Source organism: Thalassophryne amazonica, chromosome 15 (genome assembly GCF_902500255.1).
Source record: "Thalassophryne amazonica chromosome 15, fThaAma1.1, whole genome shotgun sequence".
NCBI classification, from domain to species: Eukaryota; Metazoa; Chordata; class Actinopteri; order Batrachoidiformes; family Batrachoididae; genus Thalassophryne; species Thalassophryne amazonica.
This window is the reverse complement of record NC_047117.1, coordinates 63,296,122-63,368,210: the sequence shown is the minus strand read 5'-3', so window position 1 is coordinate 63,368,210 and position 72,089 is coordinate 63,296,122. Positions and strand designations below refer to the sequence as shown.

Sequence of the window (72,089 nt, the reverse complement as noted above, 5' to 3'; positions counted from 1 at the left end):
ACCCTAAACGCTGCTTGGGAATAATTCATCAACCTGCTGCAGCCTCCTGGACCGGCGTCGAGCGCAGCGGGTGACGCCAAGCTGCAGTACTTTCAAAATAAAAGTCTACATCTGGACAAATGGCGGTCACGAAAGTTTTCAAAAGTCATAAACAACGCATCAGCGTTTGGGTATGAACGGCTTTTAGAAAATATGAAAAATAAGGGATTAAGAGTATGTTTTGTGCATGCCAATGATTTAATGTGTCACATATGGCAGATTTTGATCCATCCTGCCAAACATGAGTTTCCGGTGTTGTATCGAATTTTGCACTGTTCCCCCCTCCCCTTGCCCCGCCCCGCCCCATACGTGGCTAAGGAAGCGCGCGTACACATAAAGCTCGCCCCCGACACGCGGTGCGCGTATGTCAGCGGGACCATGGACAGCGTTAAAGGCTCAAAAATCAATTCCTGGAATTTTTCCATGCTGTTTAAACTGGTAAACCACTGAAAACGTGAGAGTGAATAAAAACTGAATTAAGTATCTTGTAATTTTTATAAAGAACTTGATATGGAAATGAAGTACACATACACATATATATAAAACGCCTTTGCGCCAGTACTTTCTGAGTTGAAGATTTTTTTGCACCTTCCAAAATTCTGATTTAAAAAAAAAAATCACAAATCTGTTACAGAGCACTTCACCTTTGTAAAGATAACCCATCCTTTGATTATTACACACATGGGCTTCAACTGATCAAAATAAGAGACCACTCTTAAAATGTGCAGTTGATCTTAAAAAAATCTTTAATTGAAGGAGCTGGATGGCCCTGTGCTGACAATGTTACACATGGTCAACTCCTAAACTACAATTGAACTTGGAGCCAGGCTGCCTGATATATGAGCGCCACGTGATCATTCAGTAGATAGTCTCGTGGACACCTTAAAATCAGACCTCTGGAGCACAATGGACATGATTGCTCCACCTACATTACAACCATGCTCCATCTCACCAAAACACACTCACCTTGGTTCAATGATTACTTACGATGCCTCAAGCATAAATCTAGAGGGCTAGAGCAAAAATGGCGTAGTTCAAAATTAGAAGTATTCCACCTCATGTGGCACAATGTTATTCTAGACTATAAGCATGCACTACTGGCTACAAAACAGGCCTATTACTCTGATTTGATTAACAGAAACCAGCACAGTTCAAAGTTCTTGTTTGACACGGTGGCGGCACTTATTCAAGGACAACCACCTGTAAGTCGCTCTCCTTTTACAGACAAATATTTCTTAGATTACTTGGAAAAGAAAGCAGATGACAATAGGTTAATATATCCCAGTATGCCTTAGTCCCACCACTGCACCCTATTATTGAGGTGGCTGCCATCATTGATAAATCACCTAGATTTACTGAATTTGATATTATTTCACTGCTGACAAAACTTGTAACTTCTGCTAAATGCACAAGCTGCTTGTTCAACCCTATACCATCAAAACTGTTTAAGGACCTCCCAAGCAGACCTGGATCCTGGCTCTGGTCACTTTGGGAACTCCTCTACTCTCGATGTAGAGCGTTTCTCCACTACACCCCAGTTAAGTTCCCCTCGTCTCAGTGAGATCTCGTTGTTACTCCTTCCTGTTTGTGACTGTGCTATGATAAAGAACTGTGCCAAGAACTCTCCCTAAGAACTGCAAGAACTCTGATATCAAACCATTGAGAACCCAGCTGTATCAAGTCCTGCTTAATTGGAACTGCGTTACCACAGGCAGCACTTGACCTCTGACCTTTGGGTACAACTTATAAACTATGACCAATTTCTGAACAGTGAACTTTATTTATTAAGAAAAGAACTTTATTTCCTGACCCTTGAAGCAACCTGTGTTAAGCCTGTGATGAACTGTGACTGTTTTTTGAGGACAGCCTTACGAGTGCTTCCTTAGTACCTGGATGCTGAGGCAAGCATTCCACCTGGCCCTGGTCATAGAATCCTTAGTTGACATTATTCCTTCAAGACTGGCCTGGGAAACTGCAGCTCCCTTATTTCACTGCCAGGAGGCAGACCACTCTCTATACTGCAGGCATCCCAGCACAGCATTTCATTTATTTATTGTAAATAAATAGATTTTTCCTTTGAGCTCCTCTCCATGTCCAGCTCCCTGTATGTGGGTCCATAGTCTGAAACTGTTCGGTTCCACCCGAACCCCTAACCATAACAATCATCTTCGATTTCAAGCTGGGAGAGAAAGTTGAATCCTCATCTATACCACTTCACCATGAAGCTGTATTATGGCCTGGTCACACAGCATACGACAATTCCTGAACGAAGGGAAAAAAGTAAAAAAAGTCACAAATCGTTGAGAAATGGTGGAAGAATGAGCTTTTGACTTTTCCCATCAGCGAACAGCCTGCAAATCAAGAGCGCAAAAGGAATGAAAGAGGACCAAAACAAAACCAAAGCTAATGTTGATCTCGACGCTTTAAAAAAAACGCGCCTGGGGCCACTGCTGGAGCAGTGTGTACCTGCATCCAGCTCTGCATCCCAGGACTCAGTGCTGGGAAGGAGCTCTGTAGTGCCTGAGTCCTGGAGAAGCTGGAAGGAGAAATGCATGTTCCAATCCACTGTGGAGAACTGTGTGCACGTCGGTGGATCCACCTGCTCTGGTTCCTCATCCAGAACAAAAGAGGGATCATCTCCTTCATCATCAGAATCCTCACTGTCTGGTTCAGACTCTGATGATGCAGTCTGCTCTGTCTTGCTCCAATTAAAAAAAACTGAAGGGCTTGCTCAACATTCATAAGACGCCTCATTTTTACAAAACAAAAACACCACCACACTAACTACACACGCTAAATACTCCACCAAAATAATACACACTGCAAACCTGCCAAATATTTCTCAAATCTCTCAAATACCAAAACTGTAATTGCTGTCTGCACACTTGACATGAGGACATACTCAGTGTTTTTCGCATCCTTGCGTTTGTAGATTTACTTGCAGTTGTGTATGTTTGCTTTTTCATGTATGCGTTCTGTAGTGTGTAGCCCTTGTCGCACTCCTGTCTTCATTTTTTTTTTTTTTTTTTTGCACTGCAGAAATGTGCTCCGTTATCAAAACGGTAAAGCAAGCGGCACTCAGGTTTCCAGATGTACAGCGGGACACACTGCTTCCTTGTCAGGGCTGGGAACATCAGATCGGAAAGTTTAGAGTACTTCTGTGTCCCCAAAAAAAGTAGAAAATATTGCCATTTAAACTCACAAGCAAACTTAAAACTTCCCGTCTCTTGTTTCAGAGAGCACGACAGAGGGGGAGGGAGAGAGTGGGGAGATAGCGCTGTCTATCTGCCTTTTTTTCCAAAACCCTTGTGTTTCTGATCACCGGGCTACGGCTGTGTGATCAAGCAGTCAGTCACACGCACGCCCACAGGGATGACCTGTTTTTTTTCTTTTGAATTGCCTACTTGACAGATTTATCACATAGTATCGTACTGTTTGTATTTTTAATGACTGATGTAAATGGGGAGGGTCCACTAGTACTAACGTCTTTATATTATTTGATGGTGCGTATTACAACCTCAAACTGATTTTAAAGTTCACCCTAACCTGAACTAGTGGACCCCAGGACTAGCACTAGTGTACCCTAGGTACCCAAGAAAACATATTCGGTGACTTGGAAACATTCATGTATTCATCCCCTGACTTGTCTCAAGAAAACTGGTTGTAAAAGTGATTAGTTAATCTTTATATCTGGAATAAACTGCCCCCATTTTTTATGTGTTGCAGGCCTTAAATGCAGGAATGTTTGTACTGTATAATAAATGAAGGTGACCACACAAAACATGAAATATCTTGGGCTTATACTGTCTGCAATGAAAGAGAAGTCAAAGTAAATGTAATAATCAGTTTTCTTTGTTTTTATTTTTTGTTGTTACTATTAGCATTTTCTATATTGTCCCACATTTTTCTGATTCGGTCTTACAACTTTGCAGTAATGCATGTATGTGATCAGCAGTCATTTCACACGTGTATAAATAATTTCTGCTGCACACACTGATTATAGCGGTGGAACATTTCAAACAAAAGGGCCAATTTCCACCTGACTGATGAAGTTCTAGGCTTTGTAAGTAAAGTGAAACACCACAAAAGGTTTGAGCAATCTGAAGTTTTGGCACTATCCCATTAAGAATTGCTTACAGCCAGTTTTTGTTTCATAGCAACACTGCTTTTATAGCATTTGTGGTGATGTCAGATAATTATAGTCTAATTTAGGAACACATTTAAACATCATTTTATTGTAACAACTTGAGACAGGCAGCATCATGTATGTTTTGTGCTGAAATTTTATGAACAAATATAATGAAAGCACATCATGTTTTTTAGCATGTACACATCATTCTGAAACTGAAATAAACCAGGCGTAGTTGCTCCTCATGCCTTCGTCCTCCGTCCCTATTATTTGTGAGCAGCAGAGCAAAAAAGAACAAAGGGTAGGCTCTTCAGCTGGAGCAAATTATAGCAGAAATGTGATCCAAGCATGTTGCTTGTTGTTGAAAAATCAAACCTGTTGGTGGCACTAATCTTCTGTGATGAAATACCTGAATAAGAGAAGTCCAGTTATCTCTTGTTCAAGATGTTGGACTGCAACCTTCTTCCTTTATGTACAGTCTCATGAGGTGTACTGATGTGGAGTTGAAATCCACTAAACAGTTGTTTTCTTAAAAAAAAGATAAAAGGCAGCTGAAAGAATAACTGCCTTAACTCCATTGATGTGCAGTACTTACTAATCCTTTAATCTTCTGTCTTGTTGATGAAATAATGAGTTAATAATATACATCACTGTGAACCACTGCAGCAGCAAGATGTCCAGTTATTCATTTCTATAAAAATAGAGGACAAAACACAAAAAGAGCTGTTAATTCTGAACTTATTTTCCCTTTTGTATCGCTAGCATACTGGCATAGTATGTTACTATGCTTTTTACTCTTTTGAATTCATTTCATTAGGAAACAGAGTGGGCCACGGCCTCAATTTTATCTAAATTCAGGGTCTGTTAGTGACGCTTAGGGCTGGTGGTTGGCGATCACCTTAGTGTTTCCTTTGTTCTTCTTGTTGCTTAATGCTGAATAATTACACTCTATTTGTTGTCTTTCTGCTGCCTGATTCTCCTGATTCTCCATCCAGAGATGGGTGTGGTGTCTGTATCTGAAACCCTCCTGTCCTGTGCACTGGCAATATTTCCTGTATATTTGTTTTGTGAATTGTTTTGTAATTTCTGTCAGTAGCATGGCCCAAGCAGAAGGTCACCCCTTTGAGTCTGGTCTGCTTGAGGTTTCTTCCTCAGAGGGAGTTTTTCCTTACCACTGTCGCCTGTGTGCTTGCTCTGGGGGTTGGTAAGGTTAGACCTTACTTGTGTGAAGTGCCTTGAGGCAACTTTGTTGTGATTTGGCACTATATAAATGAAAATGAATTAAAATTGGAAAAACAACATTCACCTGAGTTACAGTAGTGTTCAGAATAATAGTATTGCTATGTGACTAAAAAGATAATCCAGGTTTTGAGTATATTTCTTATTGTTACATGGGAAACAAGGTACCAGTAGATTCTCACAAATCCAACAAGACCAAGCATTCATGATATGTACACTCTTAAGGCTATGAAATTGGGCTATTAGTAAAAAAAAGTAGAAAAGGGGGTGTTCACAATAATAGTAGCATCTGCTGTTGACGCTACAAACTCAAAACTATTATGTTCAAACTGGTTTTTTTTTTAGCAATCCTGTGAATCACTAAACTAGTATTTAGTTGTATAACCATAGTTTTTCATGATTTCTTCACATCTGCGAGGCATTAATTTTGTTGGTTTGGAACCAAGATTTTGCTCGTTTACTAGTGTGCTTGGGGTCATCGTCTTGTTGAACCCATTTCAAGGGCATGTCCTATTCAGCATAAGGCAACATGACCTCTTCAAGTATTTTGACATATCCAAACTGATCCATGATACCTGGTATGCGATATATAGACCCAACACCATAGTAGGAGAAACATGCCCATATCATGATACTTGCACCACCATGCTTCACTGTGAACTGTGGCTTGAATTCAGAGTTTGGGGGTCGTCTCACAAACTGTCTGTGGCCCTTGGACCAAAAAAGAACAATTTTACTCTCATCAGTCCACAAAATATTTCTCCATTTCTCTTTAGGCCAGTTGATGTGTTCTTTGGCAAATTGTAACCTCTTCTGCATGTCTTTTATTTAACAGAGGGACTTAGCGGGGGATTCTTGCAAATAAATTAGCTTCACACAGGTGTCTTCTAACTGTCACAGCACTTATAGGTAACTCCAGACTGTCTTTGATCATCCTGGAGCTGATCAATAGGTGAGCCTTTGCCATTCTGGTTATTCTTCTATCCATTTTGATGGTTGTTTTCCATTTTCTTCCATGCGTCTGTTATTTTGTTGTTGTTTTTTGTCCATTTTAATGCATTGGAGATTATTGTAGATGAACAGTGAGAATCTACTGGTACCTTGTTTCCCATGTAACAATAAGAAATATACTCAAAACCTGGGTTAATCTTTTTAGTCACATAGCAATACTATTATTCTGAACACTACTGTAGATTAGATAGAACTTTACTGATACCTTGGGAAGACTCCCTCAGGGAAACTGAGGTTTCAGCAGCATTGTATAGCAGCACACAGGGTAAGAAACACACAGAATAACAAAAGTGAAAGTAAAAAGATAAACAGCTTGCAATAATAAATACCAGACATACTAATCAATACTGGTTTACTGGCTACTACTGTTCCTCTCCTTCCCTCTGAGTTTGTGCTTTCTGAAGACCTGAAGCACAAAGGAGTTTTTCATTCTGTTGGTCCTGCACTTGGGAAGGAGCAGTCTGTAGTTGAAGAGGCTCCTCTGGGTGCTGATGACGGTGTGCCGAGGGTGACTGGCATCGTCAATGTCCAGCAGTTTGTCCAGTGTTCTGTTTTCTGTCACCGTCATCAGAGTCCAGCTCCATGCCAACCACAGAAACTTGAATGCAGTCATCCTCAAATCAAAGAGTCTGTTCTGTGAGCTCAATCATTTGATTTGAATCTCTGTCTACATGATCTACACATGATCTACCGTGTTCATGTGGGGTTGGTATGGCCCAAAGTTGTGCTCATCTTTCACTTTCAGCTGTGAACACAAACACTCGTGGTCCAGAGGAAACCATTAAGAACAGACAGCCTGCTGGTAGAGGCGTCCTCGTATGTGCTCCATCCTGTTTCCCGCCAGGGGAAAAGAAAGAAAAAGAAATGTCCATCAGTGAGGTCATGAGCTTGATTGGACAGAGAGGCCGGGGTGGTGAGTAAGAGGGGAATTTCTGTTTTCTACTTTCTGGCATCAAAAATGTCATTCTAAGCTTACCCTTGTGGAGCGCTTTGGGACGATTGGTGATTTGGCCCTATATAAATAAATGGAATTGAACTGATATGGCCAATAATTTGAGGTCAAACATGTTGCTGTAAATACTGGTTTGCCAGTCTGTCATACTTTCATTTTTTTTTTTTTTAAGAGAACATCTTCACCAGCAAAAGGTTTGGTTTCCACTCACCAGCTGGTTAAGAACACATTACAAAACATATGTACAGTGAAGTGAGATTCACTGTACTTCACTGAAGACCTGATAATCATAGCAAATGAATTAATATACAAATGAAATAATGTTTGAGTGCAATGGTAAGAATATTTCATGTGAAAGATGGAATGTTCCATTCAAGGCTTTGCCTCATTGAATGGAACATTCCATCTTTCACCTCATGAAATATTTCCACTGAATGAATGGAAAACATTGTTTTATATGATGCGTAAAACAGAGCCTTGTCATTTGATATTTTATTAATTTATAGAGAAAAGGACTTACATATTGGTGCATCACTGTTCCTTTCACATCAACAGGTTCCAAACAGTCCAAAACAAATTTTAAATAGCAGTCCAGTCCAATCCAAAATTGTTCTCGTCAACTTGCTAAAACAGTAGTTCAAAAACAATCCTGACGATGTACTCCAAAGCTGATGCCGTGCATCGTGCACAGACTGCCGTCAGCTTTTCTCAGAAAAGCGAAAAACCATGACAAAAATGTGTTGAGCTCTTTATCCAACAGCAGTTCCACTTCAGCTTGAGAAGTCCCATGCAGTGAATATTGCAAGTGCCTCCAGATGGCTTATGGTGCATGGTGGTCACATTGTGCAATAGCACGAATAGTATAGAAACAAAATTGCATGGTAAATAGCACCAATGCATGGTAAATGGAACACAAAGGTAAACGGTACGAATAATCCATGTCACGTGACATACAAGCCAGCCACTAATCAGATGACAAGGATGTAATCAGGGGTTATCTAACATCATGTTTGTATGAATGTGTGGTTCAACTTCAGTGACCAGTTTGCTGGCACTGCTGGTAGCACGGCCAATCACTTTCTTGCTGTTACTTTAAGGAAACATAACATCTTAATATGAAGTTATACTCAACAAAAATATAAACGCAACACTTTTGGTTTTGCTCCCATTTTGTATGAGATTAACTCAACGATCTAAAACTTTTTCCACATACACAATATCACCATTTCCCTCAAATACTGTGCACAAACCAGTCTAAATCTGTGATAGTGAGCACTTCTCCTTTGCTGAGATAATCCATCCCACCTCACAGGTGGGCCATATCAAGATGCTGATTAGACATCATGATTAGTGCACAGGTGTGCCTTAGACTGCCCACAATAAAAGGCCACTCTGAAAGGTGCAGTTTTGTTTTATTGGGGGGGGGATACCAGTCAGTATCTGGTGTGACCACCATTTGCCTCATGCAGTGCAACACATCTCCTTCGCATCATCCGTGAAGAGAACACCTCTCCAAAGTGCCAAACAGCAGCGAATGTGAGCATTTGCCCACTCAAATCGGTTACGACGCCCACTCAAATCGGTTACGACGACGAACTGGAGTCAGGTCGAGACCCCGATGAGGACGACGAGCATGCAGATGAGCTTCCCTGAGACAGTTTCTGACCGTTTGTGCAGAAATTCTTTGGTTATGCAAACCGATTGTTCCAGCAGCTGTCCGAGTGGCTGGTCTCAGACGATCTTGGAGGTGAACATGCTGGATGTGGAGGTCCTGGGCTGGTGTGGTTACACGTGGTCTGCGGTTGTGAGGCTGGTTGGATGTACTGCCAAATTCTCTGAAACGCCTTTGGAGACGGCTTATGGTAGAGAAATGAACATTCAATACACGAGCAACAGTTCTGGTTGACATTCCTGCTGTCAGCATGCCAACTGCACGCTCCCTCAAATCTTGCGACATCTGTGGCATTGTGCTGTGTGATAAAACTGCACCTTTCAGAGTGGCCTTTTATTGTGGGCAGTCTAAGGCACACCTGTGCACTAATCATGGTGTCTAATCAGCATCTTGATATGGCACACCTGTGAGGTGGGATGGATTATCTCAGCAAAGGAGAAGTGCTCACTATCACAAATTTAGACTGGTTTGTGCACAGTATTTGAGGGAAATGGTGATATTGTGTATGTGGAAAAAGTTTTAGATCTTTGAGTTCATCTCATACAAAATGGGAGCAAAACCAAAAGTGTTGCGTTTATATTTTTGTTGAGTATACTTGGCTCAATCAGTGGGTCTAGTATTAATGTTTTTGTAACTGTGCAAAAACTCCTAAATTCTGGGTTCTGATTGTTTCAATTCAATTTAAATTTACTTGAGTTTATATTGCGCCAAATCACAACAAAGCTGCCTCAAGGCGCTTCACACAAGTAAGGTCTAACCTTACCAACCCTTAGAGCAAGCACACAGGTGACAGTGGTAAGGAAAAACTCCCTCTGATGGTATAGAGGAGGAAACCTCAAGCAGACCAGACTCAAAGGGGTGACCCACTGCTTAGGCCATTCCACCAAAAAGGTTTACAATACAGAGCACAACAACTGATGAGAATCCATGCAGGCGTCCACTCCACCGTCAAAGGGGGGGGGGGTGTCACCGAGCCAGTTGGATCTGTTCCTGCAGCAGTATCCATTCTGCGTCCATTACAGAAATCATCTAATCCAGCACCTGGATCCAGCCGCATCTCAGACGAAGAGAAAAAGAAAACAGAACTAGTCGGCCAGAAAATCTAAGACATAACTTGTCAGCATTAAGCAACAGGACAGAGGAAGAAATACTAAGGTAATCGCCGGCCAGTAGCCCTATAAGCTTCACTAACAGACCGAGACTTTAAATTTGAGGCCGAGACCTGCTCTGTTTACTAATATAATAATAATTTAAAAAAAAAGTAAAATACACACTGGCCAAACAAATGAGGCAAATTGACATTTGTACACTAAAATATTCATCCTTTATTGTTCCTGCACAGATACACTTTTCCTCCCAAAAATATGACAAAGCTACAAGTAATACTGAGAAAATGTTTAGAGAATTCCTTCCACAATACCAAAACAAGAAATTGTATTTAATTCACTGAACACTGACAGGTCAATCTTTAGGCCTAATTAAGTAGTTAAGAAATTACTCAGACTACAAGGTGCACATGGACACATAGTTCACCACCAGGATAACGATGGACAAACCATATTATAACTGAGAGAAGACGGTATTATTGGGTTTACAGGATTTTGTTCAGTAAATGCATAAATCTTTGTGATGTCACAAGGTCAGTTCTTCTACAAGTCAGGTCAAGTCTGTGAAGATACGCTGGTGCTACACATCCACCATACTATGGAATGGTCTTGGATCCTGGTCTGGGTAGCAACAACCCAATCAGATAATCTACCCTTTCCCACCTTTCAAAAGAAACACTCTCTGCCGCAGACAAGTGAAATGTACATGTTGCCATGGCATTTTCCACCCACGGGGGTCCTCAACACTAAGTCAAGTGTGTGCCCACACCTCAGAAAAAAAATGCCATAACCAAACCATACAGTAAGACAGGAAGCACCAGCAGCCGAGACTTGGAAGTTTGTTCTTGTGTAAAGTTATTGACACCAAACACTATGAATGTCACTTCTGAGATAAGTGAATCTCTCTACAAGTTCCAAACCTTCATTGCATACAGATACACTTCTGATAGACAAAATCCAGGATGATGTTCAAAACCTGGACCTACAGGAACTATAGAGAGACATCAGTTTTAACCAGAATCTGTATCCACAAAATAATTCTTACCACTTACATAGAAATTCTACCCCCAAGGGGTAAAAACCTTAACTGTCACAGTGTTTGGACCATGAAATTTTAAGTGTCTGGAATTTGTTTTATTCATATCTCAGAATAAGATGAACTCTACATCACCCCAGCCAGGTAAATGCAATAAAGGGATTTCCAAGTTCTCCTTTTCAGTTTTATAGTTTTATAGAAAATGGTCAACAATGTGACACTGTTTGGTTGATTTATATTTTGGGCTCAAATATAAAAATGAGTGGTATGGACCCTGACGATGTTTTGTGAATACCAAGATTGGCCTCAGAATTTTAGTGTAATGACTATTTCACCACTGTATGTTTTCACACAGAAGCAAACAGGAGTGAGCGCTTGACTAAAGACACAAAAAGCAAAAATGAAATAATTCAAATAAAAATAAAAAAAATATTATTTTCTGACTCAAGTACTGTGTAAAACTATCCCTTGAGGGGAAACTCCCACACAAACTTAACTAATGCTCACACTTTAGTTTTCAATATAGGATTTTACCAGGAATAAATGCAAAATCATTGGTGGCATTTCATTTTACACTATATTAAATTTTATTTTCCAGAATTCCCAACTGGGTTGCCCTTAAAAACTGTTAGTTTCCCTTAAAGAGGTCATACTGAAAACCTTTTCACCATGCTACCATACAGTAGTGTTCAGAATAATAGTAGCACTATGTGACTAAAAAGATTAATCCAGGTTTTGAGTAAGTTACATGGGAAACAAGGTACCAGTAGATTCAGTAGATTCTCACAAATCTAACAAGACCAAGCATTCATGATATGCACACTCTTAAGGCTATGAAATTGGGCTATTAGTAAAAAAAAAAAAAGGAGAAAAGGGGGTGTTCACAATAATAGTAGCATCTGCTGTTGACGCTACAAACTCAAAACTATTATGTTCTAACTGCTTTTTTAGCAATCCTGTGAATCACTAAGCTAGTATTTAGTTGTATAACCACAGTTTTTCATGATTTCTTCACATCTGTGAGGCATTAATTTTGTTGGTTTGAAACCAAGATTTTGCTTGTTTACTAGTGTGCTTGGGGTCATTGTCTTGCTGAAACACCCATTTCAAGGGCATGTCCTCTTCAGTATAAGACAACATGACCTCTTCAAGTATTTTGACATATCCAAACTGATCCATGATACCTGGTATGCAATATATAGGCCCAACACCATAGTAGGAGAAACATGCCCATATCATGAAGCTTGCACCACCATGCTTCACTGTCTTCACTGTGAACTGTGACTTGAATTCAGAGTTTAGAGGTCCTCTCACAAACTGTCTGCGGCCCTTAGACCCAAAAAGAACAATTTTACTCTCATCAGTCCACAAAATATTCCTCCATTTCTCTTTAGGCCAGTTGATTCTTACACGTGTCTTTTTTTTTGTCCATTTTAAAGCATTGGAGATCATTGTAGATGAACAGCCTATAATTTTTTGCACCTGCGTATAAGTTTTCCCCTCTCCAATCAACTTTTTAATCAAACTACGCTGTTCTTCTGAACAATGTCTCGAACGTCCCATTTTCCTCAGGCTTTCAAAGAGAAAAGCATGTTCAACAGGTGCTGGCTTCATCCTTAAATAGGGGACACCTGATTCACACCTGTTTGTTCCACAAAATTGACGAACTCACTGACTGAATGCCACACTACTATTATTGTGAACACCCCCTTTTCTACTTTTTTTTTTACTAATAGTCCAATTTCATAGCCTTAAGAGTGTGCATATCATGAATGCTTGGTCTTGTTAGATTTGTGAGACTCTACTGAATCTACTGGTACCTTGTTTCCCATGTAACAAGAAATATACTCAAAACCTGGATTAATCTTTTTAGTCACATAGCACTACTATTATTCTGAACACTACTGTAACTCAGGTGAATGTTGTTTTCCCTATTTTAAGGTCTTAAAAACATGGTGTATAGACAACAATACCACATAAACGCTAAGATGATTAAGAAATCTATTTTAAACTAAACGGTTAAATTTGAAAACTATTTTAAACCCAACTGCCAAAGAAATGGAAACATGAAGTTGAGGGGTAAACGAGGACAGCATGGGAACCACTATTAAGGAAATGGAATAAAGATTAAAATCAACCCTGAAAGTCAAACATTTATGTATTCCACAGCATATTGGACTACATCCCACCAATGATACACAATTTATCATTAGAAAAATCAGTTTCAATGTTGTAACAAAGTTACTTTGATGGGCCACTGCTGACATTTAACTGCAGTGCAAGTATGCAACCGTAAACTGAAACGCCATACAGAAAGCTACCAGATGTGATTCCTTCATCCACAAACCAAAATAAATCATACATTCACAAAAAAGTAAAAACATTTAAAATATTAAATAGCAAAATATTGCAAGCAACAACACTGTAACCTCAGACCCTGATTAGAACTTCGAAGACAAGTATTCAGCAGTAATTTTGAATACTCTGAAGAGGCAGTAACAGACTCTTGTCTGTCAACAGCACAAAAAGAAATAATAGTCAGCAGAAAGTCGTGTGGTGACCTATGTTTGTAGCCTTGGCTTGAATCTCTCCTTCAATGTGTTTTGCTCTATTATTCCAATACTTCTGTACAAATAAATGTGTGGCTACAGAACCCAGAATCAGGTCACTACTTGAAGCAAATGTTACTATGTAACAAAAGTTTGTGACCAGGATTCAGTCAGAAACCAGTGGACCAGTGAGAATATTGGTTGTTAAAATGGGGGTGAGGGGGGGTATTAATATTTTGGTGATGATCCAAATCTACATATTTAGTCCTTAATTATGTTTCTCTGTAACAGCTCAAAAACATGCACATAACAGGTGCATCTCAAAACATAAGAATATCATAAAAAGTTAATTCTTTATGTCAGATGTTTCAGAAAGTGACTTTTTAAGTATTTTTTTTAATTAGTATCTATTTATGAAGCTTTAGTCACAGACTGAAGAATACAAAACAAACACATGCCAAGACATTACAACCACATAAAGATCACAACATAAACAGCATTTTTTTTTTTTAAAGAAACTGTTATTAAAAACACTCAAAGGAGGGACGTAAAAATGAAATGGGTGCTAAACACCTCGAAAAGTCATCCTACAATACCATGTAAATAGAATACACACACATACATTTATATATTATATATAAATAACTAAAACATTCACACACACAAAAAAAACACGGTGACAACAGTGGCTAACAGAGACGCAGGTCTAAGTACAATTTAAGCAAATTTGGCACTGCAAAATGTAGTAACCTGGGCCTTAAAGAGTTAAAGGTCTGGGCATATCTGATATATGGGAGCTGATTCTATAGTGAAATAATTCTTTGAAAGTAGGACTATTTGTGTGATTCCGTATGGCAAAATTGCTGCCCAAGCATAAGGGGATTGGAAGATGACCTTGAAATGATTTTGATAATTCTGGTCTACAGCTCCAAAAAGTAGAAAATAGGTATATCAAAATAATAGAATATTTCAAAAGATCCGTGCCCCCCCCCCCCCAAAAAAAAACAAAAAGATGTATAATACAGAAATGTGGGTGTTCTTTGAAAGCAGCCTTCCGCACGTCTGTATTATTGAGTGAGGTGTCTCATCTTCATCTTCACAATACTCCATAGATAATCTATGGGTATTATCCATAAGGCTAATCAAGTACAGTAATACCATAGTCAGCAAAGCAGATACTCATGGTGTTGGCACTATGAACAGGTGCAAAGTCTACATCTCCATCAAGCTTGTCAGCAGAGGGAAACATGAAGTGTTCTAAAGTCCCAAGGTAGAACTGTGTTGACTTTGGACTTGATAACATACAGTGAGGAAAATAAGTATTTGAACACCCTGCGATTTTGCAAGTTCTCCCACTTAGATATCATGGAGGGGTCTGAAATTTTCATCTTAGGTGCACGTCCACTGTGAAAGACAATCTAAAAAAAAAAAAAAAAAAATCTGGAAATCACAATGTATGATTTTTTAATAATTTGTATGTTATTGCTGCAAATAAGTATCTGAACACCTACCAACCAGCAAGAATTCTGGCTCACACAGACCTGTTAATTTTTCTTTAAGAAGCCCTCTTATTCTGTACTCTTTACCTGTATTAATTGCACCTGTTTGAACTTGTTACCTGTATAAAAGACACCTGTTTACACACTCAATCACACTCCAACCTGTCCACCATAGCCAAGACCAAAGAGCTGTCTAAGGACACCAGGGACAAAACTGTAGACCTGCACAAGGCTGGGATAGACTACAGGACAACAGGAAAGCAGCTTGGTAGAAGACAACAACTGTTATGATTATTTATTAGAAAGTGGAAGAAACACAAGATGACTGTCAATCTCCCTCGGTCTGGGATTCCATGCAAGATCTCACTTTGTGGGGTAAGGATGATTCTGAGAAAGCTCAGAACTACACAGGAGGACCTGGTCAATGACCTGAAGACAGCTGGGACCACAGTCACAAAGATTACATTAGTAACACATGATGCTGTCATGGTTTAAAATCCTGCAGGGCAGCAAGGTCCCCCTGCTCAAGCCAGCACATGTCCAGGCCCGTTTCAAGTTCACCAATGACCATCTGGATGATACAGAGGAGGCATGGGAGAAGGTCATGTGGTCAGATGAGACCAGAATAGAGCTTTTTGGAATCAACTCCACTTACCATGTTTAGAGGATGAGAACAACCCCAAGAAAACCATCCCAACCATGAAGCAAGGGGGTGGAAACATCATACTCTGGGGGTGCTCTTCTGCAAATGAGACAGGACGACTGCACCGTATTGAAGGGAGGATGGATGGGGTCATGTATTGCGAGATTTTGGCAAACAACCTCTTTCCCTCAGTAAGAGCACTGAAGATGGGTCATGGCTGAGTCTTCCAGCATGACAATAACCCCAAACACACAGCAAGGGCAACTAAGGAGGGGCTCCGTAAGAAGCATTTCAAGGTCAGGGAGTGGCCTGGCCAGTCTCCAGACCTGAACTCAATAGAAAATCTTTGGAGGGAGCTGAAACTCCAAACCTGAAAGATCTGGAGAAGATCTGTATGGAGGACTGGACCGAAATCCCTGCTGCAGTGTGTGCAAACCTGGTGAAAAACTACAGGAAACGTTTGACCTCTGTAATTGCAAACAAAGGCTACTGTATCAAATATTAACATTGATTTTCCCAGGTGTTCAAATACTTATTTGCAGCAGTAACATACAAATAAATTATTAAAAAAAATCATACATTGTGATTTCCGGAATTTTTTTTTTAGATTATGTCTCTCACAGTGGACATGTACTTAAGATGAACATTTCAGACCCCTCCATGATTTCTAAGTGGGATAACTTGCAAAATTGCAGGGTGTTCAAATACTTATTTTCCTCACTGTATAGTGGACCAACACCAGCAGATGGCATGGCACCAAATCATCACTGACTGTGGAAACTTCACACCTGACTTCCAGCATCTTTGATTCTGTGCCTCTCCACTCTTCTTCCAGACTATGGGACCTTGATTTCCAAATGAAACGCAAAATTTACATTCATCTGAAAAGAGGACTTCGGACCACCGAGTCCAGTTCTTCTGACATCGTCTCTGGTTCACAAGTGGCTTGACACAAGGAATGAGACTCTTGTAGCTCTTTTTGTGAATATGTTTGTGCATGGTGGCATCTGATGCACTGACACCAGCCTCCGTCCACTCCTTGCGAGGCTCCCCCATGTTCTTGAGTCGGCTGTGCTTCACAATCTTTTCAAGGTTGTGGTTTCATCCCTGTTGCTTGTGCATCTTTTCCTACCACACTTTTCCCTTCCAGTCAACTACATGAATATGCTTTGATACAGCACTCTTAAGCAGCCAGCCCTTTCAGCGATGACCTTCTGTGGCTTACGCTCCTTGTGGAGGGTATCAATGAGTGTCTTCTGGACAACTATCAAGTCTGAAGTATGTCCCCTGACTGTGGTTGTGTGTGTTGAACCAGAGTGTAAGATTCATGGTATTTATACTATATAAATAGTGAGTTACTGACACTTGAAATATTCTATTATTTTAAGATATGTTTTTGTAATTTTTTTTTCTTAGCTGTAGACTACAATGGCCAAACTTAAAATAAAAAAAATGTTTGAATTGTTTTAGTTTAGAAGTAATGAATCTACAATATGGTATATAATATTTGCACTTTCTGAAACATCTTCCAAAACAGAGCTTTTTCTTGATAGTGTAATTTAAAAAAAAATTATTTTTTTTTAGATGTACCTGTAAATCTTCAGTGCAGGCGTGGCCTTTAAAGTGACTGTCCATAAATGCAGTTTGATTTGTAGTTGACTATCCAAATATGGATTCATATCCTGCAGTTTCATTGGTGCTTGTTGCACTTTGTTGTGATCTAACATCCATAAATGGGCCCATCTATATGTTTAATATTATTTAATATATTCTTTTAATAAAGATAAAATGTTTGTTGAAATACCTTTTACAACAAGCAGTACGATGGTGGTCAAATGTGGGACATCGTTACTCCTCCCAGACCTGATTTGCCTTACATAACCTTTATTTCACTAATATGGGCTCTATGTTGGACAGTGAAGTGAGATATTAATGCATGACTCAGATTTTTGTTTTACAGGGTGAGGTCCAAACAATATTAGTCTATATCCACGGGATGTAAGACATCATTTCCTGGAGCTTATCCGACATCATTTCCTATCCTACAATCAGTTATAATTGGATGAGGGGGCAGTTGTTAGTCTAAACCAGCTATTTGCTGGAACATCTTGAGGCAAAAGAAAAAACAAATCCTCAAGGGTCCACAAACCCTCACAATAGTCAGTAAATTCCCCTAAAGCCTTACGATGTTGTGTTTGTTATTGGTCCTTTAGCTGCACTGGCAAACTTCCCAAAAAGAAAAACCTTCAAAAGAAAAAAAAAAAAAAAAAAAATGCAGTCTGCCAGGGTACTAAAGGGGCAAATAGGCTATAGTGCCCCCCATCTGTCAGTAGGTGGGAAATCATCCACCTCCCCCACTTCAGTGTGAGGCTGCTCTCCCAGCACGAATATCAGTTTGTATTTCATCCGAACCTTTTCCTGCAAAACACACAAATAGACACACCTGAGATTAGCAGCTTTCACTTGCACCTTAATTAGTGTAGGAAATTTATGTTTTTAACTGTTGTTTCACACAAGGGCTCAAGCAATGACGTGATCACCAGTTACACTAAAATATTAAATAATGTTACTAGGCAATACTCAGCTGGATATGGAATGATTCCCAGGCATGGATTTAAGTACGGTGCATCAAGAAAGTATTCACAGCACTTCACTTTTTCCACATTTTGTTTTGTTACAACCTGATTCCAAGATGGAGTTTTCATCAAATTTCTACACACAATACCCCATAACGACAATGTGAAATAAGTTTTTTTTTTTTTTTTTAGATTTTTGCAAATTTATTAAATTTAATTAAATTAAAAAACATCAAATTTATTAAATGTCAGAGCACAAACCAACCATGAAGTCAAAGGAATAAACGTCTAAACTGAGCGAAAGGGGGAGAAGGGCCTTAGTCAGGGAGGTAACCAAGAACCCAATGGTCACTGTTAGAACTCCAGCATTCCTCTGTGGAGAGAGGAGAACATTCCAGAAGAACAACCATCTCTGCAGCAATCCACCAAACAGGTCTTTATGGTACAGTGGCCAGAAGAAAGCCACTTCTTACAAAAAGGTGCATGGCAGCACGCCTGGAGTTTGCCAAAAGGTACCTGAAGGACTCCTCATCCAACCTAATGAAGCTTGAGAGGTGCTACAAAGAGAAATGGGCAAAACTGCCCACACATAGGTACTCCAAGTTTATGGCATCATATTCAAGAAAACCTAAGGCTGCAATTGCTGCCAAAAAGGCAATGACAAAGTACTGAGCAAAAGGTTTGAATACTCAAGTACATGTGATTTCTTAGTTTTGTATTTTTAATAAATTTGCAAGAATTAAAAAAAAAATCTGTCGTCATTATGGGGTAGTGTGAGTACAATTTTAAGGGACAAAATAAATTTGGTCTATTTTGGAATAAGGCTGTAACATAAAATATGGAAAAGTGAAGTGCTGTGATTATTTTAACAATGCACCGTACACACACATAAATTTCTTGTACTCTGCCAACAAAGTAGTAGATGATGCATTAATATGCCTATGAAGAAACTGATGGCTTGAATTTTACCTTGAGAGGATTGGCCAACAGTATGACTTGAGTGACGGCAGCAGGAGGAAGGACTGGGTTAAAAGGAGCCAGCTCCGTCCCCGAGGGCGACTGCAGTCTCACCTTCATTGTCTGAGGAGTCAAAATAACATGCGTACAGAACTCTACATTAAATTGTAGATGTACCTGCCATTTAATTTTATTCTAAGCACTCACACACACACACACACACACACACACACACACACACACACACACACACACACACACACACACACACACACACACACACACACACACACACACACACACACACACACACACACACACACACACACCCCGTAGTCCAGAAATTCCTCAATGTTATGGTAAAGATGCATCTTCTGTTATGTACAGATGACTTGCAATCATATACAAATAGGAGCGGGTGATGTGCCCTAAAATTATCACTGTACGTTACACTTTTTGGACGGTGAAGGCATTACAGCACAGTATGAGTTTTTGGGACTTTGTAAATGCTTAACATTAAACCTCAAACACATGAATATGTAAAAGGTGGATTAAAAACTGGTTTTACACTACATGACTGCTTTAATGATCTTATTTGAGCAAGAATTTAACCTGGAATATTTTCCATTTTCAAATTGATTCTTTCAACATTAAAATCTGGATCAAAAAACTTTGTGAATAAATTTTTTATTTTTTTATTTTTAGTTTTACGTTACTAAAGTAAGTTAAATAAAACTCTGTGGCTGTGTATAAAGGAGACTGCAACAAAAAGTCTGCTGCTTCACACAACAGAATCTCAGTTTAACAACATTTCCATGACTGTCTTCATGTGAAAATGAAGACAAGAAAAGTATTTAACAGGTATTTTGACTCGCATGTGGATGTCAGCAGAACAGGAGGAGGACGAAGGGGAAAAAAAGCATTGATTATCACAGCCTCACTGCTGCAGTGATGATCTGAGCTGCAGATGCAAGAAAATGGTTTTGATTTCCAAATTCATGGATATTTTGCCTCATTTTTCATTATTTCCTCTGTGATACTTTTTGTTGGCATTATTAAAAAAAATTTTCTGGCCTGATTTCTTACAGAATTAAAGGTATTACACTTTCTGTGTCTTGACTGCTGTACCACCCATCCTGAATAACAACTGTTTTTGGAGTTAGTGGCACAGCTGACTGTTCCAAATTTTTATTCCATACTTGTCACATAAACGTCAACCTCTAACTTTTACAGTAAACAAACAAACTGGTCAATTTATCTCACATGTGGTGATATTGTTTCACTGAACACAACTTAATCAATTTCTAATGTCAGACTGTTTATGTGCCTGGAAATCCACTTCCATTCCTGATGACTGCACACAAAACTGTCCTCTAGGACAGGTGTGACATAATATAATGGACCCTAGAAAATCATCCTTTTTCATAATGCACGGTGGTGTCACAGAGACCAGAGGTCTGAACAACATGGCCTTAAAATACAACACATGAGCCAAGGCCGAAAATACTGCCACGACAAAATATGATTCGTCATCAAAGTCATTAAGGAACATCCAGTAATGGGCATGGATCAGTGTCAGATTGATTTGTTTTGGTGGCTGCAAACAACAGTTTGGGAGAATTAACAAGTTACACGTCACCTTGAATTTCTGTAGCATTTAGTGTAATGTTGTGCACGCTATACATTATGAGACAGCATGGATTGATAGCAGGCTTTACTTTTGGCACTGCAGCCTGCAGAGTGAGGTTCCTGACAGGGAGAGGGGACGTGTTCAGCATGGACGCCACCATCACCAGAACATCAGGTCTGCCCGGTGGACTGTCAGTGGCAAAGTGCAACAAAACACGAACTCCGTTTTTGTCGTATGCCGTCACAGGACACAGTTCACCTGAAAACACATCCCAAACGTTACTGTTACACAGACACAGAGGGCACACAGAAAAACCCGTTAGCCACCGCACAGTCATTTATGTGATTTTACTCTCCGAGCACAATACAAATATTAATAATCCAGACAAAGTATTATTCATGAAAAAATTTCACCAAGTTTTTCCCCCCGAATGATGATGTGTAAAATTCACTGCAGCAACCATCATTCACTATCACTTGCACAGTTGTCTTGTTGGGGCCTGTAACATCCTTCATCAAATCACAAAGCTCCATGACGCAAACACACCTTTCCGTGTAAGTGTTTCAACATCCCTTGTGTATTGGTTCAGCGTACTAAAGAGCCAATTTCTTGGTAATCTATACAGTTTATAAACATATATGAGTGGAGTTTGCTGTGGTCTAAAAGCATGGCGTGATATTTCCTCAATGTTCATACACCAGGACATCAAACACCTCTGCCGCAACTTCTCGCTAAGAGAGAGAGAGCGAGAGGAGTTAGCTAGCTGTCTTTTTCTTCAAGACATGAAGCTGTGCTTTCTCCACTTGGAAGGAAATCGAACTAATGGCCTGAAATCATGTAAGCCTGGTTTTACCAATTGTCGCATTAGTGAAGTGCATGTAAAAGCATCAGATTATTAGTTATCTTATTGCTCCCAGTTATTGGATTATTATAGTCATGTTAACAGGGTCACTGATGCAGGTGTACGACTCCAACCAGATTCAATGTGTAACTGTACATCACAATACACAACTAAGTTAAAAGCTCCTAAAACACACAGTTTCATGCAAAAATAAATAAATAAATAAAGCACAGAAAATTCCCTGGAACTTACTCGGCTTAATGGTACTCAGAGGGACAAAGACATTGGTAAGGGACAGCTCTTGTCCTTTCGGTGTAAGCATCTGACTCACAGGGAGTACAGGTGACAGAGACCCCAACAGATGGGTGTCACCTATCAAATCAACAGCAGGCGGTGCAGTGGAGTCTTGCGACATCACTCCCAGCAGAGGCACTGATGTGGAGGAGGCCACACTGACACTAGAAGACAGCAGTAACAGAAAAGCAGTAGCATGCATGTCCACTAATGGTCAAAGTCAGAAGGAAAAGCAGCAGTCATAAGTGTAAAATATATATATATATATGTCAAATAAAGCAAAGTTAAAAGTTGACATTTGCATTTTGATTAAACTCAAAATAAAACTCTTCTTTTGAATAAAATCACATTTCTCCAAAAACATTAATCAAGGCAGCACGGTGGCTTAGTGGTTAGCACTGTTGCCTCACAGCAAAAAGGTCATAGGATTGATTCCCACCTGTGGCCTTTCTGTGTGGAGTTTGCATGTACTCCTCGTGTTTGCGTGGGTTCTTTCTGGGTGCTCCGGCTTCCTACCACATCCAAAGATGTGCAGGTTAGGTGAATTGGACACTTTAAATTGTCCGTAGGTGTCTGTGTGGGTGTGAATGTGTTTGTCTATATGTGGCCCTGTGAGAGACTGGCGTCCTGTCCAGAGTGTATGCCGCCTCACGCCCCATGACGGCTGGGATAGGCTTGAATAAGCAGTTGAAGATGAGTGAGTGTGTGGGTGAGCATTCATCAAAGCAATGCAGCATCTGCTCAAAGTGACACTTGGTAAGTGCTAATGGTGTAACTCTGCATGATAAGCAGCCCTGAATTACTTTCCATCAAAGGTTAATGGAGTGGTGCGAATCAATCTGGCAATTTGGAAAAATCGCACTGGAGACGTACATGATATTTCATAAGGTAGAACACAGAAGTCACTGAGCGCGCGCGCACACACACACACACACACACACACACACACACACACACACACACACACACACACACACACACACACACACACACACACACACACACACACACACACACACACTTTGGCTCAAAACTCTCCAACCCATTTTTTCTTGACTGTAGATATTCCATTTTTTGAAGAAAAAAGAAAGGGGTGGAATAAGTCAGTCAGAATGTCCATTTTATTTCCATTTAAAGCTTTTTAAAATCTATACTTGTGCGAGAGATTTATTTCAGGTTTTCTTCACCATGTCAGATTTTCAGTGGCTCTCCTGTTCATAAAGACAGTTTGAAAGCCTCCAGAAGATTTCAGAAATTAATGGATTTACGAAAGCTTCTAAATTACTAATCGGCATGAAGGGGCTTTAAACTGGGAAGATTTGAAAGTATTTAAGGACCTACCTGAGGAACCAGTGGCTTCTTGTATTTAATAAAAACAAGGGAAAAAGTATCTGGAGCAAGTCAGTTTCCTACTGAGGAGCTACCTTCAAAGAATTTGTGGACCACAAGCATCTGAACAATCTGCTCTATAAAAATAGAAGACGCACAGACCATATAGACTTTACATCACTGAGGAAGGAGGCCAAATTTAACACCTGGGAATTAAACTGCAGCATCACACCTAAGGAATAAATGGAGCTGACACCATCAGATGTCCAGGGCAGTGATATACGGTTATGGAAATAAAAAAATGGAAAATGAAAAAATAAATTCAATTGTTATACTTATCCAGTGATTTGTACTTTCCTTTTATCTTCATCAGTTTTAGATTATTTTATTATTCCAAATTGCATAATTTTCACATTTGCTGTTCAAATACTTAGAGACGTGCGATGAGGCAGCAGCCAGCTGTGCCTCACCTTGGATTGCGAAATCACTGGGCTAACTGATGGCTGCTGTGCAGTGAGACTGTCTCACTTTCTGTCTGTATGTCGCCATTAAAATGGTCAAACACTTTTGGTGATATGAACTTAAATTCCATAGTTTAGCTGATGTACATAATGTACAGTGTTTTGTCAACAGCTGTGTGTGTGAAATATGTTTTGTGTGCTGACCGTTCATAAAACGGCTGTAAAAAGGGACTAGGTGAAGCACGCAGTTCTTCTGCCTCATGTTAATGGGCACCAGTGATCGCAGGGATTTACAGGGATTCTTCTTGCAGCAACTCCTCAGCTGCAGAATAAGTGACAGCAAGCCGCAAGAGCAGCTATTCATTTATTTTTTCCTGTCGCCTGGACTTTACTTTCAGAATGGAGGATTACATATCCAAACTGGAACAATTTTCTAAACTGGACTTTAAATCAAAGCAGGAGGTAATAATTAAAAGCCAACCAACACTGGAGCTGAAAGGTTTGCTTCAGACTATGGTACAGAAGAGCCGCTCTTTTCAAATGGAGTGGGACACACAAAAAGGCTGGCTGTGTGGATGTCCAGCAAGGAACTGCCTTTTCCTGCTTCATTTTCTCAACTTTTGACAATGTCTGGATGATGGGATATTGTGACCTGAAGAATTTTCCCTGGCAGTGATCCCCACTGAGACAGAGAGACTTTTAAAAGTGAAGTAAGATAAGGTAAACTTCGACAAACAAGTCATCAATACTTTTGTTCAGAAGGAGCGGCGCATGGACTTCATTTCAAAGTAACGGTAAGGCCATAATAACATTTTTTTTTATTAAATGTGCTTTTTGTGTGCTACAGTTTGTATGCGTAAAGGATGCCGACATGAGATTTTACACACCCGTTAATTGTTGCAAATAAAATGGTGAATAAGCTAGTCTGTGGGGTTCATATGTTTGTAAATCTGATTGTGATGAAATCAGTGCCCCACCAGCCATCAACCTCACTGCACGTCACTGGTCCAGAGTGTATGCCGCCTTTCTCGCCAAGTGACCACTGGGACAGGCTCCAGCCTCCACTGTGACTCTTAACTTGAACAATAGGTTTAGAAAATGCATGGCCTGATACAAGATGAAGATTCTTTTTCTCACCGCACACCATTCCGGCAGGTCAGAACTTACTGTATTTGCTTTGAGCTTTCTGTATGTTTCTGGCCATCCAAACAGCTAAAAATTGTTTTAAATTCTGCCCCCACATCTCCACAGTAGCTTTCATTATCCCTTCACAGAAATCTCTGAGGAGCCTTTTGAGATTTACTGGTCTGGAAAATCCAGAATGCATGCGGAGAAAATTTTTGTCCGTGGAGACCTGACAGACAGACATCAGTGGCCACAGTTGGCCAGTTTGCACTGTATATTGTTGTTGTGACAATCCCTTGGTGACGAAGAATATTGTCTCTTGATCGAATGCTTCACCAGTGGCCCCTTAATCATCTCATCTTCAGAGTTCCTGTTGGACCTTCATGGTTACCATAGCAGCCACGGGGGTCCACATGGTCCCCACGATGTTTCCCTCCAACAGGCAATCCCCTTCTAGACCCATTAACAAGGTGTCACAATGGCAACAAGTGGTTGGAGTCTGACACCCTGTTTACTATACCACTATATGCAATTTAAGCTTCCCCCCCTGACAGCTCAGAACAAGCTTCAAATAAAATATTTTTTTTCCAGAAAGATTTAGTCTTCAGAAAGTTATTTTTCCAAAAATCTGCCATGGGGTGGGGGCTGTTTCAGTTTTACGTCAATGTGTGTATGACTTACTTTGTAGGACCGCCCAGGTCCAGCATGTCTAGGTCCTGGAGATCGCAAATGATTGATGGCGAAGCCGACTGAGAAGCTCCACAGGAGACTTGCTGTGAGACGATGGGTTTTGCTGAAGGTGACGCACAGGATGGCAAGGATGATGCCTCACCAAATACCAGAGATGGAGCCACCGGGGCCATGTGGGTCGAGGCCGTACTGAGCCACAGCTTGGGGACAATGACCGATGAAGAAGACACAGACGCTGTGGAAACAGGTGTGGAGAACGGAGGGATGGAAACGCTTACAGCAGAGGCCATGTTAGCAGACTTAATGGAGGCAACCGATCCAAAAGCAACATCAGTTAAAAGTGGAGATGCGCAAAATGCAGGAACTGAAGACAATGTGTTGAGAAGGTCTAAATTCTGACTGGAATCCTGGAAACGAAAATGGTAACACAAAAAAAGTAATCAAAATGTAATACTTTAATTTAGTATGAATTAATTTTATTTATTTAAAGATGGAATACCTGATTGCTCACATTTTCTTGTTTTGGTGGTGAAGATTTAATTTGAACAAAATCTGGTTCGTTGATGCCTTTAAAAGAGATGGACAGTGCATTTTGACAAGATCTTCAACAATACCTTGCATAAACATTTCAAGAGAGCAATATCACAATATTTTAATGGTACCTAAAGACAGCAGCTCCTCATCAAGCAGAGAGAGAGCTGCAGAGGGAAACGGACGCTCAGTGGAAGCACAACCACACAGAAGATCTTCAGGAACAGAAGGAGAGGATGCTGGGAGTTGTGCTGCTGGAGAGGGACTCTGAACATCCAAGTCCACCAAATCAATCAGAATCTCTGACTCTTCTGTGTTACTTTTTTCATTGGTGCCTGAAGGACAGACAGATGTTCGTGTTTATCAATCAGCAAAAATTTCCAAACCACTTTTTCATCAACCAAAGAAGACAAATGAAAAGCAACTCTGAAAGCACTCCCAGGCGCATCTCTAGTTTCATTAAATGAGAAATGCACCCCAAATCAAAAAAGTTGAGATAATATTGAAAATGCAAACCAAAACAACAAAAAACCCCACAGTGATTGTTACATTTACTTTGACTTCTGTTTTACTGCAGACAGTATGAACCCAAGATAGCTGGTGTTTTGTGTGGTCAAGTTTCATTTCAGGCTTGCAACATTCAAAAAAGTTGACAGGGCAATTTATTATTTATTCTAAATGTAAGAATAAAATAATCACTTTTACAGCCAGTTTCCTTGAGACAAGTCAGATCTTCATTCATTTCATTCAGATACTACATTTACATCAATCATTAAAAAAACAAACAGTATGGTACTGTGTGGTAAATCTTTGTAAAGTAGGAAGTTCTGGAAAACTGAGTGACCACACTGAAAGGAGAGTAGTGAGGGAAGCCACCAAGACACCCATGTCAGCTCTGAAAGAATTATAGGTTGGAGAAACTGTGCATAGTGCAAATTTTGTCTGTTGCATCACCAATTATACAGCGTCACGATGAAGTGGCACAAAGGAGGATTTTCTTAAAGAACATGCCAAATTTCAGCTGCAGTTTGCCAGAAGGCACCTGGAAACCCCGAGCCTAAAATGGATCTGTTTTCTTGTTTTACAATCCATCTCTACTCCACTTCAACATGAAGCTGTGAATGGTGATGGAACAACCAAATGCTGCACCATTTTATGAATCCCCCAAAAAAGAGCAGACATAAATAAACATTACTGATTTTCTAAATTCAATTTTGCATTCTGTGATGTTACTGCAAACCCAATTCCAATGAAGTTGGGACGTTATGTGAAATGTAAATAAAAACAGAATACAATGATTTGCAAATCCTGTTCAACCTATACTCAACTGAATATACCACAAATACAAAATATTATATACAAATATTTTCTCATTTTGAAATGGAATCGTCCCAACATTTCAAAAAAGTTGGGACGGGGCAACAAAAGACTGGGAAAGCTGATGAATGCTCAAAGAACACCTAATTGGATACAGGTGAGTGTCATGATTGGGTATAAAAGGAGCATCCCCTAAAGGCTTCCACTGTTCACAAGCAAAGATGGTGCGAGGATCATCATTTTGTGAACAACTGTGTGAAAAAATAGTCCAACAGTTTAAGAACAATGTTTCTCAATGTTCAATTGCAAGGAATTTAGGGATTCCATCATCTACAGTCCATAACATAATCAGAAGATTCAGAGAATCTGGAGAACTTTCTACACATAAGCAACAAGGCCGAAAACCAACACTGAATGCCCGTGACCTTCCATCCCTCAGGCGGCACTGCATTAAAAACCAACATCATTGTGTAAAGGATCTTACTGTGTGGGCTGAAGAAAACTTCAGAAAACCATTGTCAGTTAACACACTTCGTCGCTACATCTACAAGTTCAAATTGAAACTCTACCATTCAAGCAAAAGCCAGACATCAACAACATCCAGAAACGCCGCTGCCTTCTCTGGGCCCGAACTCATTTGAAATGGACAGATGCAAAGTGGAAAAGTGTGCTGTGGTCTGATGAGTCCACGTTTCAAATTGTTTTTGGAAATCATGGACGTCGTGCCCTCCGGACAAAAGATGTGAAAGATCATCCAGATTGTTACCAGCTCAAAGTTCAAAAGCCAGCATCTGTGATGGTATGGGGGTGTGTTAGTGCCCATGGCATGGCCAACTTACACATGTGTGATGGCACCATCAATGCTGAAAGGTACATCCAGGTTTTGGAGCAACACATACTGCCATCCAAGCAACGTCTTTTTCAGGGACGTCCCTGATTATTTCTGCAAGACAATGCCAAGCCACATTCTGCACGTGTTACAGCAGCTTGGCTTTGTAGTAAAAGAGTGCGGGTACTAGATTGGCCTGCCTGCGGTCCAGACCTGTTGCCCATTGAAAATGTGTGGAACATTATGAAGAGCAAAATACGACAACGGAGACCCTGGACTGTTGAACAACTGAAGTCGTACATCAAGCAAGAATGGGAAAGAATTCCACCTACAAAGCTTCAACAATTAGTGTCCTCAGTTCCCAAACAGTTATTGAGTGTTGTTAGAAGGAAAGGTGATGTAACACAGTGGTAAACATACAACTGTCTCAGCTTTTTTGAAACGTGTTGCAGGCATCCATTTCAAAATGAGCAAATATTTGCACAAAAACAGTAAAGTTTATCAGTCTGAACATTAAATATCTTGTCTTTGTGGTGTATTCAATTGAATATAGGTTGAAGAGGATTTGCAAATCATTGTATTCTGTTTTTATCTACATTTTACACAACATCCCAACTTTATTTGAATTTGGGTTGTAGAATATGGTGATCCACAGTATCAAATGCAGCAGTAAGATCTAACAGCACCAGAACCATAGTGGTGTCCGAACCAATTGTAAGTCGAAGATCATTCACTACTTTAGTGAGAGCTGTCTCTGTGAAATGATATTTTCTAAAAGCAGACTGCAGTGGCTCAAAAAGATTATTCTCAGTAAGGTAGTTCACAAGCTGCTGTGAAACCAACCACCTTTTCCAGAATTTTAGAGCAAAATGATAGATTTGATATCGGCCTATAGTTTTTCAATCGACTGGTGTCAAGATTAGATTTCTTAATAGTTTAATCACTGCAGATTTGAAACATTTAGGAACAGATGCAGAGGTTAATGAGAGATTAATAATTCTGAGGACAGTGATCTTATGTTAATAAGACCCAGACTAAGGACCTCAGTGGGGTTGACAGTTGGACTGTTTGGATTTAGGGGTGGTCCCAGAGTTACATATATAAGATGCTTGGAAGTAGGTTTAGGTTTGAGACATTCCACGCAGGTTGTAAGTAGCAAACACAAAATATTTGACATTGCTGGAACAGCCAGCGGGCCATCCTTAATTTCAACGTCATCCAATGTAGTAATGGGTATTAAGTTTGCAAAGCATATCCCTCTGATTTTTACAGACATGTCTACGGAAACAGGCCACAGTCTCAATTGGACGAATCACCTCCTCCCCCCGCCACATAAACTGCACTAATTTCCCCAGAAAGCTAATGGATTCCACATGCACATTCGTCATAAGCCTTGCAGGGTCTCTAATCACCTGCTCCGTGGCCTGCTGTAAAGTCCTAATGTTACACTCCCTGTAGAGCTCTATCTATGTTTGCAGACAAGATAGCAGCACCTTCCCCAAAAAGGTGAAGGCCATCCGGCATCAGCAAACCATGGCGGCCCCAAAACGACGGCTAGTTATCAATGAAACTAAAGCCTTGCTGTCTACAAAATTGCGCCAGCCACCTATTTAACGATGTCAGCCTGCTAAATGCCTCATCATTACCCTGGGAGGGGAGGGGGCCTGAGACTATTAACTGATGCTGACACATCTTGCTGGTGAGGTCACAAGTCCTCTCTATGTCCATTTTTGTGACCTCAAAGTGCTTCATTCTGACATCATTGGCGCCAACGTGAAAAAGAATGTGGCTATATCTAGTGTCATGTTCCTTTGTCTGTCTACCCTTCTGCAGCGTCAGCACCATGAGATGAGAGGCAATGTCAGGAGCACTGGCCCCAGGAATGCATTTAACATCAGCCGGCATCTGTAACCTGATTTTGCGAGTGATAGAACAGTAGTGTAAAGCAGTGTACTTTGTGCATCAGAAAATCCAAAAGTATAGCCAAGCTCACGCCAGCTAACTGCTAACACAATGCTAACCACCCCTAAGATTCACACAGGAATAGAATAATGAGCTACAATTCAGAGCATTTACACTGAAAAACTAACAGGTGTATTAGACTGGTAGTAACAGTAATAAAAGAAATGTAAAAAAACAATGTAGCCGACCTAGCTAGTGCAAGCTAACTACTAGCGAAACACTAACCACTCTAAGAATCACACAGGAGTAAAATAATGACTTAAAATTCACAGTAGTTACACTAAAAAACTAAGAATTAAAAATTACACACACAAAAAAACATGTAGCTAAGCCAGCGCAAGCTAACCGCTGGCAAAATGCTAACCACTCCTAAAATTCACAACAGGAGAAATTTAGTTAAATAAGATTCATAAAAGATGCACTTAAAAACTAAAAAAAATGTTAAACAGAAATAGAAGAAATGAATACAACCTTGTTGTGATAATAAGGATGCCAATTCAGCACTCAGTCCGTTGGAAACAAGTTGCACTTAAATATTGACAAGGCAATATTTAAGTGTTCCACCTGTCAAACAAACGTGTTCTGCTGGCGGTAGAAATGCAAAACAAGCCAGATTTAACTGTTCTGACCTGCACTACATTGTGCAGTATCGACCCGAACCACTCGGTGGAAACGGGACATACAGCATGAATCATCAAGGTGTGACAGTTGTATAATTTATTAGACGTACGCCAGCGTATGCCAGCATTTTTAATACGGTCGGCATACATTGAATAAATTGTCTTGGTGTGACAGGGCCCTAAAGAATGCACCAAATTACTCACACTCCTAAGCTTTGTGCCAATTGTCTGTTGGACAGGTTTATTTTGTAGGTTTTTTCCCAGGCTAATTAATGACTCCAACACTCGGATCAATTACTGACTTTTTATCTGTATGAGTTGCGATGGAATAAAAAGGGAACAGGAAACACATGGCCATGAAACTGCTTATCAGCCAACCATCCAATTACTTAATTGTCTCTAGGGGAGGTGATGGTCTAATAGTTAAGCGTTGGGCTTGAGACCAGAGGATCCTCAGATCAAATCCCAGCCTGACTGGAAAATCACTAAGGGCTCTTGGGCAAGGTCCTTAATCTCCTATTGCTCCCGATGTGTAGTGAGTACCTTGTATGGCAGCACCCTCATATCAGGGTGAATGTAAGGCATTACCGTAAAGCATTTTGAGCACCTGATGCAGATGGAAAAGTGCTACATAAATGCAGTTTATTTACCATTTGCCTCTGAAAATGGAGGGGCGTTGTAAAATATTTTAACATTATTTTAACTTGAATGGCCCTTGAATTAAAGCTGAAAAGCTGCACTCTAAGAAAATCTTGATTGCACTGCTTGTTTTTCTAAATCAATCGCGATGTTGTACAGAGGCAAAATTATGAACAGTGTCAGTGTCCAAATACGTACATACAGACAGTGGACTTGTGTACCTTATCGTCTATGCCTGGTTTCTTTTCCTTATATTGGGGACAATCTTCCTCCTACATCTGATCAAACTGTATTTTCTTTTTGTCCTGTTAAAGCCAAATTAACAAAGTGAGAAATCAGTTACTGTAGAGTGCCAAGAGTTAATACTTACTCTTTTTGTCTGATGGTTGTGCTTCTTCAGTGTGTCCATTGATGGTCTGTCCTACAATCTTCTTATAGCGAGTAATAACGTTGGAGAGGTCATCACTGGCCTGCAGGATGTCTCCTGATAATTTCAGTAAAAGTTACAAGGGGTTGAGTTCTATACAATACAAAAAACTGGACCAAAAATAAATAAACAAATAATAATAAAAAAAACTGCAGTAATTGAGAAGTCTGTATATGACCAGAACTATTTTAAGAGCCACATGACTAGATGTTACAATTTTACTCTTTATGCAGCACTACAATTACTATCAAATAATTATGGCTGTTAAAATTGTACATTAATTAAGATTAATTACAGAAGAAGAAAAACATAATTAATGCTTTGACCCAGCCATTATTTCATCCACAGCAACTGTGTAAACATGCATAAGAAGACACTGCTTGGCCCTGCGAATGGGAATGTTAAATTCGAAAGACGTCCAAGTGGAAACTGGTGACAGGAACGTGGCTCTGTGGAATATCTGCAGTAAGGAATTTTTGGACCATCTGAATTTTCAAGCCTGAAATATCAACTCAACTCAATCTACTTAGCAGCAAGCTAAGAGCTAGTACCCAATGCTCCCAAACATGTTAATTACTCTCTCGACCAGGCGGTCAGATGCAAACTCCTTGTGCATGCTGATTCACATCCCTTGGCAGCATTTCAGGAAGGCTGCATTTGTTTATTTAAAATCTGGGCATTCTTCCATTATTTTGTAATCCTACCATGGCTGAACAATTTATGTAGTTACATTTTATTTTTGTATGTTTTATTTCCTCCCCACTTCCAAAGACAAATTGGCCGTAGGTGTCTGACAGCCTGTCCGATGACCGTTGGGACCCCCTGTGATCCTTAAATTGAAAATGCAGGTTCAGAAAATGGATGGATGGAATATGATTATGGTTGATGCCAAGTGCTTGATTTTGAAAATGAACTGGATGCCAATCATTATGTTGGCTTCCTGTCTGACACACCCAAGTCTATCTGGGACCTATAACTATTTACACCAAAGATTTATATATGATTAATTTAGATTAATTAATTAATCAATCACAAAGCTTACAAATTAATTACATCAATATTTTAATCACCTGACAGCCCTAGAAATAAACAAAGGTGACGATTTTCAACTGTAATTTGAGGATTTTAAAATTTAACACAAGTCAAAACTATAGGAATGACAGACATATTCATACACAGACTCAACCTTAAAAACAGAAGAAGCAAGTGGTTAAATGAGGGTCTCTAAATCACTAAGAGGATTCGTTACCAAGGTTGCTGTCATTATCCTCAGTGTCAGTAGCGAGCTGAACTACTGTTCGCCTCAGATTTTCAGAATCACCATACAACTCCTGAAAGAAGAAATTAAACTTAAAATGCTCTCATTCTTGCACTTGTGAACATAAGATGTGATGCAAAAGAGAAATATGGCTGACAGTCTAAACCAAGAAGAATATAAGGTAACATTTCAGTAAGATTACTACTAATTTCTCAGCTTAGGAAAAGCCTATGCACTCTACAAAATGCAGCGAGTCATCAGACAAATGGACAGATGGACCGAGAGATACCAGCCACAGCAGCTCATCTGTGTATCTGTGGAATATTTGAACATTACACTTAAAACAATAGTCTGTTAAACTCTTTTGAAAACTCAGCTGTGTATATCTGTTTATTTGATAAGGAACGTCAACAGCCAGAGGGTACAGAATGTAACACTTGACTAAAGACTCAGATTTGACTCAAAACCAGGGTGAAGTCAATGCTTCTTAAGTTAAATTTAACATTAGTGAATAATTTACTTATTTTTTCATTTTGAGGATAGAATGATATGACTTCAACTTTTAAGTGTTCTGTAACAAGAGAACAGTTACAGCAACTCTCAAAAACCTGACATTTATTTTAAAAGGTCATTTGAAGCTTATTTCTAAGAGGACAAACCTTAATGAGCTCCCTGTCTCCGTCTGTGGAGTGGTCAGGGCTGAAATGAGCGAGCATCTCATTAAGGAGTTTAACACGGTTATTTACTTCCTCCAGTGTGCTTTTCTGCTTTGTAGCCTTCTGTGTTCGCACCTCATCCTGAAACCAGAAAAAGATAATTAAATACAGGATTTTATGCTGACGCTTTGAGCAGTGCATGGTCTCCAACCTTTTTATCAACGCGGGCCGGGCAACGCTTGACAATTTTACCACAGACCGGGGAGGGGGGGGTATGTAGATTTTTATATTGCGAATATAATAAGCGTGAACCCACTGTGTACTCGTATGCAACATAACATCTGTTTAACATCAAAGTCTCTGTTAACATCCTCTCTGCCCCCTAAGAAATTATTAAAAAATACACGTGGAAAAATAAAGAACAAGAACCAGCAATTCCACATTTCTTTCTCTATTATCTAAATATACCTACACAACATTTTAATTTTTTTATTATTAAACACTCCATGAATGTTAATTTTCAACAGCTGAAATAAAGTTGTCAGTTTGAACTGTCTCCTCTTCCCTCTCCCTCACCCCCCTCTGTTGGCGACCACCGCCCTAACGCTCTCTGACTCTGGTCACGATGGTAACGTTTAAACATGCCTTCAAAATAAGATACAGATACACCACAAAAATGAATAGAAAGTGCATGAATTTTAACTCACTATAACGCTAAATCAATGGGAGCCCTGATCTTGTTTCTCTGCAATGAGATGGTCCCATCTGGGGGTAATGGGAGACAATGACACCCGACGTGTGTTGCTTATGTTCAGTCTACTCCATTTTTTGTTTTGGTAGCTGTCACTGCAGAAAACCCAGCTTCACACACACAGGATGTCGGAAATGACAACAGTGTTTTCAGTGCTGTGGTGACAGTCTTAGGGTATTCTGTCATGACTTTAATCCAGAACACAGGCAGAGTTGTTGTCTCAAAAATACTTTTAAAGCCGCCGTCGTTTGTGATCTCCAGTAGTTGATCTTCTTCTTGCACAGACATGCTGGATTCACCTCGGAGGAGCTGGGGGAGGTGTGTGTGGATCGGGAGGTCTGGGCGGCTTTGCTTGAGCTGCTGCCCCCGCGACCCGACTCCGGATAAAGCGGAAGAAAATGGATGGATGGATGGATCCATTCCTTGGCAGTTCGTGGGTCCTTTCTGGTTGGGAAGTAGTGCTCGAACTCTTTTAAAAGCAAAGACAGGTGATTGTGCACCAGCTGGGAGAATGAAGGCTCAGGCTTAGTCTCACACAAAATCCCCGCTAATGTTTGAAACATGTCCAATATGCCTCTGTTCATGCGCCGTCCCCACAAATCCAGTTTGCCTTTAAATGCAGCTACTTTATCTCACCAACTTGAAGACCATTGTCATTTTTCCCTGAAGTGACAGATTGAGTTAATTGAGCAGGGTGAATATATCGCACAAGTAAGCCAGTTTGGCGACCCATTCCTCGTCACCATTCCTCGTCACTGAAATGTGCTGCCAGCGGTGACTTGTTTTCTGAGAGAAATCTTTGCAGTGGCTCTCTTAATTCAAACACACTGGCCAGCGATTTCCCTCAGGATAACCATCTTATTTCTGTGTATAAGAGAAGCGGTCTGTGCTCCGCGTCCATCTCCTCACAAAGCTGCTCAAAAAGGCGCGAGTTAAGGGTGTGTGCTTTGATGTGGTTAATAACTTTAACGACATCATTCAATACGCTGTTCAATTCAGGTGGCATTTTTCGGCTTGCCAGCATTTCCCTGTGAATGATACAATGCGTGGATTCACACTCAGGTGCAACCTCCTTAATCCGAGCAGTTAAGCCAAACAGCCATCCAGTCATGGCAGCAGCTCCATCTGTGCATATGGTGACACAAAAGGACCATTTCAGTTTTCCTGATATATAACCATCCAGCGACTTGAACAGTTCTGAAGCTGTGGTGTTGGCTGGCAACGATAGTGCACATAATATATCCTTATGTACATCCTCCTGATAAAGATACTGCACATAAACAAGTAGTATTGCCTTGTTGTCAACATCTGTAGATTTGTCAACCTGGAGTGCATACCACGGTGATGTATTAATCCTCTCCAACAATTGTTTGTCAATATCTTCGGCTATTTCCTCAATGCGCCGAGTCACGGTGCTAGCCGACAGAGGCACCTGTGCTATCTTTTTAACAGCAGCCTCTCCTACAAGTTCACGGCAAATGTCTTTAGTGGAGGACAATATCAATTCTTCACCAACAGCGAATGGCTTTTTAGCCTTAGCAATATGGTTAGCCACCAGGTATGATGCTCTCAGTGCATTCGCATTTATTGATGTGGTGGCCACCAGTAATTTTTTTCTATCCTTCGTGTTCCTGTTTTTTTCTTTCAAAACACTCCGGGGGCTTGTCTTTTAATCTAGGGTGCTTGGTCTCCAAGTGGCAAAGCAGTTTTGAAGGCTTCATTGCCTTAGAGAGCTGGTCGCCGCATATTATGCAGAGCGGGCTTGGTCTGTGGGCATCACCTGTCGCAATAAATCCATATTCATACCAGAACTCCTGGTATTGTCTGTTAAAAGCTTTCTTTTTGTTGGAAGTTGTAGGCTCTTCACCTGTCTCTTCACTGGGCCTTTTTCCTTTCGAAAAGAAACTTTCCAAAGACACCTGTTTTTTACTCATTTTGCTTACTTGTGGGTAAAATTTTTGGTGCTCAAGTGATAGAGATGTAACCGAGAGAATCCGGTCATTTTTTAAAATAAAAGATTTTTCAAAATAAAAGATTATTCAGACTCAGATAATAAATACAACGGAAGTAATTAATAATTCCTTGGGCGGCCGGCGGCCCGGTACCAAATGATCCACAGACCGGTACCGGTCCACGGCCCGGGGGTTGGGGACCACTGGCTTTGAGGACAAAAACTGACAAATTGACATACTTTTAATATTTTTACTAAAAAGAAACCTAAACTAAATACAGATTAAAACACAGTGCAATGAAAACAGTGGCATTTTTATTTTGGCCCACCTCTTTGACCATGTTCTTGATGAGCCGATTGGCCTCCTGCAAATCTTCAGGCTTTTTGCTCCTTAGTAACTCTGCTAATCTCTGCAGAGGAATGAGAGAACAAAAAGTCCTGAAGCTCTTCTCCAAACATAAGCATTTTCCTGATCCTGAAACAAACTGCACTCATATCAACTGCAGTCAATAAAGTAAATATGAGGGTAACTGCAGTTTAAACATCAGCGAGAACCACTGAAGTGCTTAAGAAAACAAATACAGCAAAGCAAAATAAATAAATAAAATAATTTGAATGGAAAGAAAAAAAAAGTGTTTTACTTGTACACAAATGTTCTGGCATTTAAAAAAAAATAATTAATGCTCATTAAATTACTCAGTTAAAGTGCATATCTCTGGTAAATGAAATGTCAAAAGAGGTGTATTGTTTTCTTTTCTTTTAACTACTCTGTCTATGAGTTTTGTTTGTTTGTGTACAAGTGATTTTTGTTAAGCGTATATGTGCCTAATAAATTTAAATTCAATTCAAAATGAGGTGTATTAAATAAAGAATTACAAAATTATTGATGTCTTGTGTATTATTTTTGGTGCCATATGCGCTGAGAAACTTAGTCAAACACGAGGAAATTACCTTGATTTCATCTGCTGCTGACAAACACTCCAAAATGTCAGCCTGTCAGAAAACCTGACTTCAGTGACATGTTATGGGTCGCCCTCTCAGACCCACTCATTGAAACGAATGGGAAAACTATTTTTTTGCAGCTCAAAATCTGTTTTTTGTGGATTGTACAGGCCCCCCAGAAAGAGTGGAGAAATGCAGCAGAGCCCAGCGTGAGAAATGCACTTGGACTCGAGACATGCTGTGCACACCGGACCCGCCGTAAGCCATTTAACGGCGTTACCTGCTGTCATGGAAAGCCGAGCGGAGGCTTTGCACATCACGATGGATTCGCTACTGGAACGAGATAAAACCACCTCCGTTTTGGTCTCACAGGACGGCTTTGAGATGCCGTTCAGACAGCTGTCGGTGGTTTTTCCATCGAGTGATTATCCGAGAAATTGTGGATGTGCCTGGACATGCCAGAACATGTCCTGTGAGGCTTCATCACGGCGTTGCTTTGCGCCATGCGACCAAAACGGAGGTGGTTTTGTCTCGTTCCAGTAGCAAATCCATCGTGACGCGCGAAGCCTCCGCTCGGCTTTCCATGACAAAATCTCTTGTTAAAAGTGAAATCTGCCGGAAAATGGTTGATGTCCAGCTCTTGTGATAACCAGAGAAATTGCACACGGTCACGGATCCATACAGCCATCCGTTTAGAAATGAAATGGTCACTCAGCCTGTCGATGGCGGTTTCGGAGCGCGGCGCACCACCAGTCGCTCTGGGCTGTCCTTAAAGCAACAGTAACACTCCGTAATCTCTTTGAAGCCCATAACATTTTCACCAAAAACCATCTGAATTTCTCGAATGGTGTCCACTTTGATGTCCCTCACAGTTTCTGAAAAAATTTTGATCAAGCAAAGCGGCAGTCTCTGAGCCATTCCTAAACGATGAAAATAATGACGAGAGGGGTGGACCACTCCTCACTCAAAGCCTGCTCACAGGCGAATGACGCAACTACAGGCGTGAAAAAACTCACGCATGCGCACGAAGGTTCAAGCTTGGCTGACGCAATCACACATGATTCAAATTCATATGGTTTTTGAAAAAAATAACGTCGGATACTTTTCTAATAGACCTCATATATGTATACGAGGGCTGTCAATAAAGTAACGGTCCTTTTTATTTTTTTCAAAAACTATATGGATTTCATTCATATGTTTTTACGTCAGACATGCTTGAACCCTCGTGCGCATGCGTGAGTTTTTCCACGCCTGTCGGTGACGTCATTCGCCTGTGAGCACTCCTTGTGGGAGGAGTCGTCCAGCCCCTCGTCGGAATTCCTTTGTCTGAGAAGTTGCTGAGACACTGGCGCGTTGTTTGATCAAAATTTTTTCTAAACCTGTGAGACACATCGAAGTGGACACGGTTCGAAAAATTAAGCTGGTTTTCAGTGAAAATTTTAACGGCTGATGAGAGATTTTAAGGTGATTCTGTCGCTTTAAGGACTTTTCACGGTGCGAGACGTCGCGCAACGCTCTCAGGCGGCGTCATCAGCCTGTTCAAGCTGAAAACCTCCACATTTCAGGCTCTATTGATCCAGGACGTCGTGAGAGAACAGAGAAGTTTCAGAAGAAGTCGGTTTCAGCATTTTATCCGGATATTCCACTGTTAAAGGAGATTTTTTTAATGAAAGACGTGCGGACGGGTCCGCGCGTCGGGACGCAGCCGACGCGGTGCGGCGGCACAGGAAAAACACCTCCGTGTTGATAACCATTTGTAAAATCCAGGCGGCTTTTGATGGCTTTCAGTGGAGTGAGTATATGAGAAATTGTTTAACAGGCAGGACATGTTCCAACTTGTCCTTAAGGCTTTCAAAAGAGGTGTTTTTCCTGTGGCGGACCGTCGCGGCGGCTGCGTCCCGACGCGCGGACCCGTCCGCACGTCTTTCATTAAAAAAATCTCCTTTAACAGTGGAATATCCGGATAAAATGCTGAAACCGACTTCTTCTGAAACTTCTCTGTTCTCTCACGACGTCCTGGATCAATGTGGAGGTTTTCAGCTTGAACAGGCTGATGACGCCGCCTGAGAGCGCTGCGCGACGTCTCGCACCGTGGGAAGTCCTTAAAGCGACAGTCTCACCTCAAAATCTCTCATCAGCCGTTAAAATTTTCACTGAAAACCAGCTTAATTTTTCGAACCGTGTCCACTTCGATGTGTCTCACAGGTTTAGAAAAAATTTTGATCAAACAATGCGCCAGTCGCTCAGCAACTTCTCAGACAAAGGAATTCCGACGAGGGGCTGGACGACTCCTCCCACAAGGAGTGCTCACAGGCGAATGACGTCACCGACAGGCGTGGAAAAACTCACGCATGCGCACGAGGGTTCAAGCATGTCTGACGTAAAAACATATGAATGAAATCCATATAGTTTTTGAAAAAAATAAAAAGGACCGTTGCTTTGACAGACCTCGTATATACACACGAGTATATATATATATATATATATATATATATATATATATATATATATATAAAGCTTAAAAAACACCCACCTAAAACATATTTATTTCATGAGCCCAACACATAGCAAAAAGCAAAAAATTAGTTTTCACAATGTTTTTCTCATGCCTTCTGCATCTGATCTGTGATGACTTCAGTTTGTGCTGGTAATATTATGTTGAAATGTGGTCTTATTTTGAAAGACTGTTGTGCAAGAAACAGGAAGTGTTTTGGGACAATGTATAGTTTTGTGAAAGTTATGACCCTCTGGCTTCAATGTGGTTGTTTCAGTGCTTCTGGGCACAAAAAGAAGACAAACACACATAAAGCCGCCTTCCCATGCCGGTAGTTAGCAGCAGTCTCGATATTCCAATGTTTTCGATGAGAGGCTAATGGGAAAATTACTCCTCCTGTAGCAAATGGATGTTTCTTTAAGGAGGAGAATAACAGACACCAAGAAACGGATTATTCAAATGCAGTCATCTGCTTGTAGACAGGTAGGAACTTCTTTTTAAGCTGTCATCTGAGCCTGGGTTTCCTGTTTTAAAGTAACACTGTGCAAAATGTTCAGTAAATTATTACACTGTCTATGTGGTTACTGAAAAATGACTGCGCCTTATGTCATCTCCCTGCAGTCTGCCGCTGCAAACGGAGTTCTGTTGTGAAGGATTATTCTGCTGCTGATGTGTGAAAGCTGCCTAATATTGACTGGACGTTCATTGGTAAGCTATGAACAAGGACAGGACAAAAATGAACAACCATCAGGAAAGTTCTCTGATGTCTGCTCAAAGTTTTCAGCATGCACATAACTTTCCGACGAGCCTGACAGACATCAGCTGACAAGAAGCACATTTAATGAGTGAGAAAAGGATTTGTACAGGACAAAAACAGACAAACAGGTCAGTTATTTGTGATTTATTTTTTATTTGTGATGAAAGCAGACAATTTATTGAAATGGGTGGTCTAAGAAATGTAAATATGTTTGTTTGACTGCCCTTTTCAGTTGGGCATGCACTGTGATTGGGCATGCGCCCAGCCCCTGCTTCAGGCAGAATTCTGTGAAGAACGCCGAAGGCACTCTTAAGGTGCGCTGACACAAGCATGTTTTGGATTCATGCAACAGCACTACCTGTGTCGTGAAGTGTCCTGCTGGAGAGTAAACTCATCTTTAACGGGTGCAGACAGGACACCAGAGCGGCGCCGGTGTGTGCTACTGCGCACAGAGAATTTTGAAATGTTCAAAAAATCTTTCATGCACCAATGTCATGCTATGTGGTGTGATCTAATCTCCAACAGTACGTGCAGCTCGTCAAGTGTAGTAAACAAGCAGTGCACAGGGTGAGTGGTGACGTCAGCGGATGGCATCAGAGCGCAGCATGGTTGAAGGATTATAACAAGAAGTTAAATCTGTTCTAAACATACTTTAACAACTGCACACAAGAAGGAAAAAACACGCAATTGTTTTATCAAGCCATGACAATGTAAATAAGTAAAATAATTACCTTTTTAGATGGCTCAAAATGCTTTCTGCAGCTTGTTAGGCGTGCGCACGCACGGCTCTGGCTGCAGCCTCCTCTGTGATTCAGGAAGTGATTAGAGTCGTTTTCAACGGCCAATTTGCAGAAAAAATGATTAACCCGCCACAAAATAATTATTTTATATTCTCAGTGTCCAGCACAGAGCACGTGGCAGCTGGTAGAACAAAGAATGGCATCCAGCTGTGAACACAGCAGATGGGATCGTCACAACAGTTTGTGCTATTGCGCGAGTCTCAGGCATGCTGAATCTATGGGTAACACTACAACAAATGCCCATAACTTGCCCAAAGAAGGGTGGACAATGTCCCTTAAATGTGTACCAGATGTGACAATCTGAACAATAACAATATTTAATAGAAAACATTTCCGATGGCAGCTGTAATTCTGTACACACTGTGCGCACATTTTGTCATCATTCAATATTACAACAATAAAAACAGCTTGTGTGAAACTATAATTAATGTCTTGACTGAAAGGTGCTTCACACAAATGATAGCTAAGTTTGGGAGGAAAGCTGGAAAAACTACGGACTCTCAGCGTTCTGAGGCAAATTGCGGAATACTATAAAACGTAATGTTCCATTTGTTCAATAAAAACATTCAAGCATACTGCTCCAGTAGTCATAAAAAAAGCACCAACTCAATATTTTTCAGGTCTTTAGAACCAATAAAAGGCGCACTGTAGGCATGTAAACTTGACCTCACCTCTCAGATTTTGTCCCTGCGTTCAGAGGTCTTGGGGTCACTCGGCTTGTCCTTGTCTATCCCCAGCAGCTCTCAGACAACTTCTAAATTTATTATAAATCAAAGTTTCTGTATCAGTGGCCACTGGTCTTGGATCTAGAGGGCATTAAAGTTTGGTTCAATGGTTGTGTTAAAAATGTTCTTTCCATCGAAACAAATCCCCACAAACAGTAATAAAGCCATTAGATTGTGTGTTTTCATTCTTTTTAATTAACAAAAATGGATGTTTGCCTCATGTGAAGCAGACCTGCGCACACAAAGTAAATAATGTCTTTTAATGTGACCTGTTATTGCCTCCTTTCATCCGGACTGATCATCACAGACACACTGGTGCCCAAAAAGACATCCCTGTTTTGGCAATACCTTGTTTCCTTATTGTAAAAATTGTTTGTGAATAAATGCAGTGTTTTTGAAGAAGTCTCTCGCTGTAATACGGTGCTCCGGGTGCGTTTTCCGTGCTGCTGTCGCTTTGTCCCACCACAGACAAAAAGAAAACAAAAAAAATCACTATTTTAAAAGCTGAAAAAGGTTTATTAGTGGCAAAGTGCTCAATTTATTCACAGCGATCTGCCATTCAGCTTTTTGCTTGGATAATAATAAATCTCATTCATGATCCACTGACAAAAAAAAAGAAAGAAAAAAAAAAGATTTTTAAGTGGCTGAGCACTGTGCTGATGTGACTGGTCTGGCCCGACCCGTCGAATATCCATGCTGTAGAGGGCATCAGGTCCCCACATACCACTCAAAATGTAACAACTGTCTATTGAAATGAAAAAAAAAAAAAAAAAAAAACTAGAAGCACTCAGAGTGCAAACTTCTGCCAAGGCCACGGGGTCACTGACGCCATAACATCTACACGCCGTGGAATCATTGAACCTAAAAAAGTCTAACAATGATGTTTGCTCAGTAGTAAAAAAAGTTTCATCTGCTGTGACTGGATAGCATGTATCCTTAGCGCTTGGCATCACAGTTTATTGCAACTTGCACCTTTCCCAGAAGCTACTGTCATCTGAGCACTGATATTGATATTGCATGTGCTTATAGACAAAAACAAATAAGAGACAAAATTCAATTTATTATTCAACTAAACTGCAAATATATGAATTTTTTAACATTTATGAAACACTTCTCTAAACAAGGCCAAAGGGTCACTGACCCTAAAGATTCCCTCCTTGGCACAGTGATCTATTTCTTTTTGTCTCTTTCTCTAAAATTGTATATACTAATCATTAGATTATTAATATATAAACAAAAATAAATTTAAGAAATATTACAATTTGAAAACAAATGCACCCGAACGTGATAACAGCTGCAACTGATTAATGCTAACTTTTAACATTGAAAATGCCATAGACATGCTAACGCATTAGCATCTGGATCCGGATCGTGATCTGGATCACCACTAAAATTTAATCATTTGTTCCTCTTGTCATTTCCAACCACTCCACAAAATTTCATCAAAATCCGTTCAAAACGTTTTGAGTTATCCTGCTGACAAACAGACAGACAAACAAATGCGACCAAAAACATAACCTCCTTGGCGGAGGTAAAAAGAGGAAGGTAGGGGGATCTTGGGGGGGAAGCTTCCCTGGAAAATTTTTCTAAAGCTACCTTGACACTTTCACGAATTTGATCCCTGCACTGCTGTGCAATTTGTCTTGCCAATGAGACCCGCTTTGTCCCACTGGATGCCACACTTTGTCCTGTGTTTGATACCACATTATATAAAATAATCATTTCATAGCCAGTGATGCATTTGCTCTCAGAACTTGGCAGATGAAACCATCTCTCATTGCTCCCAGAATCATAGAGAAATTATCTGCAACTTCAGCTTCTCTCATGCACATCATGCAGTGGAGAATGCATTTGGAATCGTCTGAAAGGGAATTGTTTATATATATAGTAATGGATTGGTAAAACAGTTGCATTTTCATTCCTTCTTATAGCTTTGATAATGTATTTGTAAAATTATGTTTATAACATCTTGTCATAATCGTTCAGATGTGCTGTGGCAATGAGGCGCATTGACACACAGCGTTTTTGAATAGGTTCAATTCAATTTATTTCATTTATATGAAATGAAGTTGGGCAACGTTCAGGACTAGTTCACAAAATGAATGGGTGCCACAAGTTTAGAACATTTCAAAGTTTTCTTTGCACACTGGCTCACGTGCAGTTTACAGTGAGTTTATTCACTGGCATGCCAGATTGCAGGAATCAAATTTGTGCAAGTGTCAAGGTGCCTTAACTTGGGTCTTTTTTCCTTGCAAACTGTTTAATGAACCACATTTCACAACTTATGTGAACAGGACAAGGTAAAAAGGTAAGCTATAGTGATTAATGTTCAAGTAGCAAAAAGACTTAAGCAATAAAAACTGTCAAATGTTAGTCAATGGCACTCTCACATTATGTGATAGAATTTCACAGTACTTCATTCAATACCAATTGAGACTTGAGGCTGTAATTGCTGCCAAAGGTGCATCAACAAAGTGTTGAGCAAAGGGTGTGAATATTTATGCACAAGTGACTTCTTACTTTTTTATTTTAAAATATTAAAAAAAAAAAATACATAAATACATCACATTGTCATTATGGGGTATTGTGTGTTGAAGTTTGAGGAGGAAAAAAAAAGAATTTCATCCATTTTGGCATAAGGCTGTAACATAAAATGTGGAAAACAATGAATCTCTGTGACTACTTTCTGGATGCACTGTATGAGGTCTTACAAAATACACCACTGCATTTGACTTTGAAGAATGCTGACGGTCAGACCCAGGATGTTGTAATCAAGCAGAATATACTTTTCTCACTGATACAGTATCCCCATGATGGTGTGCTTTGCACTTGCTAGAGTGGCCCTATCATGTTTGTAGGTGCACGGACCAATGGCAGATTATCACTCAATTAAAAATAATTTATTTAATTTTATCAATTCAATGTAAGGCTTTGCTTTTCAAAATGTAACAAGCGGTCACATTTATTCACTTATATCCATTTATAAATATCAGGGCCCGTATCCACGAAGCACCCTAAGGTTAAAAGTAGCTCCTCCTAGTGACATTATTCTAAGGAAAATCTTAGAATTACTTGAATTCTTAGACATTTCTTAGAATTTTCCCTTGGTAAGATAAATGTTGTTCAAAAAGCAACTAAGGCCATAAGAGAGCTTCTATGGTGCCAAACTGTTAAGAGGTGGGAGGAGACCTTTAGGAAGCCTAAGAGTGTTTTAAACAGAGAAGATGGTGGAAAAGATAGAGAGGAAGGAGAAATATTCCCTCTATGTTGAATGAATGGCAGCGATTCAGTAACGCTCTACCGGCTTGATTGTGCAGAGATAATGTTTGTGGTTGACCTCTTCATGAATGAGTTTACTTTTCCCACCCAGCGTAGTACATGCCTGACATAAAGGTTGTTAACCCCAAAACATGAACCAGCTGCAAATCATGAATTGTCCACAAACCGTGAATACTGAAAAATTATCTCCTGAAAAATGAACGCAGGATTCGCAAAACGGGAATTTCTTCGCAATTTGATGTATGTACTTGGCTGAGGAGCCAATGGTGTGAAGCTACCATCTGTGGGATTATGACTGCGTACCTCTCACTTTCGTTACATCATGGGGCTTTGTGCCACTCCTTGACTCGTGTGCATGGTGGCTGTGTGAACAAGCCGATGCTTGGTGAATTCTGCTTCACGATGACAGGAAGAGCCAACATCGAAGGATCAAAAAGTGACGTCACTATGAATGCTTGTCCGCCACAAACCAGTTATCCCTGTGGTAACTTTTCTCACACCTCCTGCTTAAAACCCAAGAAGTCAGAAGGATCGTGAAGCCCCGCTTTCATGGTCTGTATTCACACTGAAAATCAAGATCAAGCAAGCTTTTGCCTTCTGCTCCAAGGGAGGTTTCTGTCCTCCCTGACACCTGCGTTACCATTTGACAGGTGACCGCCTCAGTCAAACTCCCCACCTGCCACTGTCTTCTGAACAGGTCACACCCAGCGGGGCCAGGCACTTGACGCCAGAAGCGAGAGCGCACTCAGGGCTCCCCTCTCCGCCTCACCGGCTGTAGTGACCCACCCTAAAAATATATATATTTTTGTGGAGATAGGGTTTGCGATCAAGATTTCCTGAAGTAATTGATCCGTAAACTGAACTCCATAAACTACTTAAACTGAAAGAAAATAAATATATCATGAATGATATTCACGTTTTGCGAGACCTGCGTTCACGTTTTGTGGGCTATTTTATTCATGGTTTACAGTTAAATTGTTAACGGTTCGCGGATATTCAAGGTTTGCATAAATTTTCATTAATGGTTTGCAGATAATTCACAATGTACAACTGATTCACATTTTGGTGGTCAACAAGGTCATCACAACATTGCGATACGGGAAAAATGTAGATTGCATGTAAATGCAAATTTGTGTGTATATATATATATATATATATTTGTACATATAGATTTTCATTGCACTGTGCTGTAAGATATCATACATTTTGCTTTTTACTTTCTCCATTGTACATTTTGTATACTGACAATAAAGGCCATTCTATTACACTATGTAACAAATTTTTATTTTTGTTTTGTTCCTGGGTACACAGTGTGTTTTCCTAACCTGTTATGCCTTAAATAAATAGAAAATAGCTGTTATTCCACAGAAACTTTGCTTCTGTGATTAGGACAATGATATTTTGAAATTTGTCTGTTTTCAAGAATATTCTCAATTTGCCTTCACTACTACTGAGTAGTCTTCTAGAATATTCTGTAACTGCTAGAAGTTTCTAGAACTATCTAGAAATTTCAAGAAACTTTTAGAACTTTCTAGAACATAAAAAAAAAATAAAATCAAAGTTTGTGCTGAATGTAGTCATTTTTCCATAGACTTTTGACATAAGCAGTTGAAATATAACACTTAGAAGCCAGGAACAAAAATTGTGTTACATAGTGTTATATACTCTTTAACATTCATACGATTATTAATATCAAAGTAAGCGATGTCAGCAGCCAGAGCCTAAACTCACCTGTTTGAGACGAACTTCACTTGTGTGCTGCAATCTCTGCTCTCACTTTGGATTACAGCACGTTCCAGCGCTTCTCACACTTGCCACTTGTGTGCAACAAGCATGGACAGTAAACATAAAAATAAGCTAATCAATATAACTAGTGTGTTCCCCGTGGGGATCCATGGGCTCTAGACTGAGTAGTGTTTAAAAATAGGTAGCTGACATTTTTCAAGGGTGGCAATAAATTATGCAAAGTGTTTATAATGAGTCAAAATGGCGTGCGAGTCCAGAATGGTTTTAGAACCTTTGACCTCAGCAGTTTTTATAAGAACTCAACCCTTATTTTCCTGTTAATTATGTTATGTTTTTGTTTAGGTTGTTGTTATCATATACACACTGTTAATATTATAATTATTTTATTATTATTAATATTGTTATTTTATTATTACTTCTATTTTGTCACTTGATATTTAAATGAACCACAATGGAAACAAGTGTTTTCACTTTCTTGTGTCATGTATGTATTTTTAATGAATTTACAATTATATTATGTACTTACATTGAACTTACTAAATAAACCACACAGGCACTTAATATATAGATAATCGGCATGCAAATGAGGTACATTCAAACATTTTCAAGCTGTGTAACAATTCATTTAGTTTTGTTGAGTTTCATCATCATGACATTAAATTATTTTCACGATTACATATTTCATAATGCAGCTCAGGTTATATGATCGGCTGATTTCACTGTCCATTCATAACTAGGAGTGCAGAGTGCATTCGTTTTTTATTTCTCCTTCCCATTTTGTGACAAACAATCAGGGTCAACCCCACCTCCTCACAAAGATAGGCATTTCTGTCCCCTCCTTGCTTAGAGTTGCTCTCAGACACCAGGCTACGATTCCTTGCCAAGAAATTTTACGCTAAGTTGGGAGCTCTTTGAGATGACTGACTTGCTTCGCAGATACAGGCCCAGATATTTAGTAACTTTTCACTATTTTCTAAAAACATTTGCACCGTATTACAAAGAATGCATTTTCTCATACAATCCATAATTTTATGTTTTAGATTTTATTTAATTTGGGACATGTTAGAAAGATTTCTTTCAACATAAAGTTTGAGGAGCATATTTTTTAAATATTCCCCCCAAAAATACTGAAATAATTTATGTGGATTTGATGTTTAAAAATATGCAATTTGCTCCAACATTTGCATACATTGTGCATTTGTTGCAGCTTTCAAACAATCACAAAAATGTATTTCTTCTTACCTTGCTCTTCCTCTCATCATCAAATACGGGATTCCTGGGCTGCGCAGGTGATGACCTTAGTGTGGCATCAAGAGGAACATCTGGGTCAACTGAAATAATACCTAAAATAAAAATAACAGACAACTACTAGTAGTCAGATTTTAATTTACATTTTTAGGGATGTAACTGTCCTGCATTCACATTGTGATGTTATAACCTGCAAATTTCAATCTAACAGTATTAATTGTCAGAGTTCTGTGTCAGTGGTTGTCTTGGCATGATGTCTAACCTTGATTCTTTAGCATCTGATATGCTTCACAGATCTTTGTCTCATCAGGCAGAGACACTGACCAAGTGTACAGCATCTCGATCACTTTTGTCTTTACCTTCTCTGGTACTTTGTCGCCAAGGTACTGAAAAATAATTATGTATAGCTTAAAAAAGACATAAAACACCAACTCCAGTCAACATATTCCTACATATTTATGGCACTTACTCTTGGTGATACTACTTTAATCAGTTCATTTAGAAACCTAAACTTTCCAATTTCATTGTGGAACCTTCGTCCACAGTTCCTCATGCAAGCCTCAAGAACCTAAAAAGAAAACTACAAATATTAGTCTTTGAAATGTACATGACTGTATAATAGTGATTACAAACAGTCGTATGCTACACACCGTCAATGCTTGCATCGCCTCCCATTCCTGGGGAGACTGAACCTTATGAGCCAAAAGTCGAACAGATATTTGTGGACTAAAAAACAAAACAGATAAATATAATCCAATATAACTTCAGTAACACAGACACAAACAGGAAGATTTTAAAAGAGGATCTTTATATGGACCACAATAAAAACATCAAATAACATTAGACGCTTCTGATCCAAGAAAATGAGACACAGAATTGTGAAAACAGCAATGTACCCTTCTAACTCCTTATTGACTTGGTCACAGAATCCCATAATATACTCCCAGTCTTCCTGTCTGTTAGAAGGGTTAGTTGCTTTGTCTGCAAAAAAAAAAAAAAAAAAAAAAAAGGAACAATAAAGTCAAAAATCAGCCCAGAGGGGTCATTTCAAATATTAAAGAGGCCAACCTAAACAACTTCTTCAAAGGTTTGACAACACAGCACAAAATAAACAATTAATATAAAAACCTTTTGTTCTATATTGGGGAAGAAAATATTCTGTATTTCTTGTTGTTTTTGATGTTATCTGTTCATTGGAAGAAAAAAAAAATGCAAGTCATAAAAAAGAACTTTTCCAGGGTGGATACATTATGATGATTAAATCAATCTGATTTATAGCATATACAAATAGCATGTATTCTAGCAAATAAAAAATAGCCACATTTACATGTTTCTATGTATTAATAAACTTTAGATTGTTAGGGACTTTCATTATTTTCCATGTGCATGCGTCTGGCAGAGCAAGACTTTGAAGCTCCGGGAGACATACGTTTCATTCTATTTCTGCTGCAAGTATGACAAGTGAAAAGAAGTGAACTTCAGTGGATGACAACCACATCTGATCACATGAGAACTGTTCTGCGTTGGACAGAGATGAATGCATAAATTTTCATGTTATGTTTATTTTAATTTTTTTTTTAAGAAAACAAAAATATGAGTATGACAGAAATTACAAGAAAAAGACATGAAAATTTCCTCAAAGTTTATTTCAAAATTCTCTGAAAACTAACAACGATTCATAATAGTGAACTCCAAGTACAGGGGGAGTAGGCTTGCTAACATACTGACTGCAGTACAGAACAAATGGCGAGGCACTAAATTCCATGTGATCAACGTTACATAACGGACATTACATCTGATTGATTAGCATGACTTGCAGATAAAAACATGTTTTCTGAAATATTTTGCTGATTTGCTTTAGGAAAAGATGAAATCGAATTATTGACGATTTTACACCAACTTACACCCTTTAATGCATCTCTGGGTTTAAAAGGTTTAGGAAAGCTGGGAAACTATTTCCACTCCCGCTACATGCACAACCTTTCTAGGGATACATGTAGTAAGAACATATGTCAAACCAAAACTTCAAATGTAAAAATCTGGCCAAACTAATAACCATATAGTGTTTTGCAGTTGTGAATCTTGCACCATCTCGCCGTCTGTAACTCACGTAAGAGGTCGGTTTCATTTCATGGAATTACCCAGCTGCAGTGTTTTTGAAAATGGAACTCCGAGTGCAGCGCAAACATGCGTTTCTGCTCATCAAAAATGGACAGAAATCATAGTTTTTGGCATTACTACTGCTAGAATTTTTAACGTCATTTTTATATTCGCCACCCTGGTGATTACGAAGCAAAGTAGGCTCAGGCGAGAACGTGGATCGCAGTAAGTTGATTGGTCCTGTTCGTCTGATGTCCAATACATGAATATCCTCAATGTCAGACCAGATACCGATAATGGATCAGATGTGGCCCATCCATAGTTTTATTTCTAGATTCTAGCAAACTGTTTAGAGCTAACAGATATGACAGTATTCAAAGAAGCCACAGCCAGTATACACAAATACAGTTAGCAATTACATCAGCTGGTGCATGTCCATCTGTGTCCCCTCCAAAACTGTCCATGTTTTCCCAAATCAAAAACCATGGTTTAATGCAGATCTCTGCAAGAGAAATCAGGAAGAGACATGTGGCTTACAAGTCAGGAGACAGTGAAAAATAAAAGTGGGCCCATTACAAGCTGCGAAAACCATCAGAGCAGCTAAAAGGGCATATTCGCAAAATCTTGAAGGCTTCTACCTAGAGAACAAGGCGCACAGTATGTGGCAGGTAATCCAATCAGTCACTAACTATATGAGAAACTGACATGGAGATCAGAGACAACACCCTTCCAGACTGTCTCAACAGTCTCAATCTTGATGCCAGATTTGACAGACTTAACATGGACTCTCCCACAAAACTCCTCTGTAACACCAACGACTCTGTCATTCAGATGTCACACAATCCGGTCCTGAGGGCTTTGAAACAGGTGAACCCCTGGAAAGCAGCAGGTCCAGACGGTGTCTCACCCAGACTCCTAAAGGCCTGTGCAGAACAACTAGCAGGTGTGCACACAGATATCTTCAACGCCTCTCTTGCAAAGTCAGTAGTCCCACATATCTTCACATCCTCTATTATCATTCCCATACCTAAGAAACCAGATGCATCCACTCTGAATGACTTCAGACCAGTGGCATGCACATCAGTTGCCAGGAAATGTCTGGAAAAGCTAGTGCTTAGTCATCTCAGCTCCATAGTGCTGGAAACTGTTGACCATAGGGCTGAAACAATTAACTGAGTCACTCGAATAATTCGATTACAAAAAGTGTTCAAGGCAAATTCTTTGCCTCAAGGCTTTGTTTAATGCTGTAGTACATACGTCAGGCCTGTATGTGGCGCTGTAATACTCCCACATGTTAGACCCCGAGTTCTTTGGGTCTGTCCTGAATCAACAAGACTGTTACAAAAGGACAGTTTAATTCAGATCTGGGGTTCTCACCGTCCCAAGGTCACGCAGGAGCTCATTCAGGAAAGAGACCCCGAACACAGTTTACAGTAAGGTTTTATAGACATCCATTGACATCAGTGATGAAGAAGTATGTGTGCTTATGTGATCAAAAAATGCCATGTCATGTTTAGGCCATATGGCTAACTAGGTCAAATTTTAAAGACGTAAAAGCAGGGACTTGTGTTAGTGGAACCGCTGCCTGGTAATGAAAGACGCTGGCTTTTACAAGATATACTTTTGGTGCAGACAAATAACTTAAATGGAACACAGTGAATTACTGTGCAGATATCAGGAACATATGGACCCAGTGCAAACTTGCTGACCGTCATCAATCTGAACCTCACATAACACCTAGCATAAATGCAACAATGTATTAACATGGGTTTACAGAGTATGAAATTGATAATAACATATGATGCATTTCTAAGGTATTTATTAACACACAAAAAAGAAGAACAAGACAATAGAGCATGCGCATAACCAATGTAAGAGCTAATCAATGTAGACGCTACAACTTTACAAAGCCACACACTGAGTAAAATAAAACCTTTTAAGAGAAAGAGGGTCAGCGCTGACCATCTAACGGACTTATTGCACATTTAAAGTGAAACAGTGTGTTTGTATATTTAAAAAAAAACACGGTATGGTCCACTGACTGCTCTCCACCTTCACAGATAAAGTGAAAGGACGCACACTTTAAGCGAATCATGTTTAACTATTCCAAAAAAATGCCTTTATTCAGATTTTATAAGAGTTTTTAAATCAGGCACCAGGTATCCTTTTTATCCTTTTGAACCTTTATATTTGTTTACTTGAGAACTCTGCAAAAGAATTCCAATGTATCCAAAACTTGCGTGCGAGCACAAACAGCAAATAAAGTCTCTATCTATCTATCTACTTGGGCAAAGTGAGACAACTGGTTTCTCAACTTTTGTCAGTTCAACCACAACAGCAATCCTTAATCCCAACAAGCTGAAGCTTTAAGATTTAAACCTCGACTCATACTTGCGCTCATGAGTTCGAATTGGTCAATGTTACCTGTCGAATTGCATGTTAACCAACTCAAACTAAATGCAGTCCATAAAATTGTGAATGGGTGGTACGGTGGTTTCGTAGTTAGCACTGATGCCTCACAGCAGGAAGGTCAAGAGATCGCTTCCCACCTGGTCCTTTCTGTGAGAAGTTTGCATGTTCTCCACGTGTTCACGTGGGTTCCCTCCCTCTGGCTTCCTCTCACTTCCAAAGACATGCAGGTTAGGAGAACTGGTGACTCTAAATTGACAATGGGCCTCATGTATCAACGTTGCGTATGGCGATATTTGAGCGTATATGGGGTGTACGCCAAAACGGCTGCGCTACTTGGCATTTATCAATGTGGTCGTTGGCGTACTCTGCGCTGAAAATATACACCAGATCGAGAGGTGGCGTAAATTATACACCAAAATGAACCAGCGCTGGAATCCACATAAAAATGAAGATGATCAACATGATAAACAGTGCCATTATACAAATCAATGCATATGTTACATAAATAACACTTTCCTGATTATACTACATAATAATCAATACAAATCCCGCTGTTGCGGGATTGTTATGGAGCACGATCCGTGGCTACAGCGCTGACTGCAAAGACAGCGCTGCTCGCCTTTTTCTCCAGACTTCCAGCCTGGAGCCAGAGCAGCGCTGAGCTTAACTTCATGTGGTGTGATCGTTTTAGACAATGAAATTGATAATAACTGTAGTTTTGTCATTCCCTTAATTCGCTCGTGCTGCAATCAGGTTTTGTCGTCTCCATTCGGTTGTCACAATAAAATAAATACAGAAATACATTTAAAAAATAAAGAATCTGACAGATTAGGCGTGTCTTATTAATTGAGCTAGCAAATATCCACATGTCAAGAATTATTGACATGTGAAAAGAGAATACAGTGGTCCCTCGCTATAACGCTGTTCACCTGTCGTGGCCTCGGAGTCTCGCGCAGTATTTAGTCCAATTTTGCATGCCTTTTTTTTTTTTTTTTTTACAGGGTTCTGTGTTCTGCGTATCTGTTTATAAGAATCTTGTTGCCCAGAAGAAAAAAGAGCGCCAACAACTACTCATAACTGTGTTTGTCACACGGAAACAAACACCTGCTGCAGCGAGATATGAGTGGAAGAAGGCGCGGTGTCAGGACGCAGAGGAGCGATCTGTGACATACTGGTGAGTCACTATTAATAATTTCTTATGTGTCCGACCTCGTTCGTTGATCGTTAAAATTAATTTGTTAGTTCTAAATGCCATCATAATTATTTAAAGGAAAACATTCTATTTTTATCTCTCAAACAAATGTTTGGGCCTGAAAAATGTTTGGTATTATTTTCGTACTAAGGTTTGAACTTTATGAGTGTTTACACACGAGAGAAAAGTGAGAAAATGTTCATGCCTGATTGAGAAAGTGTATAAACTGTGTAGTGAGGGGTTTTACAGCTGTGAAACGTCTATAATAATTGTAAAAAATAATGCTGACTACATCGCGGTTTCGCGTATTACGGGCTATTTTTTACAACGTAACTCCAGCGATTAATGAGGGACCACTGTAACACTTTATTGATTATATACTACAAAACAATTAATACGACGGCCGCTTTTGACGCTCTATTGGCACGCGTCGTGATTGGTGGAGTTCTTTTTCATTACCGTCTTTCCGGCTTCTATGTCGTAAAATGAGGGTGTGTCTGAAGCAGAGTCTGAATATTTATGGGCGTGTTTATTATAATTACGATCGTTTCCACCCGCCGCATTTATCAAGATCACGTCAGGCGTACGCCAGAAATGAGCAGGTGCGCAATGCTTGATACATGTCACGGCGACTTTGGTGTATTTCAAGTTTACGCCGTAAATGTATGCCACAAGTGCGCAACATTGGCCCAATGTGCGTGTGGGTATGAATCAGTTTGTCTGTCTATATGTGGCCCTGTGATAGATGGGCGTCTTGCCCAGGGTGTACCCTGCCTCATTCCCTGTGACTGCTGGGATAGGCTCCAGCTCCTCCATGACTGTAGATTCAGTAAGCAGGTACAGAAAACGCATGAATGACTGACCACTGTTAATGGCAAAGCCTCATATCACCCTTTGACCCACTTCCAACCTATACATAATTGTCATTCAGTCAGAAGTAAATCCATTAACACATCACGCCAAATACCCTCCATAAAGTGCCACAGTAAATGCTAATTCTGTTATGCCAGTAATTTGTTACAGAATAGTCTACTGAGTCATATACATAATCTTGGGCGCAAACCCAAGTTCATGTCTTGGTTAACCAATTTTTATTCAACAGTTAGTTTTCAGGAGTCTTCTGCTTTTATTCAGTTTGAACTCTTATGATTACAATTGCACATTTATATTGTATTTGACAACTTTACTACGTTTCACGGGCTATTATTGTACATTCAATTTTTTGTGCTCATTGATCATGTATTTTCTTTTAGACCAAAATGAAAATATTGTTATTGTACCATTTTATACAATACACAATATTTTAATCATAAATAAATAAAAAAAGTGGCACTGGGGAAAAACTAGCCCAAGTTTTTCTAACTTATCTTCATTTGTTTATTCACGTTTCAGATTACAACAGGTTATCAGACAGTTTGAATTTGTGCACATTAGCTCCTCAGTGTTTGCTATAATACAAAAATCCATGCAAAAAAGCTCGAACACTCACGTCACTTTTAATCTTTGAGTGTCTTCATGTTGGAAAAGTAAAACAATCAAAGCTAAAGACCCAGCAGCTGCTCATGTCTACAAATTACAACTAACGTCGATGCCGTCCAAACTGAAGTAAAATGTCAGACGCCTGCATTCATGTAGTATATAAGTACACAGTTGTAATGTGGTGAAATACGTGTTATTAAATGTTTAAACGTGTACTTACTGAGCCACGACTCCAGCGACTCGCCATCGTCCGCCATATTTACACGCATTTTCATTTTCTTCTTCTTCTGTGAGGATTTACGGCAGCTGCCATCCAAGAAGTTGCTTTACTGCCATCTACCGGGGGTCGTCTGATCCACCTTTGTCCACTACCAGTAGATTTTCCGCCCCAGAAAGTAAAAAAAAAAAGTACCGACTTTCTTATTCACATCACTTCCTCCACAATCAAGGATTCTTTTTAAACCTCTTCCCGATAATTCTCCTCTGTGCAGTCCTGCCATCATGTCAGCTCTTTCTAATATTTCCTGCATTTAAATGAGCACCTTCTCTACACTAGTCAGGGGCAGAACCAGGATTTTGTTAAAAAAAAGGAGGGGGGGGGGGCGTGGATTTTCAAACGAGTCAGGACTGACCCGGGGTGGGGGTAGGAGGGGGGGCTCCATCCCCAGAAAATGTAGAATTTTTAAGTGCCATTTCTCACAATTTGGTGCAAACAGTATTTCACCTCAAAATACACAGCAGAGAAAAGATACTTTATAACCTGTTTTTTTTATTCATTTGAACTTGTATTGTACAGTCTTGAGTGTGATGCTGGGACATTCCGATGACAAGTAACAGAACATTTGAAATGTTTGTGGCTAAAAAATTGAACACCTTTGCTACACTTTGCTGAATGATGGTCTGGTTTAAATGTATCACGCTGAGCCACATGTTGCTGAATAGAGGGTTCAGAAACACCATCCTGAAGGGTTTTTATTTTTTTGGGGGGGGGGGGGAGCATGAAACCGGGTGTGTCCTCCCCCTTGAGTAACTTGACTTGTTTGACACATTCCACTGATAGTAAGACGTCCTTCAACAGTATAAATAAGAAGGAAACACATGCGTCGTGTTCTTGAACCACCACTGCTGAACCTGATCCTTGATCCTGTGTGTCATATGTGAAAATGTTCTTTTGTTCTTCATGTTTCATGTGTGTATAATGGCTGCACCATTGTTTCATGGTATCCTAGTTTGAAACCACTCTGAGTAAAGCTGAGGTGGCTTCAAAGTTGTTGCTCTGTGCTTCTAGTCAGCTATGCAGCCAAAGTTTGAGTGACAGTCTCAGGATTCCTCATATTTACCCTGGAACTGATTTCACAGAAGTATTTATCTTGACCCTGTGTCAAAGATGCCTTGAGCCAAATAAAAAAATATCACCTCGACATAATTTAAGGAGCAGACCTTCATTCCAGTGCACATCAATGTTTCTCTTCATCAGAGGACAGATTCATTATCGAGTTGGAGTTTTTGAATTTCATCCGCCAACCTTAAAACTGGATCTGCCATATGCAGCTATTCCAAGTAGGCATGATGTACCCAATGTAATTAAGTGTGCTCATTTCACTGAAAGCCTCCGTATGCTCCGATTTCATTTCCTCGCTGGTCATTGTTTCGTCCTCAAAGGGATTATTTGAGCTGTGAAATATTGCAAATGTGTTTTCAAGTAGCTTAGCCTTTCCATTATCGGTTACCGCTGTTGTAATTTACACTTGTCATGATGGGTTAGTTCTAATCTACCCTGTCGCCTCTCATCTTCTGAATCCTCCTCCAAACCTCCCTCCTGCAGTCATGTTCCTAAATGACACACAGAGCTTCCTCCAGTGAGTCATCTTTCTGCTTTATTGCTGCTCTTGGTCGTTTTACACGCGTCCTGCAGCACGGCCACACAGAGCGCTCAGGAGCCTGTGTCTGAACAAAAATAACTCAAAGACCTTTGATCAGATTTGGACAAAACTTGATGGAATGACTGAGTGCTCAACAAAGAAAATGTGATATGATCCTCAGCAAAATCAGTTAAAAGTCAAGGTCACAGCCCAGAGTCATAATTTTGTGCTGAATGTTTGTGGTTAAAGATGCACCTATGTTCCTATTAAACACTAACATGAAATCATGTATAACCTTCTATTGGTCATGTGACCTTTTATTTTGCATGACCTTGAAAGGTCAAAGTCATAACTGTTTAACTCAGTTTGGAGCTACTATCATTTAAACATGGTGGAAAGGATGTTTGTTAGTCAAGGATAACGGACAAAACCGATCAATGCCAAACAGAACCGTATATTATGGCATCACTGCATCATAATAGGGAGGGGTATTATTTCAAAAGATTTAGAAATCTATAAATGTTTGCATGGAATATGGAAATATAAACAGAATAAACCATAGCAGGATACATTTTGGGTCATTTGGTTCCAAAAACCCATATGGACGGAGCCAGTGAAGATATCGGGTTCAAAAATCGCCAAAAATAGCGATGAAAATGTCGTATCTTGAGAACCGCTGCACCTAGAGACTTGAAATTTGGCTCCAAATGTTGCTTGAGCCCAAGTTTATATTCAGCTTCTATAGTAACAATAAGCCTATCTGGTGTTTTTTAAGGGTAATTGACAAAAAAACCTAATTTCAGTACATATGTTATGATCAATTGAAACAAACAAAATCTATGTAGTTTTTATTTCAGGAACATCAGTTGAGTATAATCACCACATGTAAAGAATGACATGCCCACAATGAACTAATAAGCAACAGAGTGGTTTTCTACATCAACAGCACATATACGACACATGTGTTACTTGAAATTTTCAAACACTCCGCCCATATGGGTTTTTGGAACAAAATGACCCAAAAATTATACTGTTATGGTTTATTCCATGTATATTTCCATATTCCATGCAAAAATTTATAGATTTCAAAATTTTCTGAAATAACACCCCTCCCTAATCATAAAGAACACATCTGCATTATTCAGTGTGTCAAGTCTCTTCTTCAGAACACCAGGGGCTCTGTGTGTGTGTTTCTCCAGTTTAAAATAGAGTTGCATCAGGAAGGGCTGTAAAACTTGTGCCAAATACCAATGCAGATCGAGCTGTATCCGCTGTAGCGACCCAGAACAAATGGGAGCAGCTGAAAAGACAACAACAACTCAGTGTCAATTCTCAGAATAATAAAAGAGGAATGAGAGAGGGCAAGATCCTGACCACCAGAAGATTTCAGCAACCAGGCAGCATCTGTCAGAAACAGTGGCCACATAAAGACGCAAGCTCAGTCACACGCTCACTAGGCTTTTATATTGTTGAGTCAAAGCAACCTACTCAATAAAGGCATTGCCTAACACCAACCGATCAGATGGTCAACAGTGAAGTGGGTCACCGTGTCAAAGTCTGAATAAAGAGGACCACTGGTGATGACTCCTTCTCAAATTTCACACCAGTTTACACTAACTCGCGTTATTCTGTTGACCCGGACATAGTTGGTCCATCATGCAACCTGGACGTTCACACCAGACAGGAGAACAGAATAAGCAAGTGGAAGAACACCTTCAAGGATAAAAACAACTCCACTTAAATGGATGAGGCCCTTATTGGAGCCTTCAAAAACAACACTTGGTTGTGGCCATTTGATGGCGCTAACAGCTAAGCGGACCTATGCAAGAGGAATTTTTTACTATTCTCACAAGCAGCAGGTCATAAGCATTAATTTAGCATGCGTCTCAGCACTCTTAGTTCTTTGTACCCTGTGTGGCTTGTTTGATGAGGATTGAGGGAGATGAATTAAAGTTTATGGAGCAGATGAATGAGGGGATTAATCAGACCAAGCAGAAGGTACTTATTCATAAGCATATTAAGCTCTCTTTAAAAATGCCTGCTCCTGGAATCAGACTCCATAAATGTCAATTGATGATGCACCGGCTGGCAGAGATAAACTCATTTCTCCTGTAAATGTTAAGTCCTAATCTGTGCAGAAAGTTCAAACTGGAAGCCGCCTCTTGACAGGTGCGCAGATATTTCTCCTGACAAATATGCATCAGTTTTTAAAACACCCAACACATTCAGAACTTAAAAATTTCACAGGAATCTTGTCCAAACAGTCTTGATTGAAAACAACATGAATTTTAGTTGATGCAGCAAAGTTTAGTTCACCCATTTTGTCTAAATTACTTATTAATATTGACAGAACAGAGTAATTTGGTTACAAAACTTTGTAAAAAAAAAATTTTGTAAATTTGTTATTTTGTACCTCCACTAATAGCACTTGATTATTAAAACTGTACAGCCTTTCAAATTCCATAAAACTGACAAAATTTAGTTTCTACTGAAATCCAAGCATTATAATTTAGGTTTATTTTTGAAACGTTGCAAAATTACAGCATATTTTAATGAAGAGAACAAATTTGCCTTGGGGGAATTCCATAATGAATATTTTTGTTATGTGTCAGACGCGGTCGGAGCACTGACCCAGCGTTTGACAGGACCCAGCATAAAATAAGCAGAGCACGGTTCAAAAGATAACAGAATTTAATAATCATAGTGAGTTTAGTGATAAACAACCAAAAATGTCCGCGGTCTGGTGAGGTGAAAACACGGCGCGCTCTCAGCAGCGCAAACGGTCCGGAGCCACAGCAGTTCGGACCCAGGGACCCCGCCGACACCCCCCAGGTGGCCGCGACAAACAGAGTCTGTGAAGAAAGAAAACATGAGGTGAGTCCAACACTCTCCACCAAGAGAGACACAGCTCAAAAGGTGGACACAATCAGCAAACACTTCCTGGCTTAAATATATATCAGCTTCTCACCCTGCAGGCAAGGAACAACTCAGTTCAAATCTCCACTGCAGCAGAAGCTGATTAGACAATTAGCATAACGTGACAGTTCAATACAACAAGGTGTGAGGGACACCAAATCCACTGTCATTACTTCATAAAAGTCACTAAAACCAAATTACCTCAGGAAGTGTGCTGAAGAGCGTGAGACCTCACCCAGTCCTCCTTCACAGACTGTAGCGTCAAACCTGGAGCGGTCTCTGCGTCCGTAATGGTGAGATTGTTCTCCTGAGGCCGATCTCACACGTCTGCTCACAAGGTCGAGTCTCTGGCAATCACACACTGTGCATTCAAGGTTTAAATGCAGCAATCTCTGATCAAGACAGAATACACCACAGCTGTGAGTCCTGATGACCTGCACGTGAAAACAAGCCTCAGGTGTTCAGGGTGAGGTCCTAATGCTCAGCCACTCAGTCCTGAATGCATACCACCTGGTGGGAGAAACAGAAAACAAAAACCAAGCCAGCCAAACACCCCAGCACATAACAATTTTATTTCCTTTTCATGCCATCTTCAAGAGGAAGAGTGAGGTTTTGGAATGACTGGAGATGACCTTTATCATCCTTGTGCAGTGCGTGTACATGGGGCGTGCACGCCAACATCCCTTACACATCTTGTAAGTAACTTCAGACGTGTTATCTGGTTTCAAATACAGCATTTTTACATTTAGAAGTGCTTATTTCTCACTGACCTTTACAAAATATAATAAACATATTACCTTTTTGCAGAAATAAGCTGTTTCGGTGTGTTCTCTGCCATCTTGGTTTATTTTGTTCTGACGAGCAGCCAGCTGATGTCATGTAAGCAATACTCATATGATCTACGACATTGCTATCACAGACTGCATGGGTCACTACCAAAGTAGTTCAAGGCCGTCTGAACCTTTCCCCCCAGACAACACAAATTTTGATCATATTGGCATTGTCATATTACAAATCCCCTATTTAAAGGCTAATTAATAAAATTATAGTGGTGCCAAAGGAAATTCTTTTTATGATTTAAATCTTAAAAACCCAAATGCCGTACACCTTTAAACATCAGACTGAGCTGCTCAATATCTAAACAAAAACTTCCGTTTCATTAGAAGCTCATCATGAAACAGTTGTTGCAGTAAAACTGTACAGCTGTCATTTAAAAAAAAACAGCACAGAGCAGCTTTATCTTTGGTGCATCAATAAGTAAAGCTTTAAATGTCAAAAATAAACATTATAGTTTACTGCACTCAGCATCCACACAAATGCTCAAAAAATGTTACTTCTGGAGATGATTGGGAAATTAATGAGTCATGTATGCCTCAGTATTTAACGAGCAACTGTGGTTTTGTGGGAATCAATTATAAAATCATGCAACAGCTTGGACGGATGACTCACTTGTTTGGCCATTATTTACTGTGTGAGTGTGTTATAGTGCATGCAGGATTTGAAGCCAAACAAAGGCACCGGGCAGTCAGAGGAGCCTTGAGAAGAAAATGGTTTGTTCACCAGTCAAATGAGGAAAGACTGCAGGATGAAGAAACAGAAGCAACACGGTGTAGAGGGCAAGAACTAAAATTGCACTCATTAAGTATCAGCAGAAAACAACCAATAGAACAAGAATAAAAAAGACACACACACACACACACTCAAAAAAATGACTGTCAGGAATCGTAACAGTACCCTTTCTGTCCAAGGGATGGCACTGGATGACCCCCCCCCCCCCCCCCCAAAAAAAACAGGATGATGCTCAGGGGCAAGATCACAAGTAAGTGAATGAGTAGGAAGGTGGAAGGAACAGGGCAGATCACACAAACGGGGAAATAGGGAAGATGACAAGATGACAGGCCTGGTGGAAGGACAGCCTTCTGTTCCTGTTTGAGGCAGGAACAGAATATCTAGATGGTGGTCAGGAGGCCACTGTAAGAACTAAACATCTGGAGTTGGAGTGGAAGTCCACACCAGACATCAGGAGGGTGGCCAGAAGGCTGCTGGAAAACTGAGACACCAGGAGCATGCAACATGGCACTGACGTCTTCAGGGTGGCTGCAAAAGGGCAGCGTGTTGTGGAGGGTGGCCGAATGACCGTAACAGGGCAAAGACGTCCAGAGAACATCCAGGCAGCTGCAATGAGGCAAAGGCATCTGGAAAGCGGGCAGTAGTGATGTAGGAAGGCGGGGCAGAGATGACAGGAAGGTAACCAGATGGTGGCTGGACAGCTGTAGCAGCTACATAGGGCAGTGGCCTGAAGGCCAGGATAGAGCATCTGGAGGGCATTCTTAAAATGACAGAGGCATCCAGAGGACTGCTGAGCAGCCACAACATGACAGAGGCATCTGGAGGGTGGCCAAAGCATGAGAGAGACATCTGAGAGGCATCTGGAAGGCCACAGAAGCTGCACTTTGATAAATGAAGGGTGGCTGAGAGGCATGGCACCAGAGCAGAATGAGGCATTAACCATTTAGAGAATGCTGTTGGGGCAGGATGAGGACATCACTAGGACAACAGAAGGTAATGGCTGCTGTAGAATAGGAGCAGTCAATGCTTGCTGATGTGCAAAATGTGGCTGAGGCAAGAGCCACTAGGCATCACCACTGCCTTACACAATTGAGCAGGAACAGGAGAGGTGAGCTGACTCTGATCCACTTCAGGATCTGGAACAAGAACTGGAGATGCACCCTTGCCACCTCACAAACAGGAACTGTAGATGTGCACTGGCCCATGGCTGCCTCAGACACTGGTGCAGGAGCTGGCCAACGTGTGATGCTGCTCAGCAGCCTCAGAAGCAGAAGCTGGAGCAATCTGCCAATCTTTGTACCTCTCAGACTGAGTGACAGTAACTGGAGAGGCATGCTGACCCCTGACCAGCTCAGAGATTGGAGGGAAACTACATACGTGCATGAGACTACTATCAGTGACACTGAAGAAACAGACAGGACCATCTGTCTGACAGGACCAATCAATCAATCAATTTTATTTATATAGCGCCAAATCACAACAAACAGTTGCCCCAAGGCGCTTTATATTGTAAGGCAAGGCCATACAATAATTACGTAAAAACCCCAACGGTCAAAATGACCCCCTGTGAGCAAGCACTTGGCAACAGTGGGAAGGAAAAACTCCCTTTTAACAGGAAGAAACCTCCAGCAGAACCAGGTTCAGGGAGGGGCAGTCTTCTGCTGGGACTGGTTGGGGCTGAGGGAGAGAACCAGGAAAAAGACATGCTGTGGAGGGGAGCAGAGATCAATCACTAATGATTAAATGCAGAGTGGTGCATACAGAGCAAAAAGAGAAAGAAACACTCAGTGCATCATGGGAACCCCCCAGCAGTCTAAGTCTATAGCAGCATAACTAAGGGATGGTTCAGGGTCACCTGATCCAGCCCTAACTATAAGCTTTAGCAAAAAGGAAAGTTTTAAGCCTAATCTTAAAAGTAGAGAGGGTGTCTGTCTCCCTGATCTGAATTGGGAGCTGGTTCCACAGGAGAGGAGCCTGAAAGCTGAAGGCTCTGCCTCCCATTCTACTCTTACAAACCCTAGGAACTACAAGTAAGCCTGCAGTCAGAGCGAAGCGCTCTATTGGGGTGATATGGTACTATGAGGTCCCTAAGACAAGATGGGACCTGATTATTCAAAACCTTATAAGTAAGAAGAAGAATTTTAAATTCTATTCTAGAATTAACAGGAAGCCAATGAAGAGAGGCCAATATGGGTGAGATATGCTCTCTCCTTCTAGTCCCCCTTAGTACTCTAGCTGCAGCATTTTGAATTAACTGAAGGCTTTTCAGGGAACTTTTAGGACAACCTGATAATAATGAATTACAATAGTCCAGCCTAGAGGAAATAAATGCATGAATTAGTTTTTCAGCATCACTCTGAGACAAGACCTTTCTAATTTTAGAGATATTGCGTAAATGCAAAAAAGCAGTCCTTCATATTTGTTTAATATGTGCTTTGAATGACATATCCTGATCAAAAATGACTCCAAGATTTCTCACAGTATTACTAGAGGTCAGGGTAATGCCATCCAGAGTAAGGATCTGGTTAGACACCATGTTTCTAAGATTTGTGGGGCCAAGTACAATAACTTCAGTTTTATCTGAGTTTAAAAGCAGGAAATTAGAGGTCATCCATGTCTTTATGTCTGTAAGACAATCCTGCAGTTTAGCTAATTGGTGTGTCCCCTCTGGCTTCATGGATAGATAAAGCTGGGTATCATCTGCGTAACAATGAAAATTTAAGCAATGCCGTCTAATAATACTGCCTAAGGGAAGCATGTATAAAGTGAATAAAATTGGTCCTAGCACAGAACCTTGTGGAACTCCATAATTAACCTTAGTCTGTGAAGAAGATTCCCCATTTACATGAACAAATTGTAATCTATTAGATAAATATGATTCAAACCACCGCAGCGCAGTGCCTTTAATACCTATGGCATGCTCTAATCTCTAATAAAATTTTATGGTCAACAGTATCAAAAGCAGCACTGAGGTCTAACAGAACAAGCACAGAGATGAGTCCACTGTCTGAGGCCATAAGAAGATCATTTGTAACCTTCACTAATGCTGTTTCTGTACTATGATGAATTCTAAAACCTGACTGAAACTCTTCAAATAGACCATTCCTCTGCAGATGATCAGTTAGCTGTTTTACAACTACCCTTTCAAGAATTTTTGACAGAAAAGGAAGGTTGGAGATTGGCCTATAATTAGCTAAGATAGCTGGGTCAAGTGATGGCTTTTTAAGTAATGGTTTAATTACTGCCACCTTAAAAGCCTGTGGTACATAGCCAACTAATAAAGATAGATTGATCATATTTAAGATCGAAGCATTAAATAATGGTAGGGCTTCCTTGAGCAGCCTGGTAGGAATGGGGTCTAATAGACATGTTGATGGTTTGGATGAAGTAACTAATGAAAATAACTCAGACAGAACAATCTGAGAGAAAGAGTCTAACCAAATACCGGCATCACTGAAAGCAGCCAAAGATAACGATACGTCTTTGGGATGGTTATGAGTAATTTTTTCTCTAATAGTTAAAATTTTATTAGCAAAGAAAGTCATGAAGTCATTACTAGTTAAAGTTAAAGGAATACTCGGCTCAATAGAGCTCTGACTCTGTCAGCCTGGCTACAGTGCTGAAAAGAAACCTGGGGTTGTTCTTATTTTCTTCAATTAGTGATGAGTAGTAAGATGTCCTAGCTTTACGGAGGGCTTTTTTATAGAGCAACAGACTCTTTTTCCAGGCTAAGTGAAGATCTTCTAAATTAGTGAGACGCCATTTCCTCTCCAACTTACAGGTTATCTGCTTTAAGCTGCGAGTTTGTGAGTTATACCACGGAGTCAGGCACTTCTGATTTAAAGCTCTCTTTTTCAGAGGAGCTACAGCATCCAAAGTAGTCTTCAGTGAGGATATAAAACTATTGACGAGATACTCTCTCACTTACAGAGTTTAGGTAGCTACTCTGCACTGTGTTGGTATATGGCATTAGAGAACATAAAGAAGGAATCATATCCTTAAACCTAGTTACAGCGCTTTCTGAAAGACTTCTAGTGTAAAGAAACTTATTCCCCACTGCTGGGTAGTCCATCAGAGTAAATGTAAATGTTATTAAGAAATTATCAGACAGAAGGGAGTTTTCAGGGAATACTGTTAAGTCTTCAATTTCCATACCATAAGTCAGAACAAGATCTAAGATATGATTAAAGTGGTGGGTGGACTCATTTACATTTTGAGCAAAGACAAGTGAGTCTAATAATAGATTAAATGCAGTGTTGAGGCTGTCATTCTCAGCATCTACGTGGATGTTAAAATCGCCCACTATAATTATCTTATCTGAGCTAAGCACTAAGTCAGACAAAAGGTCTGAAAATTCACAGAGAAACTCACAGTAACGACTAGGTGGACGATTGATAATAACAAATAAAACTGGTTTTTGGGACTTCCAATTTGGATGGACAAGACTAAGAGTCAAGCTTTCAAATGAATTAAAGCTCTGTCTGGGTTTTTGATTAATTAATAAGCTGGAATGGAAGATTGCTGCTAATCCTCTGCCTCGGCCCGTGCTACGAGCATTCTGGCAGTTAGTGTGACTCGGGGGTGTTGACTCATTTAAACTAACATTCATCCTGCTGTAACCAGGTTTCTGTAAGGCAGAATAAATCAATATGTTGATCAATTATTATATAATTTACTAACAGGGACTTAGAAGAGAGAGGCCTAATGTTTAATAGACCACATTTAACTGTTTTAGTCTGTGGTGCAGTTGAAGGTGCTATATTATTTTTTCTTTTTTAATTTTTATGCGTAAATAGATTTTTGGTGGTCTGGGAGCAGGCACCGTCTCTACGGGGATGGGGTAATGAGGGGATGGCAGGGGGAGAGAAGCTGCAGAGAGGTGTGTAAGACTACAACTCTGCTTCCTGGTCCCAACCCTGGATAGTCACGGTTTGGAGGATTTAAGAAAACTGGCCAGATTTCTAGAAATGAGAGCTGCTCCATCCAAAGTGGGATGGATGCCATCTCTCCTAACAAGACCAGGTTTTCCCCAGAAGCTTTGCCAATTATCTATGAAGCCCACCTAATTTTTTGGACACCACTCAGACAGCCAGCAATTCAAGGAGAACATGCGGCTAAACATGTCACTCCCGGTGAGATTGGGGAGGCAGAAGAGGCAGACTACGGAGAAGACGGAGATACTTTAAGTTGACTCTCTGGCTGCAGCACTTTCTGGAAACACTCTGTTACTGCTGGTTGTGAAGTGGACTGAAATGTGTGTGTGTATTAAACATTTTGGTGCACTTAGTTAAAATGTCACATGCAAGTATCTGGAAAGTATTCACAGTGCTTCACTTTTCCACATTTTATGTTACAGCCTTGTTCCAAAATGGATTAAATTAGTTTTTTTCCTCAAAATTAGACACACAATACCCCATAAAGACAATGTGAAAAAGTGTTTTTTTTTTTACATTTTTGCAAATTTATTAAAAATACATAAACTAAGAAACTATGTGTACATAACATCACAGCTGTTGTCATGAAGTTTTTACTAGTTTTTATTTTAATAAATTAGCAAAAAAAAAAAAAATTCATGTTATTATGGGGTGTTGTGAGTAGAATTTGTGAGTAGTAAAGTTAATTTATTCTATTTTGGAAAGGCTGTAACAGGAGATTGTAACATAATTAAATGTGGAAAGAGTGATGCAGTGAACACGCTCTGGATGCACTGTATTCCTATGGTGTAACAGGCTGTGTGTTCATTGCCGAAATGTCCAACTTATTACATCATCCACAAAATTTCACAAACTACATCCATGCCTGTCAGAGGTGCAACTGAAACATGTCAGCTTCAGTGAGATGATCACATTTTGAAGCAATACACTCCCTCTAATACAAAGAACGCAGTCCATGGTCAATAAATAATTTTTTAAAACCTCACATCCCAAAGAATGTGTAATAATGAGCCACAAAATAAAAACGCATCTCCCGAATGTTTACGCCACAGAACACCATAAATGACCCCACATAAAAGGCATATTTTCCATGTAATGACTACTTCTGTTAGGTCGCACTGACAGCCCCTATGTGGGCTGTGATTGAGGTGGGGGTGTATATCTATATGGGTGTATCATTACTCCCTTTATCTCAGGAATCTGGAGCACACAGTCTATGGTGGGGAATGATGTGATTGCAGCATAAACTCAAAGCTATGTGCTGCTGTTGCAATAACTAATCTTTGACACGTCTGGGTGAAAAAATATTATGAATTCATATTTTTAGAAATTTAACACAAAATGCACAGAAGAAGTCAACAGAGCAAAAGATCGTGAACCGCAGGAAAGAAATGCAAAAGACTCAGGAGCAGCTGCATAGTCATTCTTCATATGCAGTCAGAGAATGGCAGAAGATCATTAACACCTGTGTTTTGTCACAGACTGTTATGACCTGTACAGTATTTGTGGAGTGAAGGGTGCTGTATAAATATTCTACATGGTTTACTGGTGGAGAATATTTTTCTTTTTGCTGTAATTTACTGCCCCTTCAAATATGTATAAATGTGATTGTTTTTCTCAAAGTTGTATTAATTGTATCTCCTGAAGGACGTTGACAGCACAGTAAAGGCAGCAGAGCAGAAACTGCAGGTATATTATATGAACTAGAAGTGCTGTGTGACTTTTTGCATTAGCTGAATCAGACTGTTTATTTGTATTTGGGTTGATTTTGGCATGTTTCTCTGATATAACAGATGCACCAGGTGCTTCTGCTGCCCTTCTGATCATAGTAATAGTGTTCTCTCTCTGGGTGAAAATGTCGAGCTGTCATTTTCTGTCATCCAGCTCTTAATGGCCATCACACGACTAATACTTCTTGCAAATGTAACTAGTTTGCACACACACACACCTGTGTGCGTACATACGTATGAACACTCACCAGACACTTTATTAAGTACACCTTGCTAGTACCTGGTTGGACTCCCTTTTGCCTTCAGAACTGCCTTAATTCTTTGTGGCATCGATTCAACATGGTGTTGGAAAGAGATGTTGGTACATATTGACATGATGGCATCATGCAGTCACCCATTCAACACTCTGCACATTCTCCCCTGACCTCAGACATTAACAAGGTATTTTAGTCCACATAACTGCCGGCCACTGGATATCTTCTCTGTTTTGGACCATTCTCTGTAAACCCTAAAGACAGCTTTCTATGAAAAACTCAAAAGATCATCAGTTTCTAAAAGACTCAGCCCATCTGTCATCAACAACCATGCCACATTCAAAGTCACTTAAATCCCCCTTTTGCACAGCCCCTTCACACATAACACAAAGTTAGGGGAATCAGGCCAAAACAGGTCGACTGGGAGAGACCCAAAAAATTCCAACCGCTGTTGGGAGGGACAGACGGTCGGACAGCCGTGTACAAATGCAGTCCTATCCTGTTGCGACGGTTTTGTGCACGCTCGTGCACATGTATACAAACACAGTGCAACCACGTGAGAGATGTGATACCACATCACGCTCACACAGCAGTGGAAGCAGTTAAATGTACAAATGTACATAAAACCAAGGAAATGTGTAAGGACAAAATAATGAGAAAGCACAGACCATTATAAGAACAATGAATGTACTGTTTAAATGTAAGACAATCATGTTACTAGTAATGATTAATTGATGCTTGATGACTTGACGGTCTGTGTTGGAAATGAGGAAACAAATAGAATTAATTTTGTCTGTTAAAATATTTCATTCCTGTCATAAAGAGCAGAGAATACAAGAATGATTGCCCTTCTTTCCTTTTTGTTCATGAACCATGCCCGTGGAAGCAAACAAGGACTTAATGAACTGGCATGAATGAAATGATGTGCTCACATCAATAAGCCACAGAGGGTCTGCACATCCAGCTGTCTCTGGCCAACTGGCGTACTAAAGGACACTGCGTCATGTGGACTATAACTGACGTGGTGGATGTGACATTTGCCTTGCCAGCTGGCCATTCACATGATCAGATGGATATTTTCACATGGGGCAGCCTGGCTGATGCTGTGTGAGGTGCAGCTGAACACGTTCCAAACGTGATATGTATTTTTTCCACCATGTCATGAGAGCTTGCATCGCGGTAGCGTGTTAAGAGGTGATGTTCTTCATGGCATGATATGCGTTCTCCAGCTGTGAGTTGCAATGACACAGCAGTCAGGTGTGACATGATGATCGCCTTGGTGATCATGCGTGTGATCATCTGACGGCTTCGTAGTCCAGCGGCTAAGGGACAAATTTTAGGGGAATCATGCACTTTTATACAAAAGCGCCAAAACTTTATCAGAGGTACTTTATAGTGTCCTGAAGTATCTAAGATCGGGAGACACTGAATCCATAAACGTCTACACTCTAAAAACTTGGGTTTAAGAGAATAACCATTTTCAGCCTTCTACAGCATATAATTCATGACAAACTCTTATACAAATGTGTTTTTAAGTTCATAATATAAACTTGAAGGTTATGAAAAATGTATTAAGGCTACGTAGGGATGCTTCAAATGTACTTCAGTGTGCTTACACTCTTAGAAAAAGCGTTAATCTAGGGAAAGTGACTATTGTCTAACTCATTGTGAATATCAATATACCTATGCAATATAGCTGTTTGCGAGCATAGGGCAAAGGAAAGATGCTACTCATGCACTCTAACATATTTACACTCTAAAATAACAGTGTTTGAATGGAAAGAAATGCTTTTTTATTAATTACAAGAAATCAATTTTGTTTTTATGGCCATAACCATTATTATTGTTGTTGTTATTATTTTATGTTATTGGTATTGAGACGATTATCACCATATTTTTTTAAGTGAAAACATTGTAAATACCTGGTTGGCAAACTTCCTAGATATGCACAAATGTTTCATGAATATTTTTAATGAACTACTCTCTACAGCTTTCATGCTAGGAAGATCACAGTGACCTAATTTTATGTCTCAGAGGTAGAGGCCTGTTAAAGATCCCTACAGGCCTGAAATGAGTCCTGTACCTCTTTCCATTTTGAAACATACCACCCTGCTAATGTATAAGGATATATGACAACGTATGACGCCGCACGACGGATGATACATGATCACATAAGCTCAGTATAGCTTTGCACTAGTTGCAGTAGCCATTCTCTACAGCTTAACAATGTCCAATCTTGATCACTGCCCCCCTACATAATAACCATATGATCGTATTGTCATATGAATAGCAAAATATACACTGTATTATAACCATCAATCAATCAATCAATCAATTTTTTTATATAGCGTCAAATCACAACAAACAGTTGCCCCAAGGCGCTTTATATTGTAAGGCAAGGCCATACAATAATTATGTAAAACCCCAACGGTCAAAACGACCCCCTGTGAGCAAGCACTTGGCTACAGTGGGAAGGAAAAACTCCCTTTAACAGGAAGAAACCTCCAGCAGAACCAGGCTCAGGGAGGGGCAGTCTTCTGCTGGGACTGGTTGGGGCTGAGGGAGAGAACCAGGAAAAAGACATGCTGTGGAGGGGAGCAGAGATCGATCACTAATGATAAAATGCAGAGTGGTGCATACAGAGCAAAAAGAGAAAGAAACAGTGCATCATGGGAACCCCCCAGCAGTCTACGTCTATAGCAGCATAACTAAGGGATGGTTCAGGGTCACCTGATCCAGCCCTAACTATAAGCTTTAGCAAAAAGGAAAGTTTTAAGCCTAATCTTAAAAGTAGAGAGGGTGTCTGTCTCCCTGATCTGAATTGGGAGCTGGTTCCACAGGAGAGGAGCCTGAAAGCTGAAGGCTCTGCCTCCCATTCTACTCTTACAAACCCTAGGAACTACAAGTAAGCCTGCAGTCTTAGATCGAAGC

General features: G+C 40.1%; 2 protein-coding genes across 3 annotated transcripts in view; both read right to left on the bottom strand.

The window, feature by feature from the left end:
• Nucleotides 1-79, bottom strand: part of jpt1a (Jupiter microtubule associated homolog 1a) — a 26,740-nt gene extending 26,661 nt beyond the window's left edge. The window contains exon 1 of the mRNA XM_034188266.1: nucleotides 1-79. This exon is cut by the window's left edge and continues 148 nt beyond it. The gene's annotated coding sequence lies outside the window, so the exon portion shown is untranslated.
• Nucleotides 80-13,243: 13,164 nt separating this feature from the next.
• On the bottom strand, nucleotides 13,244-56,166 carry gga3a (golgi associated, gamma adaptin ear containing, ARF binding protein 3a). 2 transcript variants are annotated; one of them, XM_034187842.1, is made up of 18 exons: nucleotides 56,114-56,166; nucleotides 49,607-49,691; nucleotides 49,361-49,436; nucleotides 49,180-49,278; nucleotides 48,973-49,096; nucleotides 48,705-48,805; nucleotides 37,049-37,129; nucleotides 34,021-34,158; nucleotides 33,353-33,434; nucleotides 32,047-32,160; nucleotides 26,441-26,644; nucleotides 26,278-26,345; nucleotides 25,770-26,185; nucleotides 22,132-22,337; nucleotides 21,127-21,296; nucleotides 19,421-19,531; nucleotides 17,300-18,293; nucleotides 13,244-14,013 (listed from the first exon to the last, which is right to left on the bottom strand). In XM_034187842.1, the coding sequence occupies exons 1-17, from the start codon at nucleotides 56,160-56,162 to the stop codon at nucleotides 18,183-18,185; spliced, it is 2,235 nt and encodes a 744-aa protein (XP_034043733.1). In that variant the 5' UTR covers nucleotides 56,163-56,166; the 3' UTR covers nucleotides 13,244-14,013; nucleotides 17,300-18,182. The 2 variants fall into 2 exon arrangements, with proteins under 2 accessions (XP_034043733.1, XP_034043734.1); XM_034187843.1 differs by having other exon boundaries at nucleotides 26,290-26,345.
• Between the last annotated feature and the right edge of the window lie 15,923 nt (nucleotides 56,167-72,089).

Coding starts and splice junctions, on each gene's coding strand:
- gga3a (XM_034187842.1), bottom strand. CDS start 56,162: ATGCGTGTAAATATGGCGGACGATGGCGAGTCGCTGGAGTCGTGGCTC. Junction 48,806..48,972: donor TCAGATGCTAAAGAATCAAG/GTTAGACATCAT, acceptor TTTTTATTTTAG/GTATTATTTCAGTTGACCCA. Junction 26,346..26,440: donor TGAGGAGCTGCTGTCTTTAG/GTACCATTAAAA, acceptor TCTCTTTTAAAG/GCATCAACGAACCAGATTTT.